This window comes from Notothenia rossii (genome assembly GCF_949606895.1).
Source record: "Notothenia rossii genome assembly, chromosome: 4".
Taxonomy (NCBI): domain Eukaryota; kingdom Metazoa; phylum Chordata; class Actinopteri; order Perciformes; family Nototheniidae; genus Notothenia; species Notothenia rossii.
In genome coordinates, this window is record NC_136902.1 from 93,572,659 (window position 1) to 93,644,747 (window position 72,089).

A 72,089-nucleotide genomic window follows, 5' to 3' on the forward strand; every position below is an offset into this window, starting at 1 on the left:
ATAGACCACCATCATCCCCTGCTGATTCCTTTAATAATATAATCTCCACCATCAATTCCATCAATTCTATTTCTCAGAAAGGCGAACTAATAATACTTGGTGACTTTAACAAAAATTGGCTTGATAAATCATGCTCTAAAGAAAAAAATCTACTAAATAATCTAAACCTAACTCAACTTATTAAAGAGCCTACTCGTATTACACCCCGGTCTCAAACTCTTCTTGACTGGATACTGGCTTCTCATCCTGACAGATTTTCCAAGTCTGGTATCATGTCAGAATGTTTTAGTGACCATTGTGTTGTTTACTGTGTGTGGAAAATTAAAATTCCGAAAGTGCCCCCTAAGTTGATTAGTATCAGACAATATAAAAAACTGAATCTTGACTTATTTTTGAATGATTTACTTGCTATTAACTGGGACAGATTTCAGTTAATACCTTATGTTCAAGATGCATGGGATTTTTTTCTCTCCGAGTTCACAAAAGTAGTAGATAAACATGCACCATGGAAAACTATTAAGGTAAAGGGTAGACATCTCCACTGGATCAGTCCTGAACTTATTGACCTCTTTAGGAAAAGGGACAAAGCATGGACAACATACCATCTGACAAGAGACAATGCTGACTGGGAAATATATAGAAAACTGAGAAATCTAAGCAAAACTAAAACTTCTAATGCCAAAGCTATTTACTACAGAGAATGCCTGACTGGTGACTTTAAAAATCCCAAAGAATTCTGGAGAAAAATTAAAACAATTACTAACATCTCTGAAAAACATTCAATTAATCAAATTAATCAAATTAAGCTTGATGGCAATATTCTACATGATCCACTATCTATTTCCCAGGTCTTCAACAATCATTTCTCGTCTGTCTGCTCCTCGCTTCTCCCTGACAGTCAACCGACTACCAGTTCTCCTGGTAATATGCCACCTTGTACCAGTTCTTTTTCCTTTCGGAAAATACGACCAACTGAAGTGCAGAAAGTAATTTGTGAATTAAAGGTAAGCAGTGGTGCTGGACTTGATGGGGTTGAAAATCGTTTTCTCAAGCTAGCCGCCAATATTATTATGTACCCTCTTACTGATTTATTCAACCTGTCACTTGTCTCCAGCGAACTACCACTTATCTGGAAATATGCACGTATTATTCCTCTTCATAAAAGTGGTGATCAGCTTGATTGCAATAATTACAGGCCTATCTCCATCCTATGCTCTGTTGCCAAAATATTTGAAAAAATCATCTTTAACCAACTTTCACTATACCTTAGTATTAACAACATTCTCACACCCCTTCAATCTGGTTTTAGATCAAATCATTCTACAGCTACTGCCCTACTTAAATTCACAAATGATGTGTTCTCTGCAGCTGATAGAGGGGAGTTAACTGGTGCCATCTTTATTGATCTTACCAAAGCTTTTGATGTTGTTGATCGCTATTTACTACTTGATAAATTATATGCTATTGGACTTTCTAGAAGTGCATTACTTTGGTTTAGCTCATATTTACATAATCGAAAACAGTGTGTTATTTTGAATGGGAAAAGTTCTGATCTCCTTATACAGCATAGTGGAGTACCTCAGGGCTCTACACTTGGACCACTACTTTTCACCATTTATATAAACAATTTGCCCTCCATTTTTCAAAACTGTAATGTTCATCTATATGCAGATGATACCGTTATTTACACATCAAAACCAAATCTCTCTCAAATTCAAGTTTCACTCCAGTCAGATTTCACCCTCCTGCAAGACTGGCTATTCCAGAACAAGTTACTTTTGAACAAAACTAAATCCTTCTCTATGATCTTTGGTACCCGACACAAACTCAAATCTTTGACTGGCTCATGTGTTATTTCTTGCAATGATGGTACAATTCTGCATAGAGTTGACAGTTTTAAATATTTAGGGGTATGGCTTGACTCTAACCTTTCATTCAAACCTCATATTGATCATATACTGCATAAAGTAAACTTTGGTCTCGGTACTCTTTACCGCTCTCGGCACTGTTTTACCTTAAAAGTTAGGAAAAAACTTGCTACCCAACTGCTATTTCCCTTATTAGACTATTGTGACGTTGTTTATCTCAATGCTCCGAAATCTGTTCTAGCCCCGCTAAACATTGCTTACAATAGAATGTGTAGATTTATTCTCGGTTGTGATTTCCATACACACCACTGTGCACTGTACCTAAACCTCAATCTCCCTTCTCCTGATTTGAGAAGACATTTGCACTGGCTTGAGTTCATTTATAAAAGTTTCAACTTTAATTATCCCCCATATTTGAAACAGTATCTCTTTCGTTTTACATCAACCCACCAAGTTAGACATACCTCTCAGCTCTTCTTCACCGTTCCTCTAGTTAAAAAGGACATTGGCAAAAGAGCCTTCAAATTTAAAGCTCCTGCTGATTGGAATAACTTACCCGCTACCATCAGATCTCTCCCTACTCTGACTTTGTTCAAGCGTGCATTGTCGTCTCACCTCAAGGTTGAATGTTTTTGTATGACCTGAAGTACTTTATTTATTGTTTAAGGGTTGTTGAGGCTCCATCTTATTTCACCATCTCCTCATGAGATGACCCACCTATTGCCCATTTCTAAGTCTTTATTTCTAAGTCTTTATTGTTATGATTTTGTATATATAGTACAGCTACTCTACTTTACTCTACCCAATGATATGCATTCAATGTAACCGCCTATAATGTATTACCATGTGCTGTATGCTTAGGCTGAATGTTTGTAATTTCTTGGTTATTTCTTCCGATGTATGTGTGTGAATGTTGTTTGTATGTTGTACTTGTTTGTTATTTGTTTTCTTGGGACCCCCTTGAAAACGAGGTGATTCACCTCAAGGGGTTTATCCTAATAAAGAAATTTGAATATATGACGTGAAGTCATGTGACCGTGCTGTAGTTCCTTTATAGCTCAACATTAGCCTCCTTTAGCTTAGCGGTGGTGACGTGAAGTCATGTGACCATGAACTCTTTCTCTGAGAAACTCTGGTCAGACTTTAAACTGCAGGCTGCTAAGCAAAGCATCTTCTTCCTGTAGCATGTATAGTCTTCTTTAGAAACCCACATCCTGAAGCTTTACCTAAAAATCTCCCACATCCTTATAATGAACAAAGCATTCTCACTGCAGCTGTAGAGCATCTTTTTTATAGACTAATCTGTCAGTGTCTCAGATCAGTGTTATCGTATATCATCTTTCACACCAGACAGAAGTGAGAGTCTGGGATATATGAGATAATACTTCAGTACTTATACTTGAGTAACTGTCTTTAATGGAGACTGTGAAGGATTAGAGTCCCTCTTCAACCTCTGTTACGTGAACTGTTTTGACGACAAAAGTGTTTTAGTGACAAAATCAGGAAGCAGCTAAACTAAAGTAGAGTAGTCGTTCTGGTAGAACAACCTCTGTTGTATTCTGACCTCAATATCATGCAGAGCTCATCCCCCCACATGCTGTTGATGAAACTATTAGATTAATTTAACACCTGCCGCCCTTCTACAACAAATGAAGAACAAGAAGAAACACAACAAAACAAACAAAATACAAGAAGAAGAAAAGTTGGTAATGGCTATTTCAGATAACACAGGAGCTAGAACTCACCTGCTTCTTTTAAATCAGCCGAACCGTGAATTCTGTGAACCGTTACACCCCGAGTACTCACCTGTCGCTGTGAGAGTCTCTGATTAGAAGAACTTCTGATTTCCTGCTACGGCCAGGACACACACACACACACACACACACACACACACACACACACACACACACACACACACACACACACACACACACACACACACACACACACACACACACACACACACACACACACACACACACACACACACACACACAGGGCCGTGGGAAGTAGGGGTGCTGAGGGTGCTGCAGCACCCCCTGGTGGAGGACAGGGGATCTGCACTTCCAAAAGATATAATAAAAAAAAAAAAAAAAAATCAGCCTTGATGTAACAACATTCATAATTAAGTAAAGATAACACCCTTTTCACCCCGGTTACATTTTCCATTTGCCCTGTACGATGGGCACTGTAAGTGATGAAAGTGGGGGATGTTGGCTTAGCAGGCGCCCGCAGCTCACAGCCAAAGTGAGATAGATAGAGAGAGGGGATACCGCGGTACCGGCGGGGAATGTTGTTAGCTTCTGCTGCGCTAACGGATATAAGAAGCTGTTTCTAAAATAATGTGGAGGGAGAGTCCTCTCCTGTCAGACTGAGAGGCTCAGTGAGGTAAAGGACTCTTGAGTGTTTAGATAGTTCACTTTAGTCTAAGTTATCTCAGTGGGTCTCAAACGTTTTGATCACAATTTATGTAAACAAATATTTCCAAGGCACTCCTTTATAATTATTAGGATAAATAAAAACAGGTTTGAAATCATTCCAATGTATACTATAGGACAGTAAACCAAAAATATTGTTTAAAACTGGAGAGATTTTAAAATATACATAAATAAATAAATGTTAACTGGTAAAATAAGATATGAATGAACAAAACAAATAAAATAAGTTACATGTATTTGTTATTGGCTATGGTAGGTTATTGGAAATGTTCATATACCTACTTATTTGATTAATAAAATGCAAACCGATCTTTTTCATATGGGTGTTTAGAGTTGTACCCCCTAGATCAGTCTCTAATTGGGCGCTCAAAGTGCACCAAATTGAAGCATTTTACTATAAACTGTTAAAAAAATCTTCCCGGGGGGATACCCCCGGACCCCCCGAGAGGATGTGAAGTCCACCCCCCCAATTAAAACATGTTATAATATATAATACATTTGAAGCCTTGTTATATAAGCTGTCCAACATGTCAATATATTTCTCTTTTTGCAGTGTATTGGTCTTTTGTAGAGGTTTTTCATTGCCAGCTAAAATCTTGCCTAGCAGCACATTGGTCAGAACCAGCCCTGGTGTCATCCCCACAGCACCCCCCATTTGAAACATGTTCCCACGGCTATGCACACACACACACACACACACACACACACACACACACATACACACACACACACACACACACACACACACACACACACACACAGTGAGTCAGCGTTGTTTCAGTCTTTCACCATCATCATACAAGGAGACATGAAGTACTTTAAACTGAATTCCTCCAATAGTTTTATGGTGATTGTGATATTGTACATGTTAGCAGAAGGATAGGGTGAGGGAATGCTCCGGTTTTGGGACCAAATGAACATGGGATCACTCCGGTCATTGTACGTACTTCGTCTCACTGGAATATTAACGGTCAGATTGAATACAACACCGACCAAATTTTTCCGGTCAATGACGGGAGAGTTTTGAAAGTGACAAAACACTGTTCCACACATTTAAAACACTTAAACAATCAAACAATGTTTACCCAGGATTCAGGCACCTTCCCTGGCTTGTAACATGCGGTGATGCGCCCTGGAGGTATCATACTATTTAAAACATGTATACCCAGGATTCAATCACTTTTCCTGGCTTGTAAAGTGCTGTGGAGCAGCCTGTTCTGTAGGTGCAGTCTGGGTGCAAGAGCCATGTGCTGCAAGGATCTCTCTGGGTGCGCTCTGTGAGTCTCACACCCCGCTTCTCTCTGGGGGCTCTCTCCCTCTATTCACACCACTTTTCCCCAGATTTCAAAGACTTATTCCTGGGTAGAAAAGCCATGTGCATCACCCTGGATCTCTGCATATGTGCCTGTGAGTCTGAGACCCTGCTAACAGCAGTGACTCTGCTGTTTTCATCTTCTTGTACATTTCATGACTTAAAAGGGGACGAAATGGACAGTTTCCTGTCCATACTGACATGAATATGTCCATAACACCAGATGTTTATGCAGTCAAATGTACATTTGAATTAAAACAGTTTAATGCACTTTTAACACTCATGTGCCCACGATTCAAGCTGCTTTCCTGGGTTACAAAGTGCTGTGAAGCAGCCTGTTCTCTGGATACAGTCTGGGTGCAAGAGCCATGTGCTGCAAGGATCTCTCTGGGTGCGCTCTGTGAGTCTCACACCCTGCTTCTCCGGGGTGCTGAAGAGTCATTTTCAGGCTCCTCTCCACAGTTGTCCCCCTAAAAATGATTTTGAATCATTATCTTTGCATTTAAATGATTTATTTTATCATTAATATGGTTCCCTAACACAATGCACGTCTTGAGCTCACTGGGGTCTGGGGTCCTGCATATGCATTAATCAGGCGTTTTAACACTTTTTCCCATGAAAATGATTTGTATTCCCTATCATGGGGCTATATAAATCAAATTCCGGGTAATTCAGAGCACAATTGTAACTTTTACTATTTAAATCTATTTGTATTATATATCTTTGGGCAATAAAAGTGACATTTCTGGGTGACTTTGTCAGTTTATGGAGCTTAGCCCACAAATCCTGGAGGTTCCAGGCCGAATTTGGGAGCTCATAGGTGGCCTGCCATGCGCCCCCACCCGTGGAAAGAAGAAAAAAATGAAGAAAACGGTCAATTATATCTTAAAATAATCAAATATTAAGTTAAAAAAAATTCTCGAACAAACGACTAAGTGCCAACGGAGAAGGGGCTCAGCAAAGCTCAACCTGTCGGCGCTTCGGGCCGAAGCCCCGGACAATTTTTCACTCCCCCGTTGTAACTTACAATGGAGAGGGGAAACCAAGCCTCCCCTTCTCCGTCAAAAAAATTAATTCAACTTTTTCAGACTACTGTCCGCACGATTTCAGAAAACATGGTTTTCAAACGGGTGTGTGATTTCATGGAGGAATGTGTCCGCTCCATGTGCACTCTGACTCGGATGAATTTGTTGCCTGGAGACCCCCCAGCATGGTTCTTACCAAACTTTAAGTTTTTGAACTGGTCTCTGGAGGAATGTAAGGGGAGTTTGAGGGGACTCTACCCACCTTATGAGGCACTATTTTTGGATACTTTTTTTCATTTTCACCCATTTTCCCTGGTTCTCCAAAAACTTGAATCTGACTATTTTGCCTTTGGAGGAATGACATGGGAGTTGACAGGGGACTCCACCCGGGTTATGAGGCACTATTTTTCGGATACCTTTTGACATTTTCACCCCTTTTGCATGGTTCTTTTTATTTTTATGTTTTTTCTGTTTTGGCCCGTTTCACCCGGTTGCTTCTACCGGGGGCACTGCCCGGTCCTGGGTCCCACGGCCTTTGTCCAGCCGTTCCCCCCCCCCAACTCAGCCGTATATTAACGAATTGTGTCCATTTTTGCTGCGTTCTTTTCCTCTGACGTCACTGATCGAATGGCAAACGCGACCCGCCATCGGAGGGCCTCCGCCGGCCCGGCCTCGTGCCGGTGCTCTGGCGGTCGGTTCCTCCAAACTGCGGGTTCTTCTCCTCTGACCTCACTGATCAAATGGCAAACGCGATCCGCCATCGGAGGGTCTTCTCACCCGGCCCACGTGCCGGTGCTCTGGCGGTCGGCTCCTCCAAACTGCGGGTTTGACTCTGATGGCCGGGATGGTGTGCTGCATTGGGGTAACCCTGCGTGTCTCTTACCTCCCGGGCCGACCGATATGAAGCGTTTCCAAGACGAACCGTCTGACTCAGGGTTCCCACCACGGGTTCCGCAGCGGGGTGGAAGTTCCACCTCCCTACTTCGCCGCGGAGAGCCAGGCAAACATCTGTTTCTGTCACAAGTTAGACACTTCTATTATTGTTTGTTTGGTTTGGCTCATCTAAACTCTCCTGTCATTTCCGATCTCGCCTTCCTCCAGGCCCTTGTAATCGACTCACTTCCCTCACCTGGTCTTCCCAGCCCTTCCCCTCACCTGTTACTCATTCCCTCATCACTCCACAGTATTTATACCACCTCACTATCACTTGTCCTTTGCCAGATTGTCTTGTCGTTTCCGCCAAGCTCTCCAGTGAGTGTTATTCTCTAGCCTAGATGTTTGTCCTGCCTGGTTTTTGACTCCTGCCTGCCTGTTTACGGATCTCGAGTTCCTGCCTGCTCCCTGTCTGGTTGTGTTCGCCTGTCTGACGGATTTCCTGGGTTTGACCCTGCCTGTCCCTGACCTGAATAAACTAAACATTGCAAAACACTGGTTGTATCTGAGTCGTGCTATTGGGTTCTGATCTGTACCTGTGATCGTGACAGTTTCTCTAATCCTCCACTGTTGCATAGCGGCCTTAGTCGGATGCGGCATTCAGCAATTGGCCTTGCTCCGTGCACCGGTTCCCTTGGGGACCATGGCTCGGTGGCTTCACATGATATAGGGTCGACCCTACTTCATCACAGGCTACCTGTTTGATCCTGCGTAACAACCACATATGTGACCCGCTCTATCGAAATCAGTCGGAAGTCGCAACGGCTCATTTAAAAATAAACGTGGATTTGCGTAAAAAACAATTTTTTCGGGGTTCGGGTGTTTTCTTTGATTTTAACCTCTTAAGCCCTGAGCCTGTTTTTCAGGTTTCAGGCTCCAAAATAACACTAACACAGCAAAGACTATATCTTCACTTCTAAAAGGGGTAAATTAATAATCTTTTCTCTCAAAGCAAGGTTACATCTGTGAGTTGGATGTAGAAGTGTCAGAATCAATCTAGATGTTTTTATTTTAAAGTAAATTCAGATGGAACATAGTAAAAACATGTAAATTATAATTTCCGCCTAAAACAAAAACATTACTTATAGTGAAAACCACCCTTGAATGATGGGTTAGTAGACTAAAAGCTTTAAGAATCCAAACTATAACATATAATAAGTACCCTGTATCAAGATTGATGCAAAACAAGTGACATTTGACCTTTTTAAAGAGAGGTTTAGAAAAAAATAAAACACTTCTGGGATCATTTGGGTGGATTTTCCATATATCTGGCCCCCCTCTGCCGATGTTGATGATTGACACCTCTTTTTAACTGTTAGACCCAATAGAATCAAGGGGAAGTTCCTAAAATCCATCTAAAAATGTCCCATTGGTGAATAGAGTGATGCGCAGCCAGAATGCCCAAAACCGGAAGCTGTCACACACTCTCGTAGCTCTCGTAGCAGCTAATAATCTCTGTTATTGACATTAATATGGAGATGGATTATCAGAAATCATTTCAAAGTGACACAGACACATTGGATTAACCTATGCATATTGACCTTCAGTAGCATTTTTATCGTTTTAATGCCATTGAACACAACTTTTTATCAGAAACAGCAAAAGGTAAGACATATTTCCCGTTTTTGCTCCGTAAAGCTACGTCGTGTGATGTCTGGGTTTGCTTCCCCTGTCGCAAGTTTCGATCGCACATTGATGATACTTATATTTCTAGAATCTGTCGGGTCTCAGCTTGCTAGCTGATATCTTGTTTGTGCAGATCTGATCATTTCTACTGTGAGTTCTGTGCTAAGTGTGTTAGCATTTTTTTCGCTCACTGCTAATTCAGAAGCTTAATATTACCCTTGTGTTTTGTTTAGCTAAAAAGTGTTAATATTGTCTGATAGCTGAGTTTCTTCCCGTTAAGTGGGTATGACATATGCGTAGTTTGTTAAATGTTAAGAAGCCCTCAGACGCTGTTTCTTGCAAGATGTTGCGTTTTTCCCCCGGTACCGGTACCATGTTATCTCTACATTGATCGTAATGTTTTGACAGCTTGTGCCAAAGCATCTGGGCCTACAATTATTCTCCACAGGCCCTGCGTTACCCTCCTTATTGCACACAAACAACATCAGGACTCTTTAGGGTCACATGACCACAAAGACCATCAAATTGTCAACCTGCAGACAGCAGCTTTAGCCAAGTCCAGACCGTGCTGACGGAAGAACTTTCTTGCAACAGTTTCTGAAATTTTGTGCAGGAATCTTTCCATTGTGCTCCGGTGTTGGTGGCTGGTCTCAGACAATCTTTTTCTCATTTTAAACGTGTGATGGGATCTCGACAGAATAGTGGATTTCTTACTCTCTGTGTTGCGCTAACAAGAGCAACCTGTTGAAACTTGTTGATACTGTACATCGTTCTTCTGACGTTTAGGCTATGAAATATTTTTTTTTCAAAACTCTGCTTCACATTGGGCCTCTAAGAGGGCACCAGATATATGTATTGATAATTAATAACCCAAAATGATTTATCAGTAACAGATGAATTGGTATGGTAAAGGAACGTGTTAATATCATATAATACATTTAGAAAACACATTGGGAATCGATGAAGGGTACATGAGTTCACGGGACCAGGTCTTCTTTTCAATGACTGTTTTTATTTGATCTCTTTGTGAACCACTTTATTCTAAATGTGCTGTCTTTGAATGTGCTACATAAATAAACATACGTAACATAGGAAAGACAAAAGTAAATGAATAAACAAAAGATTGCGATAAAGATAAAAGAAAATATTTTATTAGATGTCTTTAGAAACATATAAAGATAGGACAGTACAACTCTCATTACATTACAGAACAATTCAACACATTTTTTTCAAATGTTGCTTATCCTTTGACGTACAAAATGTGATTTTCTCCGTCAAAACTAGAACAAAAAAAGATTCTGTGGATCATTGCAGTCAGCATCTCGTTTCACACAATTTCATGTAGAAATGGTATATCAAATAACTGTGAACATGTTGACTCTCAGACCTGCAGAGCACACAGAGACACCAAAGAGGAATCAACACAAAACGAGAAGCCTGACCCAAACCCAGCATAGAGGTTTAGTGACTGTGGTTCTGATGGTGTGGAGGTGGATCAGTGTGTCAGAGGAGACTCTGTAGAAGGAGAGAGAGCCAGCAGGATGGTCCAGATACACTGCTACTCTACCAGAGGGTTAGTAAAACCTTTCAGAGACATGTTTTTTTATATCTGAGACCTATAATATATGCTTAGAAATAGTACAATCGGAGACCTTTTATAAAGTTGTGTATATTTACAGACTGTTGCAAAAAATAAGAAGCATCTGGTTTTAAAACTGGAAGAGCTTTGCTAAAAAGAAACCCTATTAAAGATTTTTGGCTGATTTGAACTTGTTGTTACAAAACAAAAAGTTACTGTATTTCCTGTTGCTGCCGGAGAGAGGGGAGTTTGTTCCAATGCTTGCTGCTATATTTACACCCTCCGTCTGAAAGGAGGGAGCCTTGTTAAGCTGTGAGTGTGACTTCAGACGGAGGGGGAGTGGGTGTGGTTTGGAATTGAGCCTCCATTTACTTCGTCACTGATTCAATGAGTGGGTTTATACATTTAAGGGTTAATCATTTTTCATGAAACCAATCTAATAACTGATGTGGAACTAAAGTTGGATTGAACAGCAGTGATGGGGTTAGTATGGAGGACAGAACACGTCATTAGTACAAATTCATAGAAACATAAATGTATAAATATATGTATGAATAAATACATTCAAATAATAAATGAATGTGGCAAATAAAATACAGAAGAAATGTGTATTTTAACACATTTAACGTGAAACACAACCGTCCAACGAGGGACTCATGTATTATTGTAGAGATCACTTACAGTATCTTATTGATATTTTCTATTCTATATTTCTATCATTGACCTTCTACTTTCCCCCTATTAAAGTATGTACTCTTAATATTCGTATGTTTTCATCAAATATAACGTATCACCAAAAAAATGCAATAACGTGCTTTAACCACTAGGCGGTTAAAGCACTCAGGTTTACAGTGTTAACACAAATGCTGTTTCCAGTTTAGTTTATGATGGATGTATTTTGTTATCCACACATATATTGTTTTTATATTTGTAACACCAAACCAACAGAAAATATGGTCTTAACATGACCCAGTGGTCTCGTTAATAACAAATATATTATCAAACATAATATTAAAATCAACTTTTATTTTGAAAATACAGCTTCCTGTGTTCGAATGAGCTGCTCCGACTGTTTGGTCCTGACGGACTCCAAAAGTCCGACATTATACAATCAAACAAATAAATAAACACAAGGATAATTATGTGTTATTGTTGAGTAAATAACTGAAAATTTAGAAAATAATACAAAATTAGATGGAAAAAACGATGAAACAATACAGATTTCAGTTTTCTGAGCCCCTACTCTCCCCATAAATGACGGCAACTAAAGTCCTACATTATTCAATTAAAATAAAGAAGTAAAAACAATAAGTGTGGCTTGATATTGAGTTAGAAAAAGGTTGATAAACGCTGTGAGAATGGATCTGCGGAGAGCATTTTGCCGCGATCCCAACTCGTCTATTACCAGCGTTCAGGGAGCGCTATGCAAGTCAATGGGACTCCCTGATAGTTGAAACTCGATGCTAAAGGGCCCCCCTTGCGTTGGAAAGTGACGACAGGACCCTGACATAACGTCAACATAGGCCGAGTTGGGAGTGAGAATGTGTTGGGTGAACTGATTTCTAAAGCTGATCTGCAGTCAGTTGTTGTCATCAGGAGAGACTCTCAGACCTGCTGAGGAATCAGAGACACTGAGGAACCAGACCTGAACCTGAACCCAAACCCAGCATAGAGAGGTTCAGTGAATGTGGTTCTGAAGGTGTGGAGGTGGATCAGTGTGTTAAAGGAGACTCTGTAGAAGGAGAGAGAGCCAGCCGGATGATCCAGATACACTGCTACTCTACCAGAGGAGGAGGAGGAGTAGGAGGAGGAGGAGGAGGAGAAGGAGGAGGAGGAGGGGAAGGAGGAGGAGGAGGAGGAGAAGGAGGAGGAGGAAGAAGAAGAGGAGGGGGGGGAGGAGGGGGAGGATATGTGTTGTCTTTTCTTATCGTGCCTGGCATAGTAACGACCATTAACGCACTCCAGACTCCAGGACTGATCATTCCCTCCAAACTTACAGTCATCACTGTCTCCTCTCCTGCTGATTCCTCTGTAAGTCACTGATATATAAACCCCTCCTCTCCACTCGACCTCCCAGTAACAGCGACCAGTCAGAGCTTCTCTGCACATCAGCTGTTTGTAGAAGTCAAACCTCTCTGGATGATCAGGATATGGCTGCTCCTCCTCAACATGTGTCACCGTCCTGTTGTCTTCAGACAGTTTGAGGTTCCTGTTTACTGTGTTTGTGTCCAGCTCCAGTTCACAGGCATCTGATGGAGAGAACAGCTGCAGGTTATCATCTGTTCATTTATTAACTACTTTACTGACTGATAGGAAATCACTCAGACTGACGTCTCATATTCACTGAGAATGATGTCTAACAACCTGATCTTAATCAGGAGGTGATCCATCAATGATCTCACACCTAATACTTATTATTGTCAAATAAGAGATAAGCAAAGGGAAACAGCATCAGCGTTCAGCTGTTGATACTGTCACTATAAGAGTCTAATGAGAAGAAGCTTTCACAGGAACATGTTTAAATGATATTTATGTGTAGTCCAATACTTGGAACAGGTAGAGGAACTGCCTGAATCTGCTTTGTGGTTTTCATTTCGACCAGGGGTGTCCAAACTACGGCCCGGGGACCAGATGCGGCCTGCGGACCATTTTGAATCTGACCTCTGCTAATTACATTACAATTGAAATGATTGAAAAAGTACAATGGAATATGGCCCACAAATGAAACTTGTGCTTGTCTTGTATTCTTAAATATAAATGTAAACATATATTACACAGTAGTATTCATGTGTTAATAAGCCCACTTTTCAAATAAATTCAGTCTAAAGTTGGGAACATTTTCTAATACATCTTAGTTGATAAGAAAAGCCCAATGACTTATTTACATAACAAGCTTGAAATACGCCCTTCCTATTTCTCCTTATTATAATCAATCTGAGGCTTCTGTTTTAAGGGATGAGCTGCCAACACTCACAAGCATCATTCACCTACATTTGATTGATTTTTCTAACTTATAACTGAAGTTTACTCTAGTAAGTGGCCCTGTCCTTCGTATGTTTGTCTGTATGTGACCCTCGTGGAAAAAGAGTTTGGACACCCCTGATTTAGACTAATAATAAAATACATGGTATTTATAAAGCGCTTTTCCTGGTGCTCAAAGACTTTACTTTCAGTCCATCCATCCATCCATCTTCTCCCGCTTATCCGTGGTCGGGTCGCGGAGGTAGCAGTTCCAGCAGAGAGCCCCAAACTTTCTTTTCCCTGGCCACATCAACCAGCTCTGACTGGGGGGTCCCAAGGCGCTCCCAGGCCAGAGAAGAGATATAATCCCTCCATCTGGTTCTAGGTCTACCCCTTGGTCTCTTCCCAGCTGGACGTGCCTGGAACACCTCCCTAGGGAGGCGCCCAGGTGGCATCCTAACTAGGTGCCCGAACCACCTCAACTGGCTCCTTTCGACGCGAAGGAGGAGCGGTTCAACTCCGAGTCCCTCCCGGATGACCGAACTTCTCACCTTATCCCTAAGGGAGACACCAGCCACCCTGCGGAGAAAACCCATCTCGGCCGCTTGTACCCGCGATCTCGTTCTTTCGGTCATGACCCATCCTTCATGACCATAGGTGAGGGTAGGAACGAAAATGGCCCGGTAGACAGAGAGCTTTGCCTTTTAGCTCAGCTCCCTTTTCGTCACAACGGTGCGGTAAAGAGACTGCAGTACCGCTCCCGCTGCTCCGATTCTCCGACCCATCTCACGCTCCATTGTTCCCTCACTCGAGAACAAGACCCCGAGATACTTGAACTCCTTCACTTGGGGTAAGGACTCATTCCCTACTTGGAGTGGACAGTCCATCGGTTTCCTGCTGAGAACCATGGCCTCAGATTTGGAGGTGCTGATCCTCATCCCAGCCGCTTCACACTCGGTTGCGAACCGATCCAGTGAGTGCTGAAGGTCGCAGACCGATGAAGCCATCAGAACCACATCATCTGCAAAAAGCAGTGGTGCAATCCTTAGTCCACCGAACTGCAGACCCCCTCCCCCACGACTACGCCTCGAAATCCGATCCATGTATATTACAAACAGGATTGGTGACAAAGCGCAGCCCTGGCGGAGGCCAACCCTCACCTGAAATGGGTCCGACTTACTGCCGAGGACCCGGACACAGCTCTCGCTTTGGGAGTACAGAGATTGGATGGCCCTGAGTAGAGACCCCCTCACCCCATACTCCCGCAGCACCTCCCACAGTGACTCCCTTGGAACCCGGTCATATGCCTTCTCCAAGTCTACAAAACACATGTAGACTGGATAAGCATACTCCCAGGCACCCTCCAGGATCCTTGCGAGAGTAAAAAGCTGATCCGTCGTTCCACGACCAGGACGGAATCCGCATTGTTCCTCCTCAATCTGAGGTTCGACAATCGGCCTGACCCTCCTTTCGAGTACCTTAGAGTAAACTTTCCCGGGGAGGCTGAGTAGTGTGATGCCTCGGTAATTGGCACACACCCTCTGATCCCCCTTTTTGAAAAGGGGAACCACCACTCCGGTCTGCCACTCCTTCGGTACTGTTTCCGACTTCCACGCAACGTTGATGAGACGTGTCAACCATGACAGTCCCTCAACACCCAGAGCCTTCAGCATTTCTGGGCGGATCTCATCCACCCCCGGGGCTTTGCCACTGTGAAGTTGTTTGACGACGTCAGTGACCTCCCCCCGGGAGATTGGTGTCGATCCCCCTTCATACTCCAGCTCTGCCTCTAACATAGAGGGCGGAGTTGTCGGGTTCAGGAGTTCCTCAAAGTGCTCCTTCCAACGCCCTAACACTCCATCAGTTGAGGTCAACAACGTCCCATCCTTACTGTACACAGCTTGGATGGTTCCCTGCTTCCCCCTCCTGAGGTGTCGGACAGTTTTCCAGAACAACTTTGGTGCCGCCCGAACTTTACTTTCAGTCTTATTTTTTAAATGCAGCAGGTGATGAGTTCAAATCTCTGTGAGGGATCTTAACACGTATACAGGAAGAGTTATGTTTGTTGTAAAAGCAGCAGATTTAATTAATGCTTTGCGAGCTCAACTGCTCTGGACTATAAGTTAAAAAAGTTAGTATGGTGTTGTTAGAAATTAAAATCAATATTTAATGATATAAGATAGTTTAAACAGACAGTAATTTTATAACTGTTTTATTGTGAAAATACTTCCGGTTAGCTTTCGCCTGTGGTTAAAGTTTATTTTGAAAAGCTATTCCGGAAAAGATCTCCGAAATACCGACAGTAAGCTTGACTTCAGGTTTTACGGAAAACACGATTAAGGCCGTTAAAATGCATTACATAAAAAGTGATGAAAGAGAGTATGAGGAGAAAAGGCGTGTTTAGTTATGTATTGAATGAACAACGTCTGAATCCTCTGTTATGCGCAACAACGGACATTGGAGAAAGAGGTGGGAGAACGACGTCACCAGCCGCCATTGGAGGAGGAGCGCTGGATCAATACAGACGAAGGACAACGCGAGCGTGGGCACTTCTCCACGGCCGCCACTTCGAGAGGAAGCTGCAGCCTTTCTCTCCTCACTACCTTCTGTCTGATTCATTACCGCGCCATTTCATTAAAGTACTCATTTGAACCTTTCTCAGAGACTCCATTGTCTCTTACTTTTAAAGCTTCTCCCCTGGACGCGAGAATAACGAATACCCTAATAGTGTGAACTTAACTGTATGTATTTAACTAAATCTGAGCATTTTTTGTTTGCTCAGATTGTTTTAGTTACTTATGTTGTGGCAGATATTTAAGTAAGCTTTCTTAACGCTAATGTAATAATAGTCAGATTGCTCTGAAGATGGGAGGTGATATTCTATTAATGTTCATGTTCACACAGTCGATGATGATGATCGAATGATTTTTGCCGTACCTCTTTCCTGTAACGGCAGTGTAAACTGTATTTCCAATATGACTTGATAGCTTTAAACTCCGCACACTGAGCTCTGATTGGTCCGCAGGCGGTGCTTTTCAATGAGCAGATCTCTTATCTGATCTCAAACCTGCTCCGGAGCAGGTTAGGTGTTCAGCAAGTTACCATGGAGATCTGACTACCCGGTACGAAGTGAACGAGCGTCTTAGGACCGGAAACCCAGAGTTAACCCTGAAGTTACCTCTCTAACCAACACACTCTCACTCCCTAAACGTCCAGTAGCGATGCTTGGTCAGGGTCCCGTGGCTTGCAGTTGTGACGCGCCGAGACTCCTTCAGCTTCATAAACGGACGCAAAGAGCTTTCAACTGATTACAATGTATTCCCATCGGCGGCAGTATTTGACGCTCAGGGAAGCACCACATCCGTCCATGTCGGCAGCAATTAAAGGCAATGTGAGCGTCCATTCCCATTGGATAACGAAGTATTCTCATGTCGATTGATTTTACAGTGATATCTCCACTACTCATCAACTAAAAACACAAGATTATCCTTGTTGATTACACAACATTGATTGGTTTAAATTGTGTACAATGCTTTTGTATTTTTCCCCGTCGATTCGAAGAAACAAATATTTGTTCGGAGTTTAGGATGGCCGAAGACACTACACTACCCATAATCCTCAGCTATCATTTTGGACTACACCAGCCGCTTTGCTTGACAAACCCCGTGATTAGTCTTCAAGCTCTGTGATTGGATGTTGGAGTGGCAGTGCGCCAAGGTAACGCCGAGCGTCAAACAGCACTTTGAAACGGAGTGAAGCCCATTGACGGCACACTATCACATGATTCGAACTAGTCCACACCAACCAAATGTTTTTGTTACAGCAGCATGTAAAACATGCAATGTATTGTTACTTTGTAATTCTACTCAAGGTTCAAGGCTTTTATTGGTCATGCGTACATAGCTACAGTGTAGTTATGACGATGAAAATCTTAGGTGACGGGGTCCTCCAACAGTGCAACACAATAAAACAGATAAACAGAAAAAATAGTGCAAGTAAATACAAAAAAGAAAAATAGTGAAATAGTGCAATAAGAGTCTATACAAGTGATTGGATTATGATATATTAGATAAATAATTTCTAAGTAGCAGCCAGATGAGTGTTATGTTTGTTGTTTCAAAGTTCAGGTGTTTAATAGTCTTCTGGCCTGTGGGATGAAACTGTCCCTGAGTCTGGTGGTTTTAGTCCGGACAGGGGTGCCGCTTGCCGACAGGCAAGGCAGGCAACTGTTTGGGGCCCCGGACCAGAAGGGGGACCCCAAAGAAGGGGGAGCCCAAAGAAGGTAGATTAAGAAGGTCCACAGCGACGACAACATGCGACACCCTTTCATTTACTGCCCCAGGGGCCCCCAGTGAATGTTTGCCAAGGGCTCCCACAGACTCTAGAATCGCCACTGAGTTCGGATGCTGCGGTACCGCCTGCCAGACGGCAGCAGACAGAACAGTTTGTTGCTGGGGTGATGGGGGTGTTTTGCAATCCTGAGGGCTTTCTTTAAGGTTAACCTGGTATTTTTACTCCACTACATTTATTGTAGCTACTTTACAGATTTGGATTAATGATGTGAAATATGAACAACCCTTAAATCAGACTTTAGTTACACCTGAGTAACATTCAGTGAAGGTGATTGTCAAATGCAAACAATCAGGCGAGATTTTTGACAGTGGGTGCTTGAGAAGACTGAAAATGTATCTGCAGTATGAGTAGTGCAGATATCACTGTCAAATCAATCGACAGTAAAGAGAATACTTACTTCCGGGTGTAAAATCCTCCGTTATCCAATGGGAATGGACGCTCACATTGCCTTTAAATACCGCCTGCATGGACGGATGGATGTGGTGCTTCCCTGAGCGTCAAAAACCACCGCAGATGGGAATACATTGCAATCAGTTGAAAGCTCTTTGCGTCCGTTTATGAAGCTGAAGGAGCCTCGACGCGTCACAACTGCACGCCACGGGACCCTGACCAAGCGTCGCCCCTGGACGATCAGGGAGTGAGAGTGTGTTGCTCTAACCCAGAGTTAACCCTGAAGTTACCTCGCTAACCGCAAATCCTGCTTCGTAGTAGAGGCCACAGCTCTCATGAATCAAACTGCAAACACACTCAAACTTCCTCAGACCAGGTTTCAACCTCTGCAGTCCACCATGGTCCATCCTGCAGGAAGAAACCCAGTCAGAATCAACTTCATACACCTTCACTCAAATCCAGCATTAAACAGTATGTCTGTCTGCCTGTCTGTCTGTCTGTCTGTCTGCCTGTCTGCCTGTCTGCCTGTCTGCCTGTCTGTCTGTCTGTCTGTCTATACCTGAGTGTCTCCAGTCTCCAGAGAGGACCCTCACGTCCAGCAGACAGCAGCTTCTCTCCTGAGTCTCCTGGATGATTGTAGCTCAGATCCAGCTCTCTCAGATGGGAGGGGTTGGAGCCCAGAGCTGAAGCCAGAGAAACACAGCCTTCCTCTGTGACCAGACAGCCTGACAGACTGAACACACACACACACACACACACACACACACACACACACACACACACACACACACACACACACACACACACACACACACACACACACACACACACACACACACACACACACACACACACACACACACACACACACACACACACACACACACACACACACACACACACACACACACACACACACACACACACACACACACACAACTGTGAAGGGCTACAAAAAGCAGCCCACAGAGTAGAAATATATAGTTTCTGGGTAAAACTTCCATTTTGGATCTTGTAAAAGAAATCCATATAATTTATAAGGCTAATTAACGCAACTTGTGCTAATTGTGCAAATAGCTGAACATATGACATTTAAAATCTGGCAGTTTCTATGTGCTGGGGACCCCTACTGTACATTTCTAACATAACACTTTGGGGTTCTCAACATTTCCGGGTTCACAACAGGACTGTATGAGCTTCGAGCTAAACAACGGATCCATCTCTTCAGCCTAGAGGACTGGGAGACATATTGAGAGCAGAGACAGAATCACGGTTGAAAAAAAATTAAATCATCTCGATCCTTTCAAATGTTCATATATGAAGAACAAATAGTTCAGAGGGCCATCAATGTTAAACAGCTTTACACCCACCTGAGAGTCTGCAGTTCACTGTGTGGATTCTCCAGTCCAGCAGACAGCAACTGCACTCCTGAATCCTGCAGGTCGTTGTTACTCAGGTCCAGCTCTCTCAGACTAGAGGACTGGGAGCTGAGGACTGAGGACAGAGCTTCACAGCTTCTCTCTGACAGGTTACAGACACTCAGTCTGAAATAATTCAATAGAAAGCCCATTCAATAACTAGTATATGAAGAAACATAGAAATGAGATGGTCAACATTTTAAACAGCTTTTCACTAACCTGAGATTATTCAGTTCACAGTGTGGACTCTCCAGTCCAGCAGACAGCAGCTGCACTCCTGAATCCTGCAGGTCGTTGTTACTCAGGTCCAGATCTCTCAGACTAGAGGACTGGGAGCTGAGGACTGAGGACAGAGCTTCACAGCTTCTCTCTGACAAGTTACAGCCACTCAGTCTGGAGAGGAATCAGTAATTCAGTAGTCATCAATTGCAAACAGTTATTTATCTATTTCTGAATAAATTAATATTAAATTCAATCTGGATAGTTATGTGTACACGTACAGAGCTTTGTTGGAGGCTTTGACCACTGGCAGCAGCCTCAGAAGAGCCTCCTCTGAAGCAGAGTATTTCTTCAGGTCAAACACGTCCAGATCTTTTTTTGATGAGAGTAAAATGAAGACCAGAGCTGACCACAGAGCAGGAGACATATACTCTCTGGAGAGACTTCCTGATCTCAGATACAGTTTGATCTGCTCCACTAGAGAACGATCATTCAGTTCACTCAGACAGTGGAACAGGTTGATGCTTCTCTCTGAAGACAGACCCTCATCAATCTTCTCCTTGATGTACTCGACTATTTTATTTTCGGTCTCTGAGTCACTTCCTGTCTGTGTCAGCAGGCCTCGTAGGAGTTTCTGATTGGTCTGCAGTGAAAGACCCAGGAGGAAGCGGAGGAACAAGTCCAGGTGTCCGTTTGGACTCTGTAAGGCCTTGTCCACAGCACCCTTGTAGAGATTTGTTAGTGTAGGTTCAACTTTAGGCTTCTTGGAGGTTGTTGGTTCTTCTGACAGCAGGTTGACTCCAGAGTCGATGAAGGTCATATGGACATGAAGAGCAGCCAGAAACTCCTGAACGCTCAGATGGACGAAGCAGAACACCTGGTCCTTGTACAGTCCTCTCTCCTCTCTAAAGACCTGTGTGAACACTCCTGAGTACACTGAGGCTGCTCTGATATCGATGCCACACTCTGTCAGGTCGGACTCATAGAAGATCAGGTTGCCTTTCTGCAGCTGCTCAAAAGCCAGTTTCCCCAGAGCCTCCATCATCTCCCTGCTCTCTGGACTCCAGTGTGGATCTGTCTCAGATCCTCCATGATACTTGACGTTCTTGACTTTGGACTGAACCACCAGGAAGTGGATGTACATCTCAGTCAGGGTCTTGGGCAACTCTCCTCCCTCTCCGGTTTTCAACATGTCCTCCAGAACTGAAGCAGAGATCCAGCAGAAGACTGGGATGTGGCACATGATGTGGAGGCTTCGTGAGGTCTTGATGTGGGAGATGATGGTGCCGGCCTGCTTCTGATCTCTGAGTCTCTTCCTGAAGTACTCCTCCTTCTGTGGGTCATTGAACCCTCGGACCTCTGTCACCATGTCCACACACTCAGGAGGGATCTGATTGGCTGCTGCAGGTCGTGTGGTTATCCAGAGGCGAGCAGAGGGAAGCAGCTTCCCCCTGATGAGGTTTGTCAGCAGCACATCCACTGAGGTGGACTCTGTGACATCAGTCAGGATCTTAGTGTTGTGGAAGTCCAGAGGAAGTCGACTCTCATCCAGACCGTCAAAGATGAACACAACCAGGAACTGATCAAACCTGCAGATTCCTGCGTCTCTGGTTTCAGAGAAGAAGTGATGAACAAGTTCCACCAAGCTGTACTTGTTCTCTCTCACCACATTCAGCTCTCTGAAGGTGAATGGAAATATGAACTGGATGTCCTGGTTGGCTTCGCCTTCAGCCCAGTCCAGAGTGAACTTCTGTGTTAAGACTGTTTTCCCAATGCCAGCCACGCCCTTTGTCATCACTGCTCTGATTGGTGCATCTCTTCCAGGTGAGGCTTTAAAGAGGTCTTCTTGTCTGATGGTTGTTTCTGGTCTGTCTGGTTTCCTGGATGCTGTTTCAATCTGTCGGACCTCATGTTCCATGTTGACCTCTGCATCCCCCCCCTCTGTGATGTAGATCTCGGTGTAGATTTCATGGAGGGGTTTTAAATTTCGTTTTTCTGAGATGTTCTCAGATTTTAATTCAAATGTTTTCTTCAGGTTTGATTTGAGTTTATCTTGGCACTCAGAAACAATCTCTGAATGAAGCAAAAAGGAAAATTAGAGGAGATACTACAAATAACAGGTATATAAATACATCTTCATAATTGAACACAATAGTAGATTATTTGTAAAGGATCAAGACCCTGTATCTTGTTGCATAATCATATGTAGCAAGCCAAAAATATTGTCATTGAAAACAATTAATATCCAACGCTGAGTGAGTATTCTGATTTACTGTAGAGAACCATGGCCCTAAAGCTAACCGACTCTTATTCTGCTGCTTGGAGCTGAGGTGTAACCCTGGTAGAGCCCAACCCCTACTGAGGATGTATAAACAAAGCTTTGATTCCAGTTATTAAAGTATTGGATGGCTTTACTACAGCATAGTACCACAGTAGCCTAATATCCACAGAGTAAAAAGACTTCCCTTCCTTTTAGAAGACAGGTGGTTGGACAAACTCCACTGACACCTCCTTGCAAATGTAACCACTGGGCCCTTGTTAAGGACTTAATTAATGGACAATGGTCCGTCTGAATTTATGAACATTTCTGCATGAGCAATCTCAGAAAGGCAGAGCAATGAGCTACTCTGATATTCAGAGCGTACCAATAACCTACAGTCTTCCAGATTGTGTATGTATCCCCAGCTGGTGCCCTGACCCAGAGAGCCCACCCAAAGACTTCAAGAGGTCAAGACACGGCTGAGGTTTCCATATTGAGTTAAATAATTTAAACGAAAGTTAATATAATCTTGTATAACCCACAATGAAAAATGCATTATATATCACTTATTTCTATACTCACACCACAGTCAAACAAATATGCAGGATTATAAAAATACAAGTTCCATCTTTGTAGCATCTTTCTAATGACCTACCTGCAGGTTCTGAACGGTGTTTTGATAATTTCTCCTTTAGATCATTCTGCTTTATCTCCCCCAAAACCATTATGGTGACTTTGAACGTATTGATGCAGTAGTTCAGAAACATCTGATCCACTGTGTCCATCCGGTCTGCATCCTCCAGACGACTCTTTGGGATTCCTTCAAATCCTAGGACCTCCTCCTGCAGGAACCACTTGAACTCTTTAAAGTCCTCTTTCCCCAAATGTTCCAAAGTTCTAAAGAGGATCTTTTTAGGAGTTGCCATCTTTCCTGCAAAGATTCAAAAGGACAAAATGATATGTAGATATATTTATAAATATAGTTGAGGGATCATTGAAAAAACATGATTAGGACCCTAGCTATCAATTAGTTTCAGTAATCGGGAGGTGGGGGCTGCTCATATGGACCTCTGAATTTAAATAAATAACGTTGCAATCTGAAATATAACTTGTGTTATGACAATCAAACCTTCGTTGTAAAATGTTGATGTATTATTAGTGAGGAATGTAGTATCTCCACAGATTTGAGTCTCTCATGTTATTTAGACCGGTGTGACAATAAAAGACTGCTTTTCAAAGAGTTTTACAGAAATATATTTCCCTGCTTTCATTTTAACCATATGTGTATTTCCCAAGTTGCTGCAAACTTATAATAGACCTCAATTAGATTTTTATAAATATTCGATCAAAGGTGGAGTAGGTAAGGATTGAGAAACCAGCTTGAGTGCGCTAGAATTTGAAAATAAACAACCGGAAAAAGTCTGCCCCTTCCTTCAGACTTCCTCACAGAGCCCCTCCTCCAACACACACGAACGCGCCCATGACCAATGAGGGCACGAGATAAGTTTGTGCACAGATGGAAGGCTGATAGGCAAGTAGGCCATCCAGTTATTTTAGGCGGGCCGGCTCAGATGATTGGTTGTGCTTTTTACAGCGCCACGGCTTCCAAAGATGACATGTTTGTATGGATTTATTGTCAAAGCATTTCATTTATTCATTGCTATCGGGATGTTAAGAACATTCCAAGGAATATAACAGCAAGTGTTTCTGAAGTGAATCACCTACTCCACCTTTAAGGGTGTCGCATTACCAGAAAGTTAGTAGTAGATTCTTATACTGGTGAAATTCCTCAATATCCGATGAGTAACCACTTCAAAAGATGGTGTCTGCTTTAAAATCTATTCTTATAATTATTTGTTTGATTTTAACTTTACTTTTTTAATTGTTCATTAAGTAAAAGTTGAACATATGTGACCTCCTTCTCACTCAAAGATAGGAAAGGAGATGACACCTGAAGAGAGGGAGGAGGGAAGAGACTATAAAAGACAATGAGTGAAGAGAAACAGAGCTTTTGGAAGACGGCTCTAGGGAGTGACTTGGGAACCTATTGCTTTTGTACTTTGACCTTGTGTCCATGTAAAACGTTTGTATTTTTCTTTTGTTATTATTTGGAACTTGTAAATCCTCAACTTTTGTTAAAAACCTAATAAAACCGGTTTGCACTTTGTACATTTCGACCCAAATCCTGGTCTCTCTGGTGGTCTCTGAAGGTATCTGCTTGGTCTTAGAGTAAGGTATGAATTCCCTTCCTTGAAATTGTTTAAGGGAAATAGAAACCCTGCTAAGGTTAAACTATAGTTTCATATTGGTTTCTTTGGTTGATGTGGTTTTGATTGATGCTGAAATATTACATGTGCTCTGCTGGTGTTGTAATATTACTGCTGCGATATCAGTGTTTGGCTATGTTTGATTTTACATTTGCATTGTTTTAATTGGCATAACTTGGGATCAAACGAGGGGGTTAGGGATTGTGGGTCCTGAAGCTGCCCTAATTACCAAGGAGTCTCCCAACGACACAGGGGTTCCCCTCCAGTGGCAGTTTAGATACTGCTCTGGGGTTCTACCAGCCCACCAACACCTACTGCACTACACACTCCGTTTGCTATCCTGGTGGTCGGACATCCGACGCTTTAGTGCCTGAAATAAGTGATACGACGGGCAGTTGGTGTTAGAGGCCACGCTGTAAGTGCCCCCCTAAACAGATTACGGTGATCTTGCGTGTAGATTTTGGGGGGTCAGTTCTAAATATTGGACGGCCGTTTTCCGGAGCCTTATCAGCATCAGAGCTCGGTATCGGATATGATCTAGATATTAACGTTGGTTGTATCGAAGTTAGATTCCTTTTCACTTTCCAAACATTAAAAAAGGATCTGAAAAATGTGTTTTCATTTGTCATACTTAAACATTCGCTCTGACACCCCTTTATTATATTTTGTCAGAATTTGGTAGATAACAAATGAATAATCCCGAAAATTATAAAGCATCTGAAACATTTGATATTTTCTTCTGTTATAATCCTGCTAAATGTGTTAATGCACCCACATAGCAACCTGTAGAACAAATACATTTTGGGAATTTATGGGAGCATAAAGCAACATGTTTCCTAAAATAATATAAATCGTTATAAATAGCTATATATAGTTGAATGACGACAAAAGGCAAAGAGAGATAAACAAAGGAAGCCATCACACCCTCATAAAACTCATCTGAGTCACGTGAGAACCGGTGTAACCAGTGTCAGAAACCCAGTCAGTGAGAGCTGAAGTAGTTCTACTAGCTGCCCACTAGATGGTGCTAACTGACCGTCTAATGAAATTAAGATTAGCTCTGATATGTGATCAAATCGAATCAAGTTTTATTTATATGGCACATTTTTAAAACGATTTTTGGTCAAGCCAAAGTGCTTTACATGCAATAAAAACACTTTACTACAATAGCAAACAGAATTCTGACAAATTACAACAGCAAAAATAAAAATCACACACAGGGAAATGTCAGGAGTCGTGCTCCGCTCTGACTAGAAGGCCAGAGAGAAGAAGTTAGACTTAAGTGCAGATTTAAAAACTCCTAGTGCCTGGGCCTACCTCACGTGGAGGGGCAGAGTGTTCCAGAGCCTAGGGCCAGCTGCTGCGAAGGCTCGGTGCCCTCAGGTTTTGAGCCTGGTCTTAGGCACTACCAGCAGCAGCTGGTCAGCAGACCTTAAAGCTCTGGCTGGGGTGTAGCGATGGAGGAGTTCTGCTAAATAAGCCGGAGCCAGCCCATTTAGTGCTTTAAAAACAAATAAAAGGAGTTTAAAATCAATTCGGAACCAAATTGGAAGCCAGTGCAGTGAGGCCAGAATTGGGGTGATGTTGTCAAGATTTTTATGGCCAATGAGAAAACTTGCAGCTGCGTTCTGCACTATTGATTGACGCCTGGTCCATACCCACATACAGAGCTGCAGTAATCCAGTCTCGAGGTAACAAAGGCGTTAATAACCCTTTCTACCTCTTTAAAAGATAAATATGAAAAAAATAGAAAGCAGGTCTTGACTAAGGTGCTGACCTGCTTATCAAATTTAAAAGCGCTATTGAAGGTCACTCCAAGGTTCATGACAGAGGGGAGGATGTTTTTATTGAGAGAGCCCAGAATATCAACCGGAGAGGCTGGAGCTTGGGGTCCAGATAAGATGACCTCAGTCTTGCTCTCGTTGAGGTTGAGGAAGTTTTGGCTCAGCCAGGATTTGATCTCTGTTAAGCAGTCCATCAATAGCTGTAGTGAGTTGACATTTGAATTGAGAGGCAGATAGATCTGTACATCATTGGCGTAACAATGGAAGGGGATGTTGTGTTTTGTGAGAATTGAACCTAGGGGCAGTATATACAGTAGAAAAAGGATGGGGCCCAGAATCGAGCCTTGGGGAACCCCACAGGTAAGAGGGGCTTTAGCAGAGGAGAAGGCACCTACACTGAACAAAAATATAAATGCAACACTTTTGTTTTTGCTCCCATTTTTCATGAGATGAACTCAAAGATCTAAAACATTTTCTATATACACAAAATAACCATTTCTCTTAAATATTGTTCACAAATCTGAAAAGATCTGTGATAGTGAGCACTTCTCTTTTGCCGAGATAATCCATCCCACCTCAAAGGTGTGGCATATCAAGATGCTGATTAGACAGCATGATTATTGACCAGGTGTGCCTTAGGCTGGCCACAATAAAAGGCCACTCTGAAATGTTTTATCACACAGCACAATGCCACAGATGTCGCAAGTTTTGAGGGAGCGTGCAATGGGCATGCTGACAGCAGGAATGTCCACCGAGCTGTTGCCCATGAATTGAATGTTAATTTCTCTACAATAAGCCATCTCCAAAGGCGTTTCAGAGAATTTGGCAGTTCATCCAACCGGCCTCACAACCGCAGACCACGTGTAACCACACCAGCCCAGGACCTCCACATCCAGCATGTTCACCTCCAAGATCGTCTGAGACCAGCCACTCGGACAGCTGCTGCAACAATCGGTTTGCATAACCAAAGAATTTGTGCACAAACTGTCAGAAACCGTCTCAGAGAAGCTCATCTGCATGCTCATTGGGGTCTCGACCTGACTCCAGTTCGTCGTCGTAACCGACTTGAGAGGGCAAATGCTCAAATTCGATGGCGTCTGGCACGTTGGAGAGGTGTTCTCTTCACGGATGAATCCCGGTTTTCACTGTTCAGGGCAGATGGCAGACAGCGTGTGTGGCGTTGTGTGGGTGAGCGGTTTTCTGATGTCAATGTTGTGAATCGAGTGGCCCATGGTGGTGGTGGGGTTATGGTATGGGCAGGCGTATGTTACGGACGACAAACACAGGTGCATTTTATTGATGGTATTGTGAATGCATAGAGATACCGTGACGAGATCCTGAGGGCCATTGTTGTGCCATTCATCCACGACCATCACCTCATGTTGCAGCATGATAATGCACGGCCCCATGTTGCAAGGATCTGTACACAATTCCTGGAATCTGAAAACATCCCAGTTCTTGCATGGCCAGCATACTCACCGGACATGTCACCTCCTACGGAAGGGATCGAGGTTGTAAACAGAACTGGTAAATGGTCTGAGATACGCGTTGCTGCACAGATTTCATCCACAGAGACAGACAGTCCAAACGATAATACTACATTTAAAGTGTGTCCTTTTTTGTGTGTTGGAACAGCTATGGACTGAATGAGACCGAAAGAGTCGAGGAGATTTAAAAAGTCCCTAACCAGAGGTTTGGACTCGCAACACACATGGACATTGAAGTCTCCGCAAATCAAAACACGATCATATTTCACCATGATCCCGGACAGAAAGTCAGAAAAGTCATGATGTGATATGTGTTGCATGTCTGCCTGATCACACACATTGGGAGATATGTAACTTATTTTTGAATGTACTATGCACTACAACTAAACTGCTTTCTCAATAAAGTTTCAACAAACTCCAGGGTTATGTTTAGATAGCATAACATATTATTGATCATTGGGATCATTGGCTGAAATAAAAGATATTGTTAAGTTATTTAAAGAGCATCTTGCAGGTTTGTTTTTATCCTACATTTATGCTTAAACTTGCTTGAAAATTACAATTAAAAAAGTGAATGTAGGATTTGATATGTTTTATGAGACATAAGGGCAGGAATTCAGAGGAAAAGGAGCAATTTTGAGCTCTGCTCTTAAAAACGGCTTTTTTTTAAGGTCATACGTCAAACGCGTCATATTACATCACGCAGGGGAAACATCTCCGCTCTCTGACCGCGGGTATAGTTGAGTTGCGTTGAGTAGAGCGGTTGTGTTTTAGTGAGCTGGTATTTTTCGGTAGTTTTACATTGTATTTCACCATTTGTAATCATGGTGCAGTATTGTGTTTGTGCAGGTTGCACAAATACCAGCCTGTCAGGACATCGAGTCCACAGTAAAAAGGACCGGAGCTAGCGTTGGTTCCTGGGTGCGTTGTGCATCCACCTCCCTGCAGCACATACTCTCCACAGCTTTATCAGGAAACCGTATTACTTCTCTCTCCCCCCCCCCTCCCCCCTTCGCTGCTCTCTCTCTCTCCCCTCCGGTACACGGCACCGTGAGACATAGTGTGGAGTTGCATTAGGTAACGCTGTGGTGGCTGTACTGCTCCAGCCGTCTCCTTTGTGTTTGTTTGTTTCCCCCTGTCTGTGTTGTTTGTGTGTGCGTGGTGGCTGTCACTCCTGGCTCCCGGCTCAACCTCCACTCACCTGCTGCAATCAGCTGTGCACCCTCCCCGACTACACACCTGCTTTCCATCAAGCCATTTACAACGGCATATCAACGGAGGCTCCGCAACCTTTCTCCGCCAGATCGTCAAGTATCAGCCGTATCTCGCGTCTCCCCTCCGGTACACAGCACCGTAGTGTGGAGTTGCATTAGGTAACGCGAGATACGGCTGATACTTGCGCATTAGTTTCTGTTATGGATCAGTATCAACAGTCCTGCCAGTAACGTTACTATATTATCAATGCTACTTTAGTTATAGCCAGATATATGATAGCTAAATTCACAATGTTGTGATGTGACGTTAGCTAACATTCTGTAGCTAACGCCGGTCACTCACCAAGATAGCTTCCCAGTTCTCCACTGGTTCTCCTCACACCACAGCTCCATTTCTCTCCGATGGCCGTTATTTCTTCTAATCCTTGGCTGCTCCTGGTCTCTTGGACGCATAGCAGGCTCATAATTATAAGGTTGTGGTCCGTCATATGCATTCGAATATTCATGTTCAACTTCTTCCGTGTCTTCTGTGTCGAAACTAGCATTGGGATCCATGTTTATTAATACGTTACACCGGCCGCTCTCCCCCTTGTGTCCCCCGTGTTACGTCACACGCGGGAGGTCACTAGCCGAGGCTTTTTTTTATGCGGAAGTGAACATTTCTTACAAAAACGAATCCAGATGTCACTGTAGTGTATATTTCTGTATATTTTTTTGAAAATCTAGTGTATTCATCATTTCCCTACACATTTATTCACAGGTGTCTTTAACCTGGAAGTTGCTCTTTAAATGATTCCGGTACAGACTATTCAAACTATGTTCTCCTACACGGTATTTTCTGGACTGATTCCAACAGTAAGTTTGACCAAATGTTGAGAGCTGAGCCTCTTCTGTGAAACAGGTCAGTGTCAGAGTAGGAGGATGGCTGTATCTGAGCCCTTCTCACTTCATCCATGCACTTTAGTTCAGATTATTAAAAGTTAAAAAATAATAAAAACTCAGTCACATGACCTGAGTTCTTAGACCGGTTCTGACACACCCTGCATTTTTCACTGATGTGTGTTCTGTATGTTAGTGACCTACGATAACAATCAGACTGCTGCTCTTTCTACCTGAGAAACACTGACAACAGAACAAGGAAGTCTTTCTAAATTCATTCTGCTTTAACTCAGAGAGAAACACAATATTTCAAACAGATATTTAGAATCAGCATGAAGAAACGTGTCCAGGTAAACGGAGACACAGCACAATGTGATCAGAGTGATCCTGATGATGAGACAGATTCCTCTGGGAGGATTCTCACCTGCTGAACTCTCTCCAGGTCCACTCACAGACTCTCTTCATGTGTGGAGGAAACTCAGCTCTTCCTCGTCTGTCCTGTGTCTGCATGCATCTGATCTGAGGACGCCGTAACACCCTCGTAACAACACATCAGTCACATGAGAACCGGTGTAACAGGGACGAGCCGTCAGAGCCAAACTTGTCATACTCCAATGAAAACAGCTGTAGCCAAATAAAGAGCCTTTAAAAGACTCTTCCTCTGATCTGTGTACACCTCTACGATTCCAATACTTTTTTTCTTTGTCAAATCTGCTATACATTTTCTGCAAATACAGTTGGAGGCCATTTCAGCGCCCCCTCTTAACCACTTGGTTATGTTTCAACCATAACAACAAATCTTGATTCAGCTTAAAATTAGTAATTCTGTTAATTTACTGCAGATACAGGCATTAACTTTAATTTAAAAAAACAATACACTGACTTTCAAAGACTTATAGAAAGGTGTTTCCTGTTTCCTCCACCAACAGTAACTGCAGTACCAGAAGTAGACCAGCAGGCGTCAGCATTTAGCCTGCATCAAACTCTTTGGACTAATCCATCTTTGGCACTGTTCTCTTAGAGGGAGCTGTTGGCTGGAAGACTTTAAAGTCCCCTGTTCAAAGCAATGATTAAATTGTACAAATACATATTTTAATAAAACATAATGTTAAATTAATAAATTGTGGAGGAAGCAATAATATATTTGTGGTAAAAATAAATAATCTAAAGTGGAAGAAGGTTCAAATGAAATACCTACAAAGTATAAATACATATTTAAAATTAATAAATAATAGTTGGAGCTACAGTTAAAAGAATAGTAGAAATTAAAAGCAATTGATAAATGGCAGGAATAAATAGCTAAAAGTGGTTCGCTTTCATTCATAAATTATTCATCGTTGCACTAATTTTACTTCTTTATTCCTCATTTATCGTTCTATTTAAATCGTTTGTTTTGTTGTTACCAGTTCAAGAACTTGATCCTGAAATATGTGTGTGTGTGTGTGTGTGTGTGTGTGTGTGTGTGTGCACGTGTGTGTGTGTGTGTGTGTGTGTGTGTGTGTGTGTGTGTGTGTGAAATATCCAGTCATCGTACACAGGTCCAGAACAGCAGCCTTCAGATTATGAGACAATATGAAGTATGGTTATCAATCTTTCCTTTTAATGTTAGACTTCATTTCGATTTGTCTATGATTTATGAGAAAAAAACACTTTGGGGCTTCAGTTATAAAGCTTTATTTGTATAGCAGTTTTCATACACGGGTTGCAGCTCAAAGTACTTTTAAAATGTACCGGAGATCAAAACATATTAGCACACACGCAGCATGTGTACAGGAGTCATACATGGTTTTCTGATTAAAGGTACAAATTATGTTTTCATCTGTCGTTTGGAGCACTGAGTTCTCCTCTGATGTGTCCTGGTAGGCTGTTTCACAGTTCGGGAGCGTAGTGGATAAAAGTTGCTTCCCCAATTTTATTTAGGAGGACTTTTGGAATATTTATCAGCTTGCTGTTGAAGATATGAGACAACAGAGAATCGGTGATATACAAGTAATGTGCGCTGTTCTTCTAGGATTTGTTTAAAGCCTGGCAGCAGATTTCTGAATCAGCTGAATTAATTACATTTGATTTCAGCAGCTGATCTGCAGTCAGTTTCTGTCCACAGGAGAGACTCTCAGACCTGCAGAGGAACCAGAGACACTGAGGAGAGACTCTCAGACCTGCAGAGGAACCAGAGACACTGAGGAGAGACTCTCAGACCTGCAAAGGAACCAGAGACACTGAGGAGAGACTCTCAGACCTGCAGAGGAACCAGAGACACTGAGGAACCAGGTGACCAGAACCCAAACCCAGCATAGAGAGGTTCAGTGAATGTGGTTCTGAAGGTGTGGAGGTGGATCAGTGTGTCAGAGGAGACTCTGTAGAAGGAGAGAGAGCCAGCAGGATGATCCAGATACACTGCTACTCTACCAGAGGAGGAGGAGGAGGAGGAGGAGGAGGAGGAGGAGGAGGAGGAGGAGGTGATGATGAGTGTTTTTATGTTATTCTGCCAGACATAGTAATCACCATCAGAGCAGCTCAGACTCCAGGACTGATCATTCTCTCCAAACCCACAGTCTTTACCGTCTCCTCTCCTGCTGATTCCTCTGCAAGTCACTGATATGTCAACCCCTCCTTTCCGATCGACCTCCCAGTAACAGCGACCAGTCAGAGCTTCTCTACACATCAGCTGGTTCCAGCAGTCAAATCTTTCTGGATGATCAGGATATGGCTGCTCCTCCTCAACATGTGTCACTGTCCTGTTGTCTTCAGACAGTTTGAGGTTCCTGTTTACTGTGTTTGTGTCCAGCTCCAGTTCACAGGCGTCTGATGGAGAGAACAGCTGCAGGTTATCATCTGTTCATTTATTAACTACTTTACTGACTGACAGGAAGTCACTCAGACTACACGTCTCATATTCACTGAGAATGATGACGAACAACGTGAAATTCAAAAGTGCCGTTATAACGCAGACACGGAGTACCCAAGTCCTGGACTCGGACTCAGGAGCCGATTTATGGGATTTGTGACTCGGACTTGAACTCGCGCAGACAACCAGACTCGAGCAAGTTTTATCTGGAGTCCGGATGCACTCTGCTCCAGGCGTGTGCAGCAGCAGGACGAGTCCCCGTACCCCCCCCCACCACTTATTCTCAGTCTAAAGATGTGGATCACTTCTGTAAATAAAACCATCCCATCCAAAAAAGCAGTTAATTTAACCTGGTTCGCCAGAAGTTAGTAGAGGTAAGACCTTGCTGGTCCAGGTAGATACAAGTCTTGCGGTAATCTTGCATAGACTCAAAAGCTTCTGATAAATCAATTAGTAGGTCTGATTAACAGTCAGTGATTAATAAAGGCCCTCCGACCCAACATGGTTCGCAACGAGGCTCTGATAAAATACATTTCTCGTAAAACATTGACAGAGTAAAATTAGGCCTAAAAAGTACCTGCAGTAAAAATACCTACACATTCCAATAGAATATATATTTAGACATAAAAGTATAGCAACCAAAGGGGATGCGTTCTGAGAGTTATCTGCTAGAAAGAAGCATGCGGAGGGTCATTTTCTGCTAGCCAAACTAGGAAACCCCCTGTGGTCGACACTGCACAGCAATAGGTGGCTAGTAGTTAGTGGTAAATCAATCGTAGAGGGTCTGATCAGTACTTTTCCCGTAACCTTGAAAATATCCCCCTTAGGTAAAAATGCATGAACTCAATGGTTTCTGATAGATCAATTAGTTGGATGGATTAATAGATTGGTGGTGTTTGTGGATCTTTCTAACCAAAGAAACAGAAAGCCAAGAACATGTAAAACTCTAATGTAACATGTGCAGCTCTGATGAATCAAACTGAAAACACACTCACACTTCCTCACACCAGGTTTCAACCTCTGCAGTCCACCATGGTCCATCCTGCAGGAAGAAATAGTCAGAATCAACTTCATACACCTTCACTCAAATCCACAATTAAACACGAACTGTCTGTGTCTGTCTGTCTGTCTGTCCATACCCGAGTGTCCCCAGTCTCCAGAGTGGATCCTCCAGTCCAGCAGACAGCAGCTTCTCTCCTGAGTCTCCTGGATGATTGTAGCTCAGGTCCAGCTCTCTCAGATGGGAGGGGTTGGAGCTCAGAGCTGAACCCAGAGAAACACAGCCTTCCTCTGTGACCTGACAGCCTGACAGACTGCACACACACACACACACACACACACACACACACACACACACACACACACACACACACACACACACACACACACACACACACACACACACACACACACACACACACACACACACACACACACACACACACACACACACACACACACACACACACACACACACACACACACACACACACACACACACACACACACACACACACACACACACACACACACACACACACACACACACACACACACACACACACACACACACACACACACACAATCAGATGAAATGTGTTGCTGAGAACAAGTTTAGTTCATTGCTTCCATAAGGATCATGAAAAGGGACTATAAAAAGGCACAATATTTAAACTTGTATTTTTACAGACTACAAGCTGAACAGCTTTGTACAAACCTAAAAGTTTCGAGTGTACAGTGTGGACTCTCCAGTCCAGCAGACAGCAGCTTCACTCCTGAATCCTGCAGGTCGTTGTTACTCAGGTCCAGCTCTCTCAGACTAGAGGAAAGGGAGCTGAGGACTGAGGACAGAGCTTCACAGCTTCTCTCTGACAATGAACAGCGGCTCAACCTAAAACAAATCAATCAAAAGAAAATCGGAAAATGCTAATCCTGGATTTCCCTGGTTTTGTTCCGAAGAGACGTGAGGTAAGGCGAGGGTGTTCGACCAACAGTTTGAAAAATGATGCACAGAGATGTTGTTTGGTTCAACTTAAAGAAAACAATTTATTAAAAAATAAACTCTGGTTGGAATTCCAGAAAAAAATCTAAATAGAGTAAAAAGATGCGCCTTAAATATGTAAAATAATGGCCAAGATAATATGTGACCGGCTCTATCGAAATCAGTCGGAAGTCCCAACGGCTCATTTCAAAATAAACGTGGATTTGCGTAAAAAAATAGTTTTTCGGGGTTTGGGTGTTTTGTTTGATTTTAAATAAACAAAGTCTTGGCTTTCAGAATATGAAACTTTTATTTCCAAAATCACACGATAAATATATTTTTGAAGCTTTTAGAAGACAGCTCTCCCTCACACTCTGCTGTTCCACAGCGCAGCCCCCCTCCCTCCGCTGACATGATGAATGTAAGGCAGAGTAATCATAGATAACACGGCAGGGTCCGTTACAGTTTGTTTTCATCTGGTTTCAAATAAACAAAGTCTTGGCTTTCAGAATATTAAACCTGTTTCAGCAAATTCAGATGATAAATACAACTTTGAAGCTTCGGCATAATTACAAGCGGAGAACGGAGTAACTTAACGTCACAGCAGGCAGAACAACAGCCGGTGTTTCTCCTGAGGGTTTTCCCCGGGAAACAAACACACACACACACACACACACACACACACACACACACACACACACACACACACACACACACACACACACACACACACACACACACACACACACACACACACACACACACACACACACACACACACACACACACACACACACACACACACACACACACACACACACACACACACACACACACACACACACACACACACACACACACACACACACACACTCGCGAGCTTCCCCCAGACCAGTAATCCAAGCGAAAATATTTTCCCTCCGTACTACTTTGATCATTTGCTAATAATCAATCAGATCGATGGATTCCAGAGAGGAGGAAACTTTGAAGGCCTTTTTCTCAAAATGATGACTCGGCGACAGTCATTATATAATGTGACATATATTGCTTAATATTTGGAGTAAAAAAACAATCCTGATATCATTAGAAAGCTAGGAATCTCCTCTTTCCAGCTGTATACAACTCAAAATGTGTCTCCGGGTCAATGCGACTGATTTCGATAGAGCAGGTCACATATGATCTACTATTTAAAAACATTAGCTTGATAATGTGGTCGGCATACTGTAGGCCTTTCGCCTTCTAGCCGACAACAAACTATTTGCTGGTCTATTTAAAGCCTTGCCCATCATAGATGGGACAAAAAGATGCCCATTATGAAAGCACAATTATTTAAATACGAGATTACATAAATATCTTAATAATTCTTAAGATTATACACTGAACAAAAATATAAATGCAACACTTTTGATTTTGCTCCCATTTTTCATCAGATGAACTCAAAGATCTAAAACATTTTCTACTTTCGGAAACAGTTCTACATTGGTTTGAATCCTACTTAAAGGACAGAAACAACTTTGTTTCTATAGGTAAATACACATCTGAGTTGACAAATATGACATGTGGGGTTCCTCAGGGCTCCATCTTGGGGCCTCTTCTCTTTAACGTCTACATGCTACCACTGGCTCAGATAATGAAAAACAACTAAATAAGTTACCATAGCTATGCGGATGACACACACATTTACGTAACAATTTCACCAGTGGACTATGCTCCAATTCAAACACTGAGTAAGTGCATTGAACAAATCAATGACTGGATGTGTCAGAACTTTCTCCAATTAAACAAAGACAAAACTGAGGTAATGGTTTTTGGAGCCAAGGCAGAACGTATAAAAGTTAGCACTGAGCTTCAGTCTGCAATGTTCAAAACAACAGAGAGAGCCAGAAATCTAGGTGTAGTCATGGACTCTGACCTGAGTTTCAACAGTCACATTAAAACAGTTACTAAATCAGCCTACTATCACCTAAAGAACATCTCTAGGATTAAAAGACTAATGTCACAGCAGGATTTAGAAAAACTTGTCCATGCTTTTATCTTCAGTAGACTGGACTACTGCAATGGTGTCTTCACAGGTCTCACTAAAACATCTATTAGAAAGCTGCAGCTGATTCAGAACGCCGCTGCTCGAGTCCTCACTGACACTAAGAAAGTGGATCACATCACTCCTGTTCTGAAGTCTTTACACTGGTTCCTCACTAACACTAAGAAAGTGGATCACATCACTCCTGTTCTGAAGTCTTTACACTGGTTCCTCTCTGACACTAAGAAAGTGGATCACATCACTCCTGTTCTGAAGTCTTTACACTGACTCCTCACTGACACTAAGAAAGTGGATCACATCACTCCTGTTCTGAAGTCTTTACTCTGGTTCCTCACTGACACTAAGAAAGTGGATCACATCACTCCTGTTCTGAAGTCTTTACTCTGGTTCCTCACTAACACTAAGAAAGTGGATCACATCACTCCTGTTCTGAAGTCTTTACTCTGGTTCCTCACTGACACTAAGAAAGTGGATCACATCACTCCTATTCTGAAGTCTTTACTCTGGTTCCTCACTGACACTAAGAAAGTGGATCACATCACTCCTGTTCTGAAGTCTTTACTCTGGTTCCTCACTGACACTAAGAAAGTGGATCACATCACTCCTGTTCTGAAGTCTTTACACTGGTTCCTCACTGACACTAAGAAAGTGGATCACTCCTGTTCTGAAGTCTTTACTCTGGTTCCTCACTGACACTAAGAAAGTGGATCACATCACTCCTGTTCTGAAGTCTTTACTCTGTTTCCTCACTAACACTAAGAAAGAGGATCACTCCTGCTCTGAAGTCTTTACTCTGGTTCCTCACTGACACTAAGAAAGTGGATCACATCACTCCTGTTCTGAAGTCTTTACTCTGGTTCCTCACTGACACTAAGAAAGTGGATCACATCACTCCTGTTCTGAAGTCTTTACTCTGGTTCCTCACTGACACTAAGAAAGTGGATCACATCACTCCAGTTCTGAAGTCTTTACTCTGGTTCCTCACTAACACTAAGAAAGTGGATCACTCCTGTTCTGAAGTCTTTACTCTGGTTCCTCACTGACACTAAGAAAGTGGATCACATCACTCCAGTTCTGAAGTCTTTACTCTGGTTCCTCACTGACACTAAGAAAGTGGATCACATCACTCCTGTTCTGAAGTCTTTACTCTGGTTCCTCACTGACACTAAGAAAGTGGATCACATCACTCCAGTTCTGAAGTCTTTACTCTGGTTCCTCACTAACACTAAGAAAGTGGATCACTCCTGTTCTGAAGTCTTTACTCTGGTTCCTCACTGACACTAAGAAAGTGGATCACATCACTCCTGTTCTGAAGTCTTTACTCTGGTTCCTCACTGACACTAAGAAAGTGGATCACATCACTCCTGTTCTGAAGTCTTTACACTGGTTCCTCACTGACACTAAGAAAGTGGATCACATCACTCCTGCTCTGAAGTCTTTACTCTGGTTCCTCACTAACACTAAGAAAGTGGATCACATCACTCCTGTTCTGAAGTCTTTACTCTGGTTCCTCACTGACACTAAGAAAGTGGATCACATCACTCCTGTTCTGAAGTCTTTACTCTGGTTCCTCACTGACACTAAGAAAGTGGATCACATCACTCCAGTTCTGAAGTCTTTACTCTGGTTCCTCACTAACACTAAGAAAGTGGATCACTCCTGTTCTGAAGTCTTTACTCTGGTTCCTCACTGACACTAAGAAAGTGGATCACATCACTCCAGTTCTGAAGTCTTTACTCTGGTTCCTCACTGACACTAAGAAAGTGGATCACATCACTCCTGTTCTGAAGTCTTTACTCTGGTTCCTCACTAACACTAAGAAAGTGGATCACATCACTCCTGTTCTGAAGTCTTTACACTGGTTCCTCACTGACACTAAGAAAGTGGATCACATCACTCCTGCTCTGAAGTCTTTACTCTGGTTCCTCACTGACACTAAGAAAGTGGATCACATCACTCCAGTTCTGAAGTCTTTACTCTGGTTCCTCACTAACACTAAGAAAGTGGATCACTCCTGTTCTGAAGTCTTTACTCTGGTTCCTCACTGACACTAAGAAAGTGGATCACATCACTCCTGTTCTGAAGTATTTACTCTGGTTCCTCACTGACACTAAGAAAGTGGATCACATCACTCCTGTTCTGAAGTCTTTACACTGGTTCCTCACTGACACTAAGAAAGTGGATCACATCACTCCTGCTCTGAAGTCTTTACTCTGGTTCCTCACTAACACTAAGAAAGTGGATCACATCACTCCTGTTCTGAAGTCTTTACTCTGGTTCCTCACTGACACTAAGAAAGTGGATCACATCACTCCTGTTCTGAAGTCTTTACTCTGGTTCCTCACTGACACTAAGAAAGTGGATCACATCACTCCTGTTCTGAAGTCTTTACTCTGGTTCCTCACTGACACTAAGAAAGTGGATCACATCGCTCCAGTTCTGAAGTCTTTACTCTGGTTCCTCACTGACACTAAGAAAGTGGATCACATCACTCCTGTTCTGAAGTCTTTACTCTGGTTCCTCACTGACACTAAGAAAGTGGATCACATCGCTCCAGTTCTGAAGTCTTTACTCTGGTTCCTCACTGACACTAAGAAAGTGGATCACATCACTCCTGTTCTGAAGTCTTTACTCTGGTTCCTCACTGACACTAAGAAAGTGGATCACATCACTCCTGTTCTGAAGTCTTTACACTGGCTTCCTGTGTGTCAAAGAATAGATTTCAAAATACTGCTGCTGGTTTATAAAGCACTGAATGGTTTAGGCCCAAAATACATTTCTGACCTCCTGCTAAATGATGAACCATCCAGATCTCTCAGGTCTTCAGGGACTGGTCAGCTTTCTGTCCCCAGAGTCAGAACTAAACATGGAGAAGCAGCGTTCAGTTATTCTGCTCCAAATATCTGGAACAAACTCCCAGAAACCTGCAGGTCCGCTGCAACTCTGACTACTTTTAAATCCAGGCTGAAGACTTTTCTTTTTGTCGCTGCTCTTAATTGAACCATTCATATCTTAGACTGCACTGTAACTTTTATCCATGTATTTTTTCTTTTAATGTTTATTTTATTAACTTTTCTTTTTAATGACTGATTTTAAATGCCATTTTCTTAATGTCTTTCATTTTTTGTAAAGCATTTTGAATTGCCTTGTGTTGAAAAGTGCTATATAAATAAACTTGCCTTGCCTATATACACAAAATAACCATTTCTCTCAAATATTGTTCACAAATCTGAAAAAATCTGTGATCGTGAGCACTTCTCCTTTGCCGAGATAATCCATCCCACCTCACAGGTGTGGCATATCAATATGCTGATTAGACAGCATGATTATTATTGTGAATGCACAGAGATACCGTGACGAGATCCTGAGGCCCATTGTTGTGCCATTCATCCACGACCATCACCTCATGTTGCAGCATGATAATGCACGGCCCCATGTTGCAAGGATCTGTACACAATTCCTGGAAGCTGAAAACATCCCAGTTCTTGCATGGCCAGCATACTCACCGGACATGTCACCCATTGAGCATGTTTGGGATGCTCTGGATCGGCGTATACGACAGCGTGTTCCAGTTCCTGCCAATATCGAGCAACTTCGCACAGCCATTAGGGTTAGGGTTAGGGTTAGGGCTAACCCTAACCCTAACCCTAACCCGGAGTGGACCGACATTCCACAGGCCACAATCAACAACCTGATCAACTCTATGCGAAGGAGATGCGTTGAACTGCGTGAGGCAAATGGTGGTCTTTTCGGACCCCCCCAGACCCCCCCAATAAAGCAAAACTGCACGTTTCAGAGTGGCCTTTTATTGTGGCCAGCCTAAGGCACACCTGTGCAATAATCATGCTGTCTAATCAGCATCTTGATATGCCACACCTGTGAGGTGGGATGGATTATCTCGGCAAAGGAGAAGTGCTCACTATCACAGAGTTTTTCAGATTTGTGAACAATATTTGAGAGAAATGGTTATTTTGTGTATATAGAAAATGTTTTAGATCTTTGAGTTCATCTCAAAATGGGAGCAAAAACAAAAGTGTTACATTTATATTTTTGTTCAGTGTATTTTCAAAGTTTCATAAGAGTTAAAGGATCATTTTTCTTCAACAGCTCTACCCTTACCTGAGAGTATCCAGTTCGCTGTGTGGACTCTCCAGTCCAGCAGACAGCAGCTGCACTCCTGAATCCTGCAGGTCGTTGTTACTCAGGTCCAGCTCTCTCAGACTAGAGGACTGGGAGCTGAGGACTGAGGACAGAGCTTCACAGCTTCTCTCTGACAGGTTACAGCCACGCAGTCTGAATTAATGAATTCAACAACATGTCCATTTTAAAACGTATGTAGGAGGAAATAAAAATTGTGGTTGATTATAATTTTCAAATAGCTGAACTTCAACCTGAAAGCTTCCAGTTTTTTGTGGGTAATCAAAAGTGCAGCAGACAGCAGCTTCACTCCTGAATCCTGCAGGTCGTTGTTACTCAGGTCCAGCTCTCTCAGACTAGAGGACTGGGAGCTGAGGACTGACAGAGCTTCACAGCTTCTCTCTGACAGGTTACAGCCACTCAGTCTGAAAATTATTATTGGTCAGTCCATTCATTAATTCATATATTAATGATTATTTTTAAACAGCTTTTCACTGACCTGAGAGTCTGCAGTTCACAGTGTGGACTCTCCAGTCCAGCAGACAGCAGCTTCACTCCTGAATCCTGCAGGTTGTTGTTACTCAGGTCCAGCTCTCTCAGACTAGAGGACTGGGAGCTGAGGACTGAGGACAGAGCTTCACAGCTTTTCTCTGACAGATTACAGACACTCAGTCTGAAGAGGAATCAAGAATACAGACGAAAATAAAAATTAAATTAAATTCTGAAGAAAAAAAAACTACATTTAATCTGGATAGTTATTTGTGCACGTACAGAGCTTTGTTGGAGGCTTTGACCACTGGCAGCAGCCTCAGAAGAGCCTCGTCAGACGCAGAGTATTTCTTCAGGTCAAACACGTCCAGATCTTCTTCTGATGACAGTAAGATGAAGACCAGAGCTGACCACAGAGCAGGAGACAGATTATCTGTGGAGAGACTTCCTGAGCTCAGGTACTGTTGGATCTGCTCCACTAGAGAACGATCTTTCAGTTCATTCAGACAGTGGAACAGGTTGATGCTTCTCTGTGCAGAGGGAGTCATATTGATTTTGTTCTTGATGTGACGGACTATATCTTGGTTGGTCTGTGAGTCACTGCTTGTCTGTTTCAACAGGCCTTGTAGGTTTTTCTGTGACTCAATTTCGTCCTGTGTCAGCAGGCCTCGTAGGAGTTTCTGATTGGTCTGCAGTGAAAGACCCAGGAGGAAGCGGAGGAACAAGTCCAGGTGTCCGTTTGGACTCTGTAAGGCCCTTTTCACAGCACTCTGGTGGAGATGTGTTAGTTTAGGTTTGACGCGGGGGAGGATTCTGAGGGGTTTAGTGTTCTGGGAGGTTGTTGGTTCTCTTGCCAGCAGGTTGACACGAGACTTGATGAATGTTAGATGGACATGAAGAGCAGCCAGAAACTCCTGAACGCTCAGATGGACGAAGCAGAACACCTTGTTCTGGTACAGTCCTCTCTCCTCTCTAAAGACCTGTGTGAACACTCCTGAGTACACTGAGGCTGCTCGGATATCGATGCCACACTCTGTCAGGTCGGACTCATAGAAGATCAGGTTGCCTTTCTGCAGCTGCTCAAAAGCCAGTTTCCCCAGAGCCTCCATCATCTCCCTGCTCTCTGGACTCCAGTGTGGATCTGTCTCAGCTCCTCCATCATACTTGATGTTCTTCACTTTGGACTGAACCACCAGGAAGTGGATGTACATCTCAGTCAGGGTCTTGGGCAGCTCTCCTGCCTCTCCGGTTTTCAACATGTCCTCCAGAACTGTAGCAGAGATCCAGCAGAAGACTGGGATGTGGCACATGATGTGGAGGCTTCGTGAGGTCTTGATGTGGGAGATGATGGTGCCGGCCTGCTCCTGATCTCTGAATCTCTTCCTGAAGTACTGCTCCTTCTGTGGGTCAGTGAACCCTCGGACCTCTGTCACCATGTCCACACACTCAGGAGGGATCTGATTGGCTGCTGCAGGTCGTGTGGTTATCCAGAGGCGAGCAGAGGGAAGCAGCTTCCCCCTGATGAGGTTTGTCAGCAGCACATCCACTGAGGTGGACTCTGTGACATCAGTCAGGATCTCAGTGTTGAGGAAGTCAAGAGGAAGTCGACTCTCATCCAGACCGTCAAAGATGAACAAAACCAGGAACTGATCAAACCTGAAGATTCCTGCGTCTCTGGTTTCAGAGAAGAAGTGATGAACAAGTTCCACCAAGCTGTACTTGTTCTCTCTCACCACATTCAGCTCTCTGAAGGTGAATGGAAATATGAACTGGATGTCCTGGTTGGCTTTGCCTTCAGCCCAGTCCAGAGTGAACTTCTGTGTTAAGACTGTTTTCCCAATGCCAGCCACGCCCTTTGTCAGCACTGCTCTGATTGGTGCATCTCTTCCAGGTGAGGCTTTAAAGAGGTCTTCTCGTCTGATGGTTGTTTCTGGTCTGTGTGGTTTCCTGGATGCTGTTTCAATCTGTCTGACCTCATGTTCATCATTGACCTCTGCAGACCCCCCCTCTGTGATGTAGAGCTCTGTGTAGATCTGGTTCAGAAGGGTTGGGTTTCCTGCTTTAGCAATGCCCTCAAACACACACTGGAACTTCTTCTTCAGGGTGGACTTAAGTTTACGCTGACATTCTGCAGCAGGATTTCCTGAATGAACAAACAACAAGTGAAATCAGTGAGTGAGTCGGGCAGAAACACTGAGACTCTGAACATTTAAGTGTGGTTGTATAGTTTGAATCAGCTCCTCAGAGGACACACTGATGTGATGCACTCCATGTTGCCTCCATCACCTCTCCATCATGTTAAATGTGTTAAATCATCTTACTGCTCTGCAGACAGTCAGCCAGCACCTTTTTCAGAACTCTGTGGAGAAAACATCAAGTTTGAGAATATTGAAAGACTCTAATTTGCACACAGTTTACTAAATGTGTTCTGGGATGAAGACAGAATAACCTTTAGCAGGTGCTGAAAAGCATTCTACTGTCAGAAGCCTCACAGCAGCTGCTGGTGTTTAAGCTGATTGGTAAGAACAGGTTGAGGAGTCCCACGAGAGAAAGAGGACCTAATGTCAGGAGATGTAAAGACTCAGAGGCAGGGATGGAGAACTGGCGGATTAACTGTGGATGTTGGATGTAAAGGCCTTGCAGGGCATCACAGAGACATCAGCATAGGGGTGGGCGATATTGAAATATATTATCACGATATTTTTCAAGCAGTATCACGATAGACGATATATATCACGATATTTTTCAAGCAGTATCACGATAGACGATATACCGTAATTTTCGGACTATAAGGCGCACCTGAATGTGCAGCAGCGGCATACCACTCTCGGTTCCACTTTTACTTTTGCGCGCTACCTGTCTCACTCTTTTCCGGCCTCCAGCTTTTCCTGCTGGAACCCGCCGCTTAAAGGTGGGGGTCTGCGGACCGGCCATAGAGCCCATAGAGTTAAAGGTGTTGGCCGTTTGCTGTAAAAATCCATAGATTAGCCGCACCGTTATATAAACCGCAGCGTCGAAAAATAGGGAAAAAGGCGCGGCTTATAGTCCGAAAATTATGGTATATCACAATATTTTTTCATGTCGGTTATTATGGTTATTTTTCAAGTTACTTAACAGAACAACCACCTACAAGGTAACAGAAACTAAAAAAGAAAGGAGTAACAGACCAACATAGCATTTCAAGCTGGTTTTAGTCTGAAATGAATCCCTGAATGAACAATCCAACATGTCGATATGGCTTCAAGGCACAGTTTCTCAGTATCAAAAGTAACTTTCTGAGGTAGCACGAGCAGAGAACATCAATAAACATGAAAAGGAGGGTAAAACATAACTAAGTAAAACATCAATGAGGAAAAGTCAGTGCCAAACAATTAAAATGTAAACGTTAGACTTGAAGTGCAATAAAAGACTTTAGCATAACTGAAGGGAAAAACTATATAAATACCTTATTGATAAAATAAAATATAAGCCAACAGAATCGAACAAGACAATAAATAAAGTGCAATACTGTCTGAATCCTGACTAGACAGCTTTAGAGCATGTCTTTCACATCAGTTTAGTTTTTGTATAGTTTTTTTTTCATCACGATAGATAAGATATCTCTGAAAAAGCATATCGTGGAGACCTCATATCGTCACGACGATATATATCGTCATATCGCCCACCCCTACATCAGCATCACATCTGAAGCTGCTGAAAGATCCAGATGGTGTTGGATCAGGAAGAGCGATCTCTGTGGTCTGATCAAGAAGGGTCGAAGACCAGATGAGACCAGACCACATCACTGGTGAGGGTCACTAAGGGTATACGCCAACACCAACAAATCTGGTTCAGAGACGCTGAGGAACAGACTTGGAGAGAACCAAAAAGACGTTGATGTTGACTGGAGATACAGCTGGCAGCTCAGGGAGGGTTTGATGCTCAACCTGCATATTCAGTTTCAACTGCACACGGTTTGTGATTGATCCTGTCCGCTACTTGGCTGATAAGCTGTGCATGGTATATGAAGCCACACTTTTTAATTAGCAAGTGAATTGCCTTATTCTTAACGTCATTGTCAAATGTAGAATGCACATTTCCCCTCTGTAAGACGATCAAGGGTATATTATATTCTACTAGGCAGCCTACATTTTTACATTCATGCTGTTGAAATCTCCATGAAGGTAACAAGCTTAATGAGGTGGTGCCAAACACACACTGAAAATAGGGACTTTCCTCGCCGACATTCAACCATTGGGCATTGAGGTGAATGAAACACATTTAAATTATAATTATTTCTGTTGATCTTGGAAATGCTAATTTAAAAGACAAACAAGTCTCACTGGTTTAAATAGGTAACTTAATTATAAAGCAAAAGCATAACAGTTCATACCCTTCATCTGCAGCCTGTCCATCTCTAAAGGTAACAGGGTGATCCATAGACCAGTCACTCTTCATGGACTCACAGCTGGATCCTGGTCCAGGTCTCTTCCTGATACAAAGTCAAAGTGAACAAAGTGAGTTATAGTAGATTCTCTCTGGTTCCAGTTCATGGATCAGTTTGCTCTTTCTTTAGCTTCACATCAGTTTCAGATGTCCACTTCTTCTTCATTGTCCCACTAGAGGACATCTGACTTAAAGTAGAGCAATAAAGGATCCAAGGATTTACATGACCCATAAAGTTCAGGTAGGAAATAGCAGTGGCTCCTGGTTTCAATAACTTAATTATAAAGCAAAAACGTAACAATTCTTACCCTTCATCTGCAGCCTGTCCATCTCTAAAGGTAACTGGGTGATCCATAGACCAGCCGCTCTTCATGGACTCACAGCTGGATCCAGGTCCAGGTCTCTTCCTGACCCAAACAAGTCAAAGTGAACAAAGTGAGTTATAGCAGATTCTCTCTGGTTCCAGTTCATGGATCAGTTTGCTCTTTCTTTAGCTTCACATCAGTTTCAGATGTCCACTTTTTCATTGTCCCACTAGAGGACATCTGACTCAAAGCACAGTGATGACGATATCACTTGCGGTATTTTAACAACTATTTAAAATACATTGTTAATATCTTTCTGCTTTGGATTCACGGCCAACATAACCCCAGACAGTAGACTATGGACAAACTGAAAACATTAAAAACATTAATTTAATCCAACTAAGCCTACTCCTTGATAATAGAGATGTCCCGATCCGATCACGTGATCGGGGATCGGAGCCGATCACGTGATTTTCAAAAGATCGGAATCGGGAGAAAAAAATCGGGGATCGGGATTTTTTTTTTTTTTAATTCTTTTTTATAAATACTTTTTTTTAATGTTGTATTCAATGTTACAAAACAAAAATGACCATGTTCAAGTCTTAAAGTCATCCTGAGGCCTTAGTGTTGGTTTCAAATTACACAACATCATGTATGTGTTGCTTCTTTGGGGCTTGTTTTCATAGACCTGCTTATTTCTCTCAAATCTGGCAACAGAGTGGGCGCAGTGTCTAATTGTAGCAGTAAGCTAACGAGTACTGATAAGCTTTATTTTGTTTTGATCCAATGCTGCACAACTGAACTGATCCAATGCTGCTGTGAAAGAAAGAAGCTATATCCATGTTGGATAGAATATCCAATTTAAATAAAAAAATAACATTAAGGGACAACTTGAATGCTTTTTTTTTCTCTTAATGCATTGCATAAAGATCGGATCGGGAAAAATCGGTATCGGCAAATTGTCAAAATCAAATGATCGGAATCGGATCGGGAGCAAAAAAAGGTGATCGGGACATCCCTACTTGATAATCCATGATATCGCGTTTCATCATGGCAGTATTTAGTTTAGACAGTAGCTGCCGGGTCCCGCATGAGCCGGCATAAGCTCCGCCCCCCCTTATTTATTTATTTTTCAGTTTTTTGCATTTATTTATACAGGTGAGCATTTCATTGAGACACAGGGTCTCATTCTCAAGAGAGACCTATGTATACCCAGAATCAGCGCTTTATAAACAGGAAGTGAAACAGAGGGATATGAGGCATGGCTAGAATGGGTGATCTGTTTGGACCAAAACTCTTCATAGACATGTTTTTTAAATTTTTTTATATATCTGAGTCCTATGCTATTGCCTAAAAATAGCATGATAGGTGACCTTTAAAAACTTCCAAGTCAGAACATATTAATCCTCCCCTTGGCCATCTCTTCTAAATAATCACAGAACTGCCTGCTCACAAATTATATTTATGTTTTTCCTTTAAACATCATCATTTAAGTTGCACACTAACATTCTCTGAAGAACCAGCACCTTACCGTGGTAGAGAGGTTTGTGTGCCCTGATGAACCTGGGGGCTGTGTTGTCTGGAACCTTGTGTTCCTGGTAGGGTCTCCCATGGCAAATTGGTCTCAGGCAAGGGGCCAGACTAAGATTGGTTCAAAAGACCTCATGAAAGACGACACACGAAGTGAGGATACCCGGCCCGGAGGAAGCCCGGGGTCCCCTTCTGGAGCCAGGCCCAGAAGGAGGACTCGTCGGCGAGCGTCTGGTGGCCGGGCTTGCCACGGAGCCCGGCCGGGCACAGCCCGAAAAGGCGACGTGGGCAACACCTCCGCTTCTCCGTCCCGCGGGCCCACCACCTACGGGAAACAGCGATGGGGTCGGGTGCGCTGCCAGAAGGGTGGCAGTGAAGGCAGAGGGTCTCGACGGACCAGACCCGGGCGACAGAAGCTGGCTTTGGGGACGTGGAACGTCACCTCTCTGGGGGGGAAGGAGTCGGAGCTTGTGCGGGAGGTGGAGCGTTACCAGTTGGATCTGGTTGGGCTCACCTCTACGCACAGCGTCGGCTCTGGAACCTTACTTCTGGATAGGGGTTGGACTCTATTCTTCTCCGGAGTTGCTCAAGGTGTGAGGCGCCGGGCGGGTGTGGGGATACTCACAAGTCCCCGGTTGGGTGCTTCGTTGTTGGAGTCTACCCCAGTGGACGAGAGGGTTGCCTCCCTACGCCTGCGGGTTATGGGGGGGAAAACTCTGACTGTTGTGTGTGCTTATGCACCCAACAGCAGTTCAGAGTATACGGCCTTCTTGGAGACCCTGGAAAGAGTCCTGTATGGGGCTCCTGAAGGGGACTCTTTAATCTTGCTGGGAGACTTCAACGCACATGTGGGCAATGATGGAGACACTTGGAGGGGAGTGATTGGGAGGAACGGCCCCCCTGATCTGAACCGGAGTGGTGGTTTGTTACTGGACTTCTGTGCTAGTCATGGATTGGCCATAACAAACACCATGTTCGAACATAAGGATGCTCATAAGTGTACGTGGTACCAGAGCACCCTAGGCAGAAGGTCCATGATCGATTTGGTTATCGTATCATCGGACCTGAGGCCGTATGTTTTGGACACTCGGGTAAAGAGAGGGGCGGAGTTGTCAACTGATCACCATCTGGTGGTGAGTTGGGTCGAGTGGCGGGGGAAGCCTCTGGATAGACCTGGTAAGCCCAAACGTGTAGTTCGGGTGAACTGGGAACGTCTGGAGGAGGCCCAAGTTCAGGAGGCCTTCAACTCACACCTCCGGCGGAGCTTTTCAGGCATTCCTGTGGAGGTTGGGGACATTGAACCAGAGTGGTCGGTGTTCAAAGCCTCTATTGCCGAAGCCGCGGCGGGGAGCTGTGGTCTCAAGGTCCTAGGTGCCTCAAGGGGCGGTAACCCTCGAACCTCCTGGTGGACACCGGTGGTCAGGGAAGCCGTCCGACTGAAGAAGGAGGCCTTCAGGGATTTGTTATCTCGGGGGACTCCCGAGGCAGTTGCAAGGTACCGACAGGCCCGAAGGGCAGCAGCCTCAGCCGTGGCCGAGGCAAAGCAGCGGGTGTGGGAGAAGTTCGGAGAAGACATGGAAAAAGACTTTCGGGCGGCACCAAAGTTGTTCTGGAAAACTGTCCGACACCTCAGGAGGGGGAAGCAGGGAACCATCCAAGCTGTGTACAGTAAGGATGGGACGTTGTTGACCTCAACTGATGGAGTGTTAGGGCGTTGGAAGGAGCACTTTGAGGAACTCCTGAACCCGACAACTCCGCCCTCTATGTTAGAGGCAGAGCTGGAGTATGAAGGGGGATCGACACCAATCTCCCGGGGGGAGGTCACTGAGGTCGTCAAACAACTTCACAGTGGCAAAGCCCCGGGGGTGGATGAGATCCGCCCAGAAATGCTGAAGGCTCTGGGTGTTGAGGGACTGTCATGGTTGACACGTCTCATCAACGTTGCGTGGAAGTCGGAAACAGTACCGAAGGAGTGGCAGACCGGAGTGGTGGTTCCCCTTTTCAAAAAGGGGGATCAGAGGGTGTGTGCCAATTACCGAGGCATCACACTACTCAGCCTCCCCGGGAAAGTTTACTCTAAGGTACTCGAAAGGAGGGTCAGGCCGATTGTCGAACCTCAGATTGAGGAGGAACAATGCGGATTCCGTCCTGGTCGTGGAACGACGGATCAGCTTTTTACTCTCGCAAGGATCCTGGAGGGGGCCTGGGAGTATGCTTATCCAGTCTACATGTGTTTTGTAGACTTGGAGAAGGCGTATGACCGGGTTCCCAGGGAGTCACTGTGGGAGGTGCTGCGGGAGTATGGGGTGAGGGGGTCTCTACTCAGGGCCATCCAATCTCTGTACTCCCAAAGCGAGAGCTGTGTCCGTGTCCTCGGCAGTAAGTCGGACCCATTTCAGGTGAGGGTTGGCCTCCGCCAGGGCTGCGCTTTGTCACCAATCCTGTTTGTAATATACATGGATCGGATTTCGAGGCGTAGTCGTGGGGGAGGGGGTCTGCAGTTCGGTGGACTAAGGATTGCACCACTGCTTTTTGCAGATGATGTGGTTCTGATGGCTTCATCGGTCTGCGACCTTCAGCACTCACTGGATCGGTTCGCAACCGAGTGTGAAGCGGCTGGGATGAGGATCAGCACCTCCAAATCTGAGGCCATGGTTCTCAGCAGGAAACCGATGGACTGTCCACTCCAAGTAGGGAATGAGTCCTTACCCCAAGTGAAGGAGTTCAAGTATCTCGGGGTCTTGTTCTCGAGTGAGGGAACAATGGAGCGTGAGATGGGTCGGAGAATCGGAGCAGCGGGAGCGGTACTGCAGTCTCTTTACCGCACCGTTGTGACGAAAAGGGAGCTGAGCCAGAAGGCAAAGCTCTCTGTCTACCGGGCCATTTTCGTTCCTACCCTCACCTATGGTCATGAAGGATGGGTCATGACCGAAAGAACGAGATCGCGGGTACAAGCGGCCGAGATGGGTTTTCTCCGCAGGGTGGCTGGTGTCTCCCTTAGGGATAAGGTGAGAAGTTCGGTCATCCGGGAGGGACTCGGAGTTGAACCGCTCCTCCTTCGCGTCGAAAGGAGCCAGTTGAGGTGGTTCGGGCACCTAGTTAGGATGCCACCTGGGCGCCTCCCTAGGAAGGTGTTCCAGGCACGTCCAGCTGGGAAGAGACCAAGGGGTAGACCTAGAACCAGATGGAGGGATTATATCTCTTCTCTGGCCTGGGAGCGCCTTGGGATCCCCCAGTCAGAGCTGGTTGATGTGGCCAGGGAAAAGAAAGTTTGGGGCTCTCTGCTGGAACTGCTACCTCCGCGACCCGACCACGGATAAGCGGGAGAAGATGGATGGATGGATGGATGGATGGACTAACATTGGAGAGAGTAGGCAGTGCTAATAAAACATGCAGTTCTTACTCGCTGATATTATGAGTTCAGATCAAGGCCACTGCTTGTGTTTGCATGTGTGTGCCTGAGCGCACCAGAACCACTCCTGGATGTTATTTCCTCAGGAAAAACATATTTTGCAGTTCACACCAGGGGCCGTACACACAGGGTTTTCTACGTGCGCAAGTCCACTGTTGTACATACGGCGATAGTTGAAATCGAAACCAGGGCGCTAAGGCTGTGTGCCCGTAGAAAAAATCAGTTCAACTTTTTCAAGTCGGACTGGTCCGGACTCTCCTTCAACAGAAATCATAATTTCTGTTGATGTTGGTAATGCTAATTTACCAGACAAACAAGTCTCATTGATTTGAGTAGGTATGTAACGGAGGTGATCTCTGGAGCCATAGATCTCGGCCTCCCAGGGCTCGAGCTTAAGGACGTCCCGTCGTCGAAAAAAATAGTGTCGGGGAGGATACAAAATTATTTTGGGACGAATTTGGGACGAGAGATGAACGGCGATGAAAATGAAACTGACTGCACGTTTTGTGTAGCTCACAGTTATTAAACCTCCTTGTCAACATAAACGCACAAAACATTTAGCAACCCGCGAAATACACACACACACACACACACACACACACACACACACACACAGTACGTAGCTACAGCTGTGCCGCTGGTTGTCAGCCAGTGCCCGCAAATTCCTGGCCCGCAAATTCACGGGTCTAGCTATGTACTTAGTGTGTGCAGCGCCATTTATCTATTATATGGCTCTGAGTGTGTGTATTCCGCGGGTTGAGTGATGTACAATGACAATGGTATCCCGTGGAGGAATTCTGAAATGTTTTATCGTTACATCACAAAAACGCACAGCAGAACCAGACCCTGGAGCCCCGGCCTCTTTATTTACTTACTCCTCTTCATCCCCTATGGGTAATAAGGCTGAGATGAGAACCCTCCATCGTATTTAGTCCTTAGCAATATGCTGCGCCTCTCCCCATGTAGGGGTGGGTACCGAGCCCCGGTATTAAACGGTCCCCGGGCCGGAATTGTTAAAGACAGTGGTAACGTTAAGCTCCGAAGTTATCTGACTTTTTATCGGTACTGGAGACATTTAAAAAATATATGTCATATGTAGTATTGCTACATAAACATTATATCGCAGTTTTAGTTTATCCAACTCCATTTCTAATATGCAATAAGACTACAACATGCGTCTATGATGTATTTTCGAGCTTTCCAATCCAGACGAGATCTCTATCTCCCGTCTGTGTGCGAGGGGGCGGGGCAGTTTGTAAAGGTCTCCTGACTGTGTTACAGACTGTCCTCCTGGTTAGTGGTTACTCTGGGTTCTGTCTTCAGGACAGAGTGTTGGATCTTTTTGTTAATTGGACGGGACTTGATTTGATTCAATATTAGAGTAATTTTCTCGTTTGTGTGTTTGTTTAAATATATTTGGCCTTTGTTTATGTTATTGACTGATTTACTCAAATAAAAAGGTTGATGAAATATCATCTAATGATTTGTATGATGTTTTATTTATGTTAAAGCTCACTTTGAATGATTTTAGCTCATGATAATGTAGAAAAACTAAATTTCGGGGCGGTCCACATTAACTTCGGGACGGCTTAGATTGTATTTCGGGACGGTTCCGGGAGGATGGTGAAAAAAGTTAGTCGAGAGCCCTGCGGCCTCCGTTACGGATTGTGTAGCTTCGTTGGTGGAGAAATGTATTTAGTGTGTGCATCTGTCTGTGTTTTAGCTTGTCTGTCTCTGTTTGCTGGTTTTATTCTGAAAAGTGTTCCCCTTTCCCCATGTCTGTTACTGCTGATTGTGGTCACCTGGTGCCCTGTGTTGTCTCCTCCCCCCTCACCTGTGTCCTGTTGGTTTGATTAGTCTTTGGGTATTTAGGCTCTGTTTCCTGTTTGTGGTGACTGTGTGAGATCCTTGTTGCTGGTGACTGTGTGCACGGGTAACAGTCATATTGGGGCTGTGAATCATGTGCCCATGATTTCATAAATGCCCACACCGGGTTATATTTGAACTCTCTGCTTCTGCCTCCTTGCTTGGTCGGGCCGCTCAACGGTCAGCTTCACAAGGTATCTCAAAAAACTTAATTATAAAGCAAAAACGTAACAGTTCATACCCTTCATCTGGAGCCTGTCCATCTCTAAAGGTAACAGGGTGATCCATAGACCAGCCACTCTTCATGGACTCACAGCTGGATCCAGGTCCAGGTCCTGGTCCTGGTCCAGGTCCAGGTCCAGGTCCAGGTCCAGGTCTCTTCCTGATACAAAGTCAAAGTGAATTATAGTAGATTCTCTCTGGTTCCAGTTCATGGATCAGTTTGCTCTTTCTTTTGCTTCACATCAGTTTCAGATGTCCACTTCTTCTTCATTGTCCCACTAGAGAACATCTGACTTAAAGTAGAGCAATAAAGGATCCAAGGATTTACATGACCCACAAAGTTCAGGTAGGAAATAGCAGTGGCTCCTGGTTTCAATAACTTAATTATAAAGCAAAAACGTAACAATTCTTACCCTTCATCTGCAGCCTGTCCATCTCTAAAGGTAACAGGGTGATCCATAGACCAGCCACTCTTCATGGACTCACAGCTGGATCCAGGTCCAGGTCTCTTCCTGACCCAAACAAGATAAAGTGAACAAAAAGTGAGTTATAGCAGATTCTCTCTGGTTCCAGTTCATGGATCAGTTTGCTCTTTCTTTAGCTTCACATCAGTTTCAGATGTCCAGTTTTTCATTATCGTCCCATTAGAGCAGTGGTTCTCAAATGGGGGTACGCAGACCCCTTGTGGTACGTTGGAGTACTGTAGGGCGTAAGTGAGATTTATTTTATGTTAATGAAAAAAAGCAAATGATGCACAGCGAAGTTCAACCAGGAAGACCGTCTTTACTCTTCATTTACTATTCCCATGTAACTACTCTCTCCTCTCAATAAGTGATCGGGGGCGTCGCTCCCCAGCTTAACCAATCACTTCGCTCTATTCCCAAGAGCCTATCATAGCGCTCTGCCAAACCTTTAAAGTCTGCTCTCCCCCCTCTGACAGCTGTCATTTCAGGTGACTCGCCACAACCCCCCTCCACCCTTTTCACCTCCTGTCCCTCTGAATCCAGGGTCAAGCTAAGCCCCTCCCCTTCAGACCAAACCCAACCATCCATTAACCACCACCAGGGTCTAGACCCCGGGGGGTTTCATCGGATCGGTTCTCCCCTCCCGAATGATACTCCTGCACAACGGGGCCTAATCACCAAAACTCCATCACATTCATTTGTGTATCTCTGCAATAAATATGTATTCTTACATCAAAACCGTCTCTCCTGTTTGAACATAAGTAATACATTTAAAAAAACTACTAAGGGTAGATTAACTACTTTCTTCAAAAGTTTACAGTAATTCTGGAAAATAAAATGGGAAAAATAAACGGGGTGCTCTCTTTTCCTCTCTCTCTCCTGACAGCCCATCAGTATCAGTCTCTCTCTCGTGTACGGGTATACTTCACACTTTATGTTCATATTGATCAGATCTAGCTAATGATATGACTGCCTGCTTATCAAAGGACACCTAAACAATAAGCGTTGCTTGGCAACGGGGTGTGGCCGCAAAGTATAGCGCAGCATTATTTATTCATTGTTTAATCGCTTTGAGCACTATATAAATGTAATGTATTATTATTATTATTATGTATATGTTTATATGAGCGGTTATAGGTATAAATCCTAATTGGTTTTTCTCTCTTCAAATAAATAAATATACCAATTTTAGGAAAAGTAACGAAGTTTGAGCAGTGTGGGCTTTATATTAACAGTTACACATATTTCAAAAGGCGAAGTGTAATAACTGCAGTTTGCCTCATGATCCTCAGTGAAGCACAAGCCCATGTTTCCACTACATTGTAAATACAACTTATTAAAAATATGCAACTAATGTCGTCTTAGTGTTATTGCATGATGTTAAAATGGGTTTGCCATGAATTTAGTGATGGATTGTAAACATTTGAAATGTAGCTTTAAGTGTTTCTCAGTTACAAGGTTGTTGTTTGAATGAATCAGACACTGACGGTGCAGCGCTGTACTGTACCTCTTTATATAGGCTTTTTTCCCTAACAAATAGTTTTTGCGCTGATCAGGGGGTACTTGGCTGAATTCTTTTTTTCAAAGGGGGAACATGATTGAAAAAGGTTTTGAGAGTTTAGAGAATTTAAATAACTTAATTATTAAGCAAAAATGTAACAATTCTTACGCTTCATCTGCAGCCTGTCCATATTTAAAGGTAACAGGGGGATGCATAGACCAGCCACTCTTCATGGACACACAGCTGGGTCCAGGAGCATCTTCAGGTCCAGGTTCAGGTTCAGGAGCATCTTCAGGTTCAGGTCCAGGTCCAGGAGCTTCTTCAGGTTCAGGTCCAGGTCCAGGAGCTTCTTCAGGTTCAGGTCTCTGCTGCTGCATCCTTATAACAGATTAAGAGCATAGTGACTCTTAAACCTTGACATAAATGTGTCAGTTCATCAATCAGTGTTTTTTTACTATATACAAATGTTGATCAAAAAAAAAGAAATCGTTCACATTCTATAATAATGTAATTGATTTAAAAATATTTCCATTTTAAAATCAATGTTAATAATGTAAAATGATTACATGTTTATATTTTTATTTACATATCTTATTTTAAATATATATTAATGCAATTGATTTTTTAAATGAAAAATGTTTAGCATTTATTATAAAAATAAAGTGAATGATTTAAAAAATATTTTAGTAAATATTAAATTGTATATTATGGTGGCGATTTAGAAAAACATATTTTATTGAATTAAAACCGATTTGTTCCTTTTTTTAAATGCTTTTGTTGATTTCATACTGATTCATTAATGATTTTTCTCCATGATGTAAACATAATTTATTGACGTATTGAAAACCTTTCTATTGATTGAAAAAAATGTTCTTGTTTATTCCAAAGGTTTTCATCGAATATATAAAGACTGCTTTATTGATGAGTTGTATGTTTGAAATATGAAGAATACTTTTTATCCTCACACTAACAGACACCCTTGAGACTGTCTCATCTCGTTCATGTAGTATTGATTTTAGTTAGCATGTTGTTAGCATGCTGTTAGAGCAGCTGTTGGGAGTCTAACTGTCTCGTTAATAACATCTTAAACTGTTAGCATGTTAGCATGTTGTTAGCATGCTGTTAGCATGTTGTTAGAGCAGCTGTTGGAGTCTAACTGTCTCGCTAATAACATCTTAAACTGTTAGCATGTTGTTAGAGCAGCTGTTGATGCCTAACTGTCTCGTTAATAACATCTTAAACTGTTAGCATGTTAGCATGCTGTTAGCATGATGTTAGAGCAGCTGCCGCTGTTATCATCAATAATATAAATAACTGTTAGCAATAAACAGTCTGAGGTGAGAGCAGAGATCAGCTGAGAGTCATTTCACTCTGAAAGCTGTCACTTACCAAGAGTTTAACGAGGAGGAAAACTTCTGCGTCACAACGGGAACAAAGCATGGAACAAAGTGAAGTAACTTTCCTGACACTGGAACTCCCTCAGAGAACAGGAACGAGAGAAGTTGATGTGAATCATTGGCTGTACCTCAGCTCTATCATGTGGTAGCTCGTGATATTACATTATAAAAGTTTTTCATTAAAAAAAAAAGCTTTTTATTGAATAAAAATATTATTTATCCAAAACTCATCTAATTTATCCATCAAATCATTAATTTCTGCCTATTTAAATAATATTTTTACTGATTTAAAAATGATCTTTTTGATTTAGGACAATTATGTTGTTAGCTGTTCCTCCCTGTGGCAGCACATAGTATCAAATCAAAAACTACTGGGGGAAAAAAATAGATTTTTCTGATTTAAAAATGCTGTTTATTGATTTGGAAATATGATATATCTAAAACTCATCATATTAATCTATCAAATAATAAATGTCTTTCTATTTCAAATGTTTTTTTTACTGATTTAAAAATGATTTTATTGATTTAGGAAAATCATCTTTTTCATAGGGCGGCTGTGGCTCAGTGGTAAGTGTGCTGGACTTCGAATCAGGTGGTAGCAAGTTCGAGTTCCACTGCAGGCAGCATGTCGCTGTGTCCCTGGGCAAGACAATCCATCACACATTTCTCCTGTGGGGATTGTCCACAGTACTGAGTATTCATATTCAATATTTTTTTCAGACTCAAGGTCCATATCACATACAAAAACACAAGACAATAAATAAGATAAAAAGCTAAACACAAAACAGATAAAAACAAACAGATAAAAAACATAAAATCAGACCAATCACAGCCAGCCACACATGCTCACTGTCTGTATAGGCTGTTGCGCCAATGTCTCCAAATCATGGAAGAGAACCGAGTAGAACTCTTCACAGGGTTAATTAAAATAGAGACAACATGATTGTCCGAGTCTTCTAGGCGACACATGAATTTGTACATTAACTTTCTTAAGAGGGCTTGACAAGTAGGTACCCCCAAGTTAATAAACAGCTGGCTGGCACTGTGCTGTCTTGGTACCCTCAGCAGCAACCGTAAAGCATCATTGTATGCAACTTTTAGTTTGTGTATGCTTCTAGCCGTGTAGTTACTCCACAGGTGAGCCGTGTACAATGGTGTAGTTTCAAAAGTGATACCTTGACATCTACAGAGCACTTGTGAAATGTCCGCATTAATATGTTTGCCTGGGCATACAGTTTGCAGCGTTGTCTATGGATGTCTATGTCATCTGTGAGATCATCAGAAATATAATGACCAAGGTACTTGATCTCACTGCACAAAAGAAGAATGTTGCTACTGAGAATACAAGTATGTAAGTCGCTTTGGATAAAAGCGTCGAACAAGTGACATGTAATAATGTTATTAGCTGTACACTGGCGCCATCCTGTGGCAGCACATGGTATCACATCAAGACTACGGTCAGTGTTTATACTGCATACAAAGGAGAATATAATGAAATGCAAATGAGGATTAGATGTTATAGACAAGTATAAATAAAAGAGAGAATATAATAACAATTATATTTAATTAATAAGTTAAAACAGACATTAATTAATAAATGCAGAAATTAATTCAGTAATAACTTAAATAATAGATACATATGGATAAAAATCAATTTATGAAAAATTATTAATTAAGATAGAAGTGTATTTAGAAGGTTAGGACGTCTAACCTCATCAGCTTGCAACACTTAGAGTGACATATTTTTTAAAGAAATAAATTAAAGTGACATATTTTTGTATCTATTATTAAATCTCTTAGCGGTTGACCAATCACAACAGAGCCGGCCAGCTAACCAATCAGAGCAGACTGGTACTGGTTTCAGACAGAGGGTGAAAAGAGGAGCTTTTTGAATATTAAAGCATGGAGACATGTCCCAGTAGAGACACTAGATACTGATATACACCTGACCATCAGCAGGAGAGGACTCTTTAAAGTATAGACACTACATACTGATATACACCTGAACATCAGCAGGAGAGGACTCTTTAAAGTAGAGACACTACATACTGATATACACCTGAACATAAGCAGGCGAGGACTCTTTAAAGTAGAGACACTACATACTGATATACACCTGAACATCAGCAGGAGAGGACTCTTTAAAGTAGAGACACTACATACTGATATACACCTGAAGATGAGCAGGAGAGGACTCTTTAAAGTAGAGACACTACATACTGATATACCTGAACATCAGCAGGAGAGGACTCTTTAAAGTAGAGACACTAGATACTGATATACACCTGAACATCAGCAGGAGAGGACTCTTTAAAGTAGAGACAATACATACTGATATACACCTGAACATCAGCAGGAGAGGACTCTTTCAAGTAGAGACACTACATACTGATATACACCTGAACATCAGCAGGAGAGGACTCTTTAAAGTAGAGACACTACATACTGATATACACCTGAACATCAGCCGGAGAGGACTCTTTAAAGTAGAGACACTACATACTGATATACACCTGAACATCAGCAGGAGAGGACTCCTTAAAGTAGAGACACTACATACTGATATACACCTGAACATCAGCAGGAGAGGACTCTTTAAAGTAGAGACACTACATACTGATATACACCTGAAGATCAGCAGGAGAGGACTCTTTAAAGTAGAGACACTACATACTGATATACACCTGAACATTAGCAGGAGAGGACTCTTTAAAGTAGAGACACTACATACTGATATACACCTGAACATCAGCAGGACAGGACTCTTTGAATCTGAATGGACCACCCTCAAGTCTCTGCAGTGAGGACTTCCTCTTTTCTCCACCTCGTTCCTGTAGCTCCCTGATTTAGCCACAGAGGGGATTACACTGCTGCAGCGCTCTGTCTGTTTAGCAGGAGTTGGAGCCTGTTATATATATATATATATCCCTCCCCCATCCCCCCCCCCCCCCCCCCCCACACCCTCACCCCTGAGCCCTTGATCCCATGGGCTAATTCCCTGAATCGTCCAAATCTAAATCCACCGATGGAGCGACACACACACACACACACACACACACACACACACACACACACACACACACACACACACACACACACACACACACACACACACACACACACACACACACACACACACACACACACACACACACACACACACACACTCTGAAAAACACGCAGGCAGGGAAGATAGAAAACACCTCACATCCAAAACACAAACGTTTTTGTTACTATTTCTATTTCCACGTGTTTTTTTTCTACTTTTTTATTTCCATTTGAGATGTTTACATGTTGGATTGTTTATTTCTAGTCTTTTAATTTGTCTAATGTACAACGCCTTGTCTTTTTATGCTGCTGCAATGCAAACAAATCAATAAAGTATTTCTTATCTTCTTATCAAATCAAATCAAACTTTATTTGTGTAGCCCAATATCACAAAATACATTTGTCTCAGTGGGCTTTACAGATTAAAAACAACCAACAACATTTTATATGATGGAGTTACAGCAAAAAGAGAAGACGAGATGAAATAAAATACATAAAACGTTCAAATGAATACCATAATACGCCAGCTCTAACTGAAGGTTTCCTTAAAAGAAAATATTTTAAAAAGATATCTATAAATCATCTGATCTCCTTGTTCACTTTGGGAGCTGCATCAACATCTGTGTGCCATTTCAATTCACTTCAGGTATTATTATCATGTGTACACAGAGCGTGGATATGTCAATGAACATTGTAGGTCACAGGGTCCTCCAACAGGGCTCAGCGTTGCAGCTCACCAGAGGGTCTGTTTATCCCGGCTGACGTCAACCCCCCCCCCCTACTCTGTAATCGAAAGAGACGTTAATCCCAAACCTGGCAGAGGGTGAGATAGGGAGGGATATTGAGAGAGACATGAGGGAGGAAGTTGGGAGTGCGTGTCGGGATAAAGCAGACGGACTCGGCGCGGACCTGGACGAGTGAAACAGGTGCTGTGTGGAAATGTGTCTGAAGTGTCATTTAGTTTTATGTGTGTCTCTCTGTAGCTTGCTTCAGTTTCTGTCATCTCGGCTGGTTTTGGATGTATGCTAACGTCCAATAGATTGGGATGTGGATTGCGTAGTTGCCGTATGCCCCCCCCTTCTCAGAATACTTGTATGTTGATGTTGGTCAGATTCCTTGTTCTGCAGGTTATCTCAATATAGACTTTTTGCATTACTTTTTATTTTATTTTGTATTTTTGGATGTTATTATATATGTTGCGTTGTTGGAGGAGCTCAGGTCAGAAGAATTGCATTTCTACTCTTTAGCTTTGTGCATATGACAATACAACCATTGAATCTTGAATAGCTCTTTATTTAAAAAACACAATTTTGGTTTGACTTCTATCTTTGATAATTTCTCTCCAGAAGGTGATTCGTTCGTGGAGATTTCCGCATCGCTGTGCTAACAAAAGGCAAAACGGAAACACATCCTTTGCGGGACACCTGAGGACTCAGGAACAAAAACCCAGGCTTCGCCCTGGAGGCCAACAGCCTGTCTGAGGGCTCTGCAGAGGCTCCTGCACCCCCCACACTGTCCCCGGTGCTCATTGTAGAGGAACCGTCAGAATTCACCCCCGCGGAGCTGTGCCAACATGGAGGGGAGGTCTGCCTGAGCACCAGCGAGGGGTAAGCTTTAAAGAGTCCTCTCCGGCTGATGTTCAGGTGTATATCAAGTGTCTCTACTTTAAAGAGTCCTCTCCTGCTGATGTTCAGGTGTATATCAGTATGTAGTGTCTCTACTTTAAAGAGTCCTCTCCTGCTTATGTTCAGGTGTATATCAAGTCTCTCTACTTTAAAGAGTCCTCTCCTGCTGATGTTCAGGTGTATATCAGTATGTAGTGTCTCTACTTTAAAGAGTCCTCTCCTGCTTATGTTCAGGTGTATATCAAGTGTCTCTACTTTAAAGAGTCCTCTCCTGCTGATGTTCAGGTGTATATCAGTATGTAGTGTCTCTACTTTAAAGAGTCCTCTCCTGCTTATGTTCAGGTGTATATCAAGTGTCTCTACTTTAAAGAGTCCTCTCCTGCTGATGTTCAGGTGTATATCAGTATGTAGTGTCTCTACTTTAAAGAGTCCTCTCCTGCTGATGTTCAGGTGTATATCAGTATGTAGTGTATCTACTTTAAAGAGTCCTCTCCTGCTGATGTTCAGGTGTATATCAGTATGTAGCGTCTCTACTTTAAAGAGTCCTCTCCTGCTGATCTTCAGGTGTATATCAGTATGTAGTGTATCTACTTTAAAGAGTCCTCTCCTGCTGATGTTCAGGTGTATATCAGTATGTAGTGTCTCTACTTTAAAGAGTCCTCTCCTGCTGATGTTCAGGTGTATATCAGTATGTAGTGTCTCTACTTTAAAGAGTCCTCTCCTGCTGATGTTCAGGTGTATATCAAGTGTCTCTACTTTAAAGAGTCCTCTCCTGCTGATGTTCAGGTGTATATCAGTATATAGTGTATCTACTTTAAAGAGTCCTCTCCTGCTGATGTTCAGGTGTATATCAGTATGTAGCATCTCTACTTTAAAGAGTCCTCTCCTGCTGATCTTCAGGTGTATATCAGTATGTAGTGTCTCTACTTTAAAGAGTCCTCTCCTGCTGATGTTCAGGTGTATATCAGTATGTAGTGTCTCTACTTTAAAGAGTCCTCTCCTGCTGATCTTCAGGTGTATATCAGTATGTAGTGTATCTACTTTAAAGAGTCCTCTCCTGCTGATGTTCAGGTGTATATCAGTATGTAGTGTCTCTACTTTAAAGAGTCCTCTCCTGCTGATGTTCAGGTGTATATCAGTATGTAGTGTCTCTACTTTAAAGAGTCCTCTCCTGCTGATGTTCAGGTGTATATCAGTATGTAGTGTCTCTACTTTAAAGAGTCCTCTCCTGCTGATGTTCAGGTGTATATCAGTAGTTAGTGTCTCTACTTTAAAGAGTCCTCTCCTGCTGATGTTCAGGTGTATATCAGTATGTAGTGTCTCTACTTTAAAGAGTCCTCTCCTGCTGATGTTCAGGTGTATATCAGTATGTAGTGTCTCTACTTTAAAGAGTCCTCTCCTGCTGATGTTCAGGTGTATATCAGTATGTAGTGTCTCTACTTTAAAGAGTCCTCTCCTGCTGATGTTCAGGTGTATATCAGTATGTAGTGTCTCTACTTTAAAGAGTCCTCTCCTGCTTATGTTCAGGTGTATATCAAGTGTCTCTACTTTAAAGAGTCCTCTCCTGCTGATGTTCAGGTGTATATCAGTATGTAGTGTCTCTACTTTAAAGAGTCCTCTCCTGCTGATCTTCAGGTGTATATCAGTATGTAGTGTCTCTACTTTAAAGAGTCCTCTCCTGCTTATGTTCAGGTGTATATCAAGTGTCTCTACTTTAAAGAGTCCTCTCCTGCTGATGTTCAGGTGTATATCAGTATGTAGTGTCTCTACTTTAAAGAGTCCTCTCCTGCTTATGTTCAGGTGTATATCAAGTGTCTCTACTTTAAAGAGTCCTCTCCTGCTGATGTTCAGGTGTATATCAGTATGTAGTGTCTCTACTTTAAAGAGTCCTCTCCTGCTTATGTTCAGGTGTATATCAAGTGTCTCTACTTTAAAGAGTCCTCTCCTGCTGATGTTCAGGTGTATATCAGTATGTAGTGTCTCTACTTTAAAGAGTCCTCTCCTGCTGATGTTCAGGTGTATATCAGTAGTTAGTGTCTCTACTTTAAAGAGTCCTCTCCTGCTGATGTTCAGGTGTATATCAGTAGTTAGTGTCTCTACTTTAAAGAGTCCTCTCCTGCTGATGTTCAGGTGTATATCAGTATGTAGTGTCTCTACTTTAAAGAGTCCTCTCCTGCTGATGTTCAGGTGTATATCAGTATGTAGTGTCTCTACTTTAAAGAGTCCTCTCCTGCTTATGTTCAGGTGTATATCAGTATGTAGTGTCTCTACTTTAAAGAGTCCTCTCCTGCTTATGTTCAGGTGTATATCAAGTGTCTCTACTTTAAAGAGTCCTCTCCTGCTGATGCTCAGGTGTATATCAGTATGTAGGTTCTCTACTTTAAAGAGTCCTCTCCTGCTGATGTTCAGGTGTATATCAGTATGTAGTGTCTCTACTTTAAAGAGTCCTCTCCTGCTTATGTTCAGGTGTATATCAAGTGTCTCTACTTTAAAGAGTCCTCTCCTGCTGATGTTCAGGTGTATATCAGTATGTAGTGTCTCTACTTTAAAGAGTCCTCTCCTGCTTATGTTCAGGTGTATATCAAGTGTCTCTACTTTAAAGAGTCCTCTCCTGCTGATGCTCAGGTGTATATCAGTATGTAGTGTCTCTACTCTAAAGAGGTGTGTGTGTGTGTGTGTGTGTGTGTGTGTGTGTGTGTGTGTGTGTGTGTGTGTGTGTGTGTGTGTGTGTGTGTGTCCTCATCCTGCACTCATGCAAACAGCCACTAGACTCCAGCATAAGATCACTCTTGATGCATTGCTGATTGTACAGAAAAATATGTTCCCAGACCTCTGACTCATTTTATCACTTTCCACTCCCCTCGTTGGGCAAAGACCTTTGGGTGCAAGTAGTTTTGTCTCCTTATTCCTGCTGTTGGCATAACTTAAAGAACATCCATAAACATTCACCTGTCCGCATTTTGCTAATTATTTATCTCATATATCATTCCATTTGCTTAATGGACTCTTCTTGCACTATTTCTATTCTATTCTATTTTATTTGTATTTAGATCTCAAAACAGTCTCTTGCACTATTTGATTGGTTCTATTTGTTCTATGTCCTATATACTGTATGTTGCACGGCTGACCTAAGTTATTCCTTGCCATATGTACACTGTAGCTTATATGCAAATGACAATAAAGCCTTGAAACTTGAAACTTGATACAGAATGTTTTGCTCGTTTTTAGAACATCTGGCCGTTTTATGTGATATGTGTCTCCCCTTTAGCGTGTGTTCTTAGCTAGAGACAGGAGTTTTAGTGTTTAGCTTGTTATGTGTGGTCATGCAGAATGTATATTATTATCTCAGAACTAGTTAAAGGTCCCCCATCATGCAAAATCCACTTGTTATGTATTTTATACATAAACACTGTATGGTCTGTGTTAAGAGGCTCTGAAAGACCCCCTCTCTTTTTGATCCATTTCTATAAAAACCTGTCTGAAAATGAGCTGATCAGATTTTGGCCACTTTATGATGTCATAACGATGTGTTGTCTTGTGTACCCATTAGCCAATCAGCAACCAGGGTAACCCCTCCCCCAAATGTCTCTCAGAGGGGCGTGGGGAGGGGCTCCTTATTTTCATCTAAAGTAACAGACAGAGAATCAGCACTTTGGAAACAGGGCTGAAACAGAGGGGATTATGGGTAATGCTGCAATGATCTGTTTGGTGTTTCAGCCAATCAGAGACAGGCTCTGGATATATCTGAGACCTGTGATATATTGATGAAGAAGAGGATCATAGGGGACCTTTAAATACTTGTGAGTTGGTTTTTCTGTATCCTGGTTACGTCATCTCACTACACGTAATCCGTTACTCCCCAAACCTGTAGATGTCCATATTTCTTCTGAGCTCTTTAGGTTCTTCTCATCCATGCTGGCTTAAATCTTTACTCAAGTTAATTGATTATCTTGTAAACACTTATTAGAGTTAACGGTTTCTTCACAAAGCTGTTGTGAAGTGTTCTTGAATTCTGGACAAACGTTCAAACTAATCCAAGTGTGAAATAGTTGTGATAAAAAGGGAACTCTTTGAGAATTCAGAATTTCTTAAGCATCATTTCAGTCATTGCATCAGAACAGTGAGTTACCAGAAGCCTTTATCATATACAGGACTGTCTCAGAAAATTAGAATATTGTGATAAAGTTCTTTATTTTCTGTAATGCAATTAAAAAAACAAAAATGTCATACATTCTGGATTCATTACAAATCAACTGAAATATTGCAAGCCTTTTATTATTTTAATATTGCTGATTATGGCATACAGCTTAAGAAAACTCAAAAATCCTATCTCAAAAAATTAGAATAGTTCCTCAGACCAAGTAAAAAAAAAAGATTTATAACAGCAAAACACAATCAAACATTTGAAAATGTCCATTAATGCACTCAGTACTTGGTTGGGAATCCTTTTGCACGGATTACTGCATCAATGCGGCGTGGCATGGAGGCAATCAGCCTGTGGCATTGCTGAGGTGTTATGGATGCCCAGGATGCTTCAATAGCGGCCTTTAGCTCATTAGCATTGTTGGGTCTGGTGTCTTTCAGCTTCTTCTTCACAATACCCCACATATTCTCTATGGGGTTCAGGTCAGGGGAATTTGCAGGCCAATGGAGGACAGTAATGCCATGGTCAGTACACCAGTTACTGGTGGTTTTGGCACTGTGGGCAGGTGCCAGATCATGCTGGAAAATGAATTCCTCATCTCCATAGAGCTTTTCAGCAGACGGAAGCATGTAGTGCTCTAAAATCTCTTGGTACACAGCTGCATTTACTCTGGGCTTGATGAAACACAGTGGACCAACACCAGCAGCTGACATGGCTCCCCAAACCATCGCTGACTGTGGGAACTTCACACTGGATTTCAAGCAACTTGGATTTTGCTCCTCTCCAGCCTTTCTCCAGACTCTGGCGCCTTGACTTCCAAATGAAATACAAAACTTGCTTTCGTCTGAAAAGAGGACTTTGGACCACTGTGCAACTGTCCAGTGCTTCTTTTCCTTAGCCCAAGTCAGACGCCTCTTCCGTTGTCTTGAGTTCAGAAGTGGCTTGACCATGGGAATACGGCTATTGTAGCCCATTTCCCGGACACGTCTGTGAACAGTGACTTTTGATACCTGGACTCCAGCTTCAGTCCACTGTCTTTGAAGCTCCCCCAAATTCTGGAAGCGACTCTTCTTCACAATGCTGTTAAGGCTGCGGTCATCTCTCTTGGTTGTGCAGCGTTTCCTGCCACATTTCCCCCTTCCAACAGACTTTTTGTGGATGTGCTTTGAAACTGCACTCTGTGAACAGCTTGCTCTTTGAGACATTTCTTTTTGTGTCTTACCCTCCTGATGGAGGGTGTCAATGACGGTCCTCTGGACAGCAGTCAGATCAGCAGTCTTCCCCATACTTGTGATTTAGTTTACTGAACCAAGCTGAGTGTTTTTCAAGGCTCAGGAAACCCTTGCAGGTGTTTCGAGTTAATTAGACGATTCAAGTGATTCGTTGAACACCCTACTAGTATACTTTTTCATGATATTCTAATATTTAGAGATAGGATATTTGAGTTTTCTTAAGCTGTATGCCATAATCAGCAATATTAAAATAATAAAAAGCTTGCAATATTTCAGTTGATTTGTAATGAATCCAGAATGTATGACATTTTTGTTTTTTTAATTGCATTACAGAAAATAAAGAACTTTATCACAATATTCTAATTTTCTGAGACAGTCCTGTATATTTAGCAGGATGTGGCCAATGTCTGTCAGAGGAAGTGACTTTAAGAGTACAGTACTGGCATGAGAGGGGCGTAACCAAAGTGTTTGTTTGCAGAAACATGACAAAAAAAATGCTATCTAGTCTTTTCTAGTTTCCACTTCCTCATCACGCCAACACGTTTCAGTGTGAACTCACTTTAACATGTGCAAAGATCACTTTTTCCATCACTTTATTAAGCTCCACATCTACCCCTCAATATCATTTCAGTAGAAGTTCATTTGTTAAAGTGTTTGCATGAACATTTGAACCTGTGCAGAATCGGTGCGTCAATAACCACAGAGTGAGCTGCAGGTGTTTAAGGGGAGTGTTCACGAGGGGGGATTACATGGAGGTTAAGCTTCTTCAGCATAAGAGCTGCAGAGAGTGTCCGTCCCAGGTGGCTCACAAACAGCTTAGCTGGACACAGTTGTCAGCAGCAGGAAAACATCAGAAATTGAATCGTAGGGCTGCACACAATAACAAGTGGATCAGAAATGATAGAATCCTCCCAAAAGCTAATCCAGTTGAGTTGAGAACTTGGAGTCCTCGTTTAGACGTTATGTTTCCTCGTTTTTGAGATTGAGCTTCAGCATGTTGATGGGACACACCATAGAAGAGAGTAACACCTACGTCACTTTTGGGCGAAAATGACGGCCCGCCCACTTTTGGGCGATAACAACGCTGTCATTTGATTAGCGGTCAATAATAGTTTTATCACGCCAACAAGCTGTTGTGTCGTTTATGGCTCAGTGTTTCTGAACTTCCTCTATGAAGAAAGGACAGTAAAGGAAGAGCTCTGTGGCTTCAGGCTCGATCGCCGTTCAAAGGACAGCGTTGTTTCCCCCCAAAAGTGGGCGGGGCCGTAATTTTCTCCCAGGCCAGATGTAACGTAGGTGTTACTCTCATCTATGGACATCGATCGCCTACTGCTATATTTAACCAAATCGATTTCAAATGATTTCATGTAATTTTTTATCTGATGGCCATCGTGATCGGGCTCTTTGAAGATCAGAAAATCCACGGTTTTCTTAACATTTCTGATCGGATTGGCAAAAACTTCAGAATTTGTATCGACCACCATTCAAATGAAAACTTTGTTATCCCCTAAAAGTGGGCGGAGCAGTAATTTTTGTTACTCTCATGTATATCCATCTGTCACTTTAAGGGAAAATCTGCTAAATATATATTCAGGCAGACTGAGAACCTTTATTTAAATGTATGTACTTGCATATAATCAAATGATAATGAACAACAAAAATGTTAAAATGCAGAAACTGATGCCAAATCTTTAGCTTTGTGAGACTGCACTTTGGCACAGAAGTGCTTGTCACGGTTTGTGAAACAAGCAGGACCCAAATGCAGATATAAACTGAACTTCCTTTATTTCAAGGCTATGATATCTATGTACAATGACAAACAGAACACTCACCGCAGAACTAGTCAGGGAACAAGACGAACCGACCAAGACAGACAGACAACCCAGAACTTAAATACACACAAGACTCAATCACACAACAAGACACAGGTGAGGAGGGAGGAGAAAACACAGGGGCCCAGGTGAACATAATCAGACCATTAGACACACCAGGGAAACTAATGACAAGACAATAACCCAAAGGAAAACATGACATGGAAAACAGCAAAAACACCCAAACCTACAAAACTATAAACGTGACATAACATAAGAATCGTGACATAACCCCCCCCTCAAGGGACGGATTCCAGACGTCCCAAAAAAACAAAAATCCAGCAGGGTGGGTGGAGGGGGTCTGGAGGACGGGTCTCGGGCAGACGGCCCGGGGGCAAGGCAGAGTTCAAAAAGGGGAATTCGGGTGGACGGCCCGGGGACAAGGCAGAGTCCATGGAGGGAATCTCGGGCGGACGGCCCGGGGGCAAGGCAGAGTCCGAGGAGGGGTGAAGACCAGACAGCTCCGGAGGCCGGTCAGGAGCCGGTGTCGGCAAGATCCCCCATGGAAGAGGACACAGGACCGGCAGGACCCCCGGCAGGAGAGCAGTCGGCGGGACCTCCAACGGCACAGGACATGGGGTTGGCAGGACCCCCGGCAGGAGAGCAGTCGGCGGGACCTCCAACGGCACAGGACATGGGGTTGGCAGGACCCCGGCAGAAGAGTAGTCTGCGGGACCTCCAACGGGACCAGACATGGAGTTGGCAGGACCCCCGGCAGAAGAGTAGTCTGCGGGACCTCCAACGGCACAGGACATGGGGTTGGCAGGACCCCCGGCAGAAGAGCAGTCTGCGGGACCTCCAACGGCTCAGGACATGGGGTTGGCAGGACCCCCGGCAGAAGAGCAGTCTGCGGCACCTCCAACGGCTCAGGACATGGGGTTGGCAGGACCCCCGGCAGAAGAGTAGTCTGCGGGACCTCCAACGGGACCAGACATGGAGTTGGCAGGACCCCCGGCAGAAGAGTAGTCTGCGGGACCTCCAACGTGACAAGACATGGAGTTGGCAGGACCCCCGGCAGAAGAGTAGTCTGCGGGACCTCCAACGTGACAAGACATGGAATTGGCAGGACCCCCGGCAGAAGAGTAGTCTGCGGGACCTCCAACGGGACAAGACATGGAGTTGGCAGGACCCCCGGCAGAAAGGCAGTCTGCGGGACCTCCAACGACACTTCAGTGGGTTGGTTCGCCAACAGAACACGGGGAGCTGGCGTCGGACTGACAGCCAACAGGTCACGGGGAGCTGGCGTCGGACGGACAGCCAACCGGAGACGAGGTGCTGGAGTCGGCCGGTACGCCGACAGGACTCGGGGAGCTGGCGTCGGACGGACAGCCAACCGGAGACGAGGTGCTGGAGTCGGCCGGTATGCCGACAGGACTCGAGGAGCTGGCGTCGGCCGATGAGTCAGCAGGTGACGAGGGGCCGGAGTCGGGACCATGGTTACTGGAGCCGGCACTGAAGCCGGGACCATGGCTGTAAGGTCCTGTTCTAGAGCCGGAAACATGGCTGTAAGGTCCGGTTCTGGGGCCGGAAACATGGCTGTAAGGTCCGGTTCTGGAGCCGGAAACATGGCTGTAAGGTACGGTTTTGGAGCCGGAACCATGGCTCTTGGGGCTTGAGCTGCTAGCTTGGCCTTGCGACTCCTCCTCTTAGCAGCCGCCTGAATACTCCGTGGACCTCCATAAGCCAGACGAGTTCCAGAATATGACTCCTGGACAGGAGCAGGAACTGGGGCAGAAGCATGGGTTGACTGCAGATGGAACCCACCGAGGCGTATGGTGCCAGGTTGGGAATTGGGAGGCCGGGAGCTAGCATGCCTGGGGCTAACAGGCCGGGAATCACACACAGGGAGGATCTTTGAAATCCAGCCAGGTAAGAACTTCACCATACCTGGTTTCTCTCTAGCCATCTGGCGCGCCTCCGACAACACAGCCTCCCGCTGCTGAACTCCGGGTGCTCTCTTCCATCGATCCGAGCAGTTAGCCAAAAAAAAGGAAACATTTAATAATTCCGACTCGAACGGATCTGCTGGGCCCATTTTTCAGGTCGGTTCGTACTGTCACGGTTTGTGAAACAAGCAGGACCCAAATGCAGATATAAACTGAACTTCCTTTATTTCAAGGCTATGAGATATATGTACAATGACAAAAACAGAACACTCACCGCAGAACTAGTCAGGGAACAAGACGAACCGACCAAGACAGACAGACAACCCAGAACTTAAATACACACAAGACTCAATCACACAACAAGACACAGGTGAGGAGGGAGGAGAAAACACAGGGGTCCAGGTGAACATAATCAGACCATTAGACACACCAGGGAAACTAATGACAAGAGGAAAACACAGGGAAGAGGAACAGACAATAACCCAAAGGAAAAGATGACATGGAAAACAGCAAAAACACCCAAACCTACAAAACTATAAACGTGACATAACATAAGAATCGTGACAGTGCTTGTGGGTAACTGTTAGCGACGGCTTGCTAATAAGCTCAAAATGAAGATGCTAGCCTGTTAATGTTTAGCAGATATTCACCTCATCTTATTTTGTGTTGGTACAAGTGCTAATACATTGCATAGCGTCTCCAGCTTTATCAACCTTTACTCGCCAAAGAAAGATATTCAATAATAATTCAAATATAAATAATGAGAGCCACTCATTGGGCCATAGCTAGCTAGTTCTTAGCTCCTCATAGCAGAGCATCTTCACCACAAGTCTCTACAGAGTTATTAAAGTGTCCTCATATCAGATATTAGTGTCATGTCCTCCTGCAGTCACTAACAGAGGATGAAACATCCCATCACTGCAGTGTATCTGTGAATAAAGTCCACCATCTTAGTGTGTTAGCAAGCTAATATTAGCATTATTTACGGTAAGATATATATTTTTTCCCACTGGAATTAAATTAAATTTGACTATGACCTCATATTTTAGTTTTTGTAAAACATAGACTAAAAAGCAGTACATCCCTGAGCTTTAACTGCATTTAATAGAAAAATACTATTATCTGAGAATAAAATGGTAACTTCATGAGAAGAAACTCAGACATTTTCAACTTCAAGTAAGACTGTCTGATTTTTGAGCAGATGTTAGATTTTAAGAGCTCTCCTGTTCTTTTTCAACATTTAACCATGCGCGCGTGTGTTTTGTCGTGTCCATGTTTCTTTGTGCAGCGTATTGCGTGACATCTTCCTGTTTTCTACCAGAATAGCTCAGCAGATTTTTAGTGAGGATTTACAAGCTCTTTTAAAAATAGTTTAATGTAGCGTGACTGCTGTTGCTCTTAGCAAATACACAAAAAGTACCCGGTCTAAAAACAGAAACACTGCTGATTAGATCCGCCTCCCAATTTCATTAAAGAGTAAGCGAGATTTGGACGAGGCCTTTGAATGACAACAAACCATGATTGGTACTTATGGAGAGACACTCAGGCGCAGAGAGGAAAGGGAAGAGGGATAAAGATGGGATTCAGGCAGAACCTCAGTCGCTCCTAATCCCCCTGCGGCTTTTCTGGAGACCTTAAACAGATTGAGGATA

General features: G+C 43.2%; 3 protein-coding genes across 7 annotated transcripts in view; 1 reads left to right on the forward strand and 2 right to left on the reverse strand.

Annotated features, from left to right (window-relative positions):
* Nucleotides 1-10,331: 10,331 nt before the first annotated feature.
* LOC307037547 (NLR family CARD domain-containing protein 3-like) lies at nucleotides 10,332-30,613 on the reverse strand. Of its 2 annotated transcripts, XM_079678538.1 has the most exons (8): nucleotides 30,438-30,613; nucleotides 23,038-23,313; nucleotides 20,404-22,195; nucleotides 20,123-20,296; nucleotides 19,856-20,029; nucleotides 19,045-19,218; nucleotides 18,847-18,893; nucleotides 10,332-13,030 (listed from the first exon to the last, which is right to left on the reverse strand). In XM_079678538.1, exons 2-8 carry the CDS (start codon nucleotides 23,306-23,308, stop codon nucleotides 12,387-12,389), a joined length of 3,276 nt encoding a protein of 1,091 aa, XP_079534664.1. In that variant the 5' UTR covers nucleotides 23,309-23,313; nucleotides 30,438-30,613; the 3' UTR covers nucleotides 10,332-12,386. The 2 variants fall into 2 exon arrangements, with proteins under 2 accessions (XP_079534664.1, XP_079534663.1); XM_079678537.1 differs by lacking the exon at nucleotides 30,438-30,613 and having other exon boundaries at nucleotides 23,038-23,800.
* Nucleotides 30,614-31,671: 1,058 nt separating this feature from the next.
* On the reverse strand, nucleotides 31,672-56,750 carry LOC307037541 (NACHT, LRR and PYD domains-containing protein 3-like). Of its 3 annotated transcripts, none has more exons than XM_079678520.1 (16): nucleotides 56,624-56,750; nucleotides 55,403-55,612; nucleotides 53,683-53,781; nucleotides 53,289-53,429; nucleotides 46,243-46,341; nucleotides 45,882-45,980; nucleotides 43,831-43,868; nucleotides 41,792-43,652; nucleotides 41,520-41,693; nucleotides 41,275-41,445; nucleotides 41,003-41,176; nucleotides 34,579-34,752; nucleotides 34,001-34,174; nucleotides 33,857-33,903; nucleotides 32,253-32,818; nucleotides 31,672-32,132 (listed from the first exon to the last, which is right to left on the reverse strand). In XM_079678520.1, the coding sequence occupies exons 2-16, from the start codon at nucleotides 55,609-55,611 to the stop codon at nucleotides 32,127-32,129; spliced, it is 4,032 nt and encodes a 1,343-aa protein (XP_079534646.1). In that variant the 5' UTR covers nucleotide 55,612; nucleotides 56,624-56,750; the 3' UTR covers nucleotides 31,672-32,126. The 3 variants fall into 3 exon arrangements, with proteins under 3 accessions (XP_079534646.1, XP_079534645.1, XP_079534647.1); XM_079678519.1 differs by having other exon boundaries at nucleotides 31,672-32,212; XM_079678521.1 differs by lacking the exon at nucleotides 41,275-41,445 and having other exon boundaries at nucleotides 31,672-32,818.
* Nucleotides 56,751-60,386: 3,636 nt separating this feature from the next.
* Nucleotides 60,387-72,089, forward strand: part of lbhl (LBH regulator of WNT signaling pathway, like) — a 21,810-nt gene continuing 10,107 nt past the window's right edge. The window contains exons 1-2 of one of the 2 annotated variants that reach the window (XM_079678511.1): nucleotides 60,387-60,605; nucleotides 61,026-61,286. The gene's annotated coding sequence lies outside the window, so the exon portion shown is untranslated. The remainder of the gene's footprint in view (nucleotides 60,606-61,025; nucleotides 61,287-72,089) is intronic. The other variant, XM_079678512.1, reaches the window with a different exon arrangement.

Excerpts from the sequence above, each read along its gene's own strand:
- LOC307037541 (XM_079678520.1), bottom strand. The coding sequence starts at position 55,611 with ATGCAGCAGCAGAGACCTGAACCTGAAGAAGCTCCTGGACCTGGACCT. Across the intron at positions 41,694-41,791 it reads AAAGCCTCCAACAAAGCTCT|ACTGAGTGTCTGTAATCTGT; the intron begins GTACGTGCACAA and ends ATTCCTCTTCAG. Across the intron at positions 32,819-33,856 it reads GAAACCTGGTGTGAGGAAGT|ACGCCTGTGAACTGGAGCTG; the intron begins GTGAGTGTGTTT and ends TCTCTCCATCAG.
- LOC307037547 (XM_079678538.1), bottom strand. The coding sequence starts at position 23,308 with ATGGCAACTCCTAAAAAGATCCTCTTTAGAACTTTGGAACATTTGGGG. Across the intron at positions 22,196-23,037 it reads ACACCGTTCAGAACCTGCAG|AGATTGTTTCTGAGTGCCAA; the intron begins GTAGGTCATTAG and ends TGCTTCATTCAG. Across the intron at positions 18,894-19,044 it reads TGGAGACTGGAGACACTCAG|GATGGACCATGGTGGACTGC; the intron begins GTATAGACAGAC and ends TTCTTCCTGCAG.